Source organism: Molothrus aeneus, chromosome 1 (assembly GCF_037042795.1).
Source record: "Molothrus aeneus isolate 106 chromosome 1, BPBGC_Maene_1.0, whole genome shotgun sequence".
NCBI classification, from domain to species: Eukaryota; Metazoa; Chordata; class Aves; order Passeriformes; family Icteridae; genus Molothrus; species Molothrus aeneus.
The window spans coordinates 118,237,709-118,308,565 of NC_089646.1; the positions used below are offsets into that span (position 1 = coordinate 118,237,709).

General features: G+C 43.7%; 3 protein-coding genes across 3 annotated transcripts; all 3 read left to right on the forward strand.

Moving 5' to 3' along the window:
* Window positions 1-4,487: 4,487 nt before the first annotated feature.
* RRS1 (ribosome biogenesis regulator 1 homolog) lies at window positions 4,488-5,763 on the forward strand. Its single transcript, XM_066563610.1, has one exon. The coding sequence runs from the start codon at window positions 4,547-4,549 to the stop codon at window positions 5,633-5,635; it is 1,089 nt and encodes a 362-aa protein (XP_066419707.1). The 5' UTR covers window positions 4,488-4,546; the 3' UTR covers window positions 5,636-5,763.
* A 2,690-nt stretch (window positions 5,764-8,453) lies between these two features.
* ADHFE1 (alcohol dehydrogenase iron containing 1) lies at window positions 8,454-29,066 on the forward strand. Its single transcript, XM_066563601.1, has 14 exons — window positions 8,454-8,545; window positions 8,852-8,889; window positions 11,797-11,840; window positions 12,002-12,055; window positions 13,114-13,268; window positions 13,432-13,628; window positions 14,034-14,111; window positions 15,278-15,383; window positions 16,621-16,773; window positions 17,895-17,993; window positions 18,938-19,016; window positions 19,170-19,266; window positions 22,491-22,648; window positions 26,206-29,066. Exons 1-14 carry the CDS (start codon window positions 8,490-8,492, stop codon window positions 26,287-26,289), a joined length of 1,398 nt encoding a protein of 465 aa, XP_066419698.1. The 5' UTR covers window positions 8,454-8,489; the 3' UTR covers window positions 26,290-29,066.
* A 9,367-nt stretch (window positions 29,067-38,433) lies between these two features.
* VXN (vexin) lies at window positions 38,434-55,629 on the forward strand. The gene is made up of 6 exons (XM_066547031.1): window positions 38,434-38,497; window positions 41,430-41,485; window positions 47,964-48,093; window positions 51,983-52,041; window positions 53,704-53,789; window positions 55,443-55,629. Exons 1-6 carry the CDS (start codon window positions 38,434-38,436, stop codon window positions 55,627-55,629), a joined length of 582 nt encoding a protein of 193 aa, XP_066403128.1.
* Window positions 55,630-70,857: the final 15,228 nt, after the last annotated feature.

Here is a 70,857-nt window from a genome sequence, read left to right on the forward strand (position 1 = left end):
GTCACAACCAGTCAAATGATGAAAATAGATTCTGGTCTACCCATCACTTTCCACAGTGCCTGCAGTCATCCAAATCTCCCTGCTATCTCAACAGCTATCTGTGTTCTGGCTTCTGCACCAAAAATCAGGCTCTGCTTAGTTATCCACTTGTAATTGCATTCCAAACTACCTAGTCTTAGGTTTTGGAACTAGAGCTACAGCCTCCTGACTTTCATCTGCACAGTTTTTGGGGGTTTTTCCATAAATACAGCATTCTGCTAATCACATAAAATCTTTGGACAGTAAATTTAAACCTGCTCATTTACAAATCAACCAGAAAGGTTTTGAAGTGTGTGAGCACAGACAATACCATCCCCATCAACACACCTTGCTTAGAATTAAGCATGTCCCCTTTGAGGTTCCTAGTAAGGCCTTATCATGGTGAAACCATGACTGCCCCATTATCTGTAATGAGTAATGTAGTTCTTGTAACATAAAAACCTCTGACTACCAGATGCATTTTTGGTATACTGCTGAAGTCAACTCGCACATTTTATAAAAGAGGGTGCCTTAAATATTTGCAGGGGTTTTGTAGGGGTTTTTTTATTCCTTACAGGCAATTTTTAACATTATATGGACTAGTGACTAGGAAAGAGTCTGTTTAGCCAAATTTGCATTCCCGTGTTTTGTTATTTGGACTGAAAATGCACTTATATGTCCCAGGAAATAGGACACAGGCTGAAATACATTAAATGTAAGTTACAGGGATAAAAAAAAATGTATCAGGAAGCAGAATTGGATCCATAAATTGTTGTACTTAATATAGCTTCAGTGAGCAAACAACCTCTCCCTTTTACAAAAAAATCCTAAAGCACAGATTTTTACTTCAAAATGTACTGAACAAAGTCAGTGGAAGGGAATTATTCGGAGATAGTGTGGATATTTTAAGGGCACTTTCTACTATTTTCCAAAATTATCAGCACTTTGAGTTTGCCTGATAAAAGTGTTCTTCATAACAATCCTCACAGCAGGCTTATGAATTGATTGAATCATCTTGTAACTACATCTACTGCCATCCAGAGGTAATTGGCAAAAGTTTGAAGAGTAAATCTAAGTTAATGGTATCACTAACAGTGAGACATGAATCCTGTACATTACAGCAGCTCCTATCAAACACAAACTTCAAGTTGCAGCCCAGCTGAACAGAAACCACAGAAATAAAAGGTAAGTAGGATAATTCTTTATTCTTTCTCACAAGAAAAACAAACCTGATGGTTTGTCACATTGATGCTGTAGTTCTTTTGGTGCATCACATATATCCTGCATTATGCTTTCAAATAATCTTTTGGACGAGTGTTTCTGTAAATTATACTCTGCCATATTGTGTTTCTCATGCAGCTAAATTTTTCATGTGGTTAAAAAAAACAAACAAACAAACAAACAAACAAAAAAAAAAAAAAAAAAAAAAAAAAAAAAAAAAAAAAGACCCAAAACTCTACAGCCTTCTTCATCTTAAATAAAAACTGCACTTTGCAAGAGAATCCAAACCCTGACTGGTCACCTCCCAGTAAAGAGAGCAAGCAAAAAGTACAGCATTAAGCACATATATGCACATACTGTGACATGTATTGCTATTGTTCACACTGAAGAGGTAAAGTACCTCAGGGAAAGGGAGAGCAATGATGGAATTGTTTAATTATCTATGGATTGTCAAGGCCTATAGCTGAGCACAACCAACAGGCAGTCTGTGAAATGTGATATTTGATATGCCAAAAGGAACACAGGAACCCCAGAACAGAAATGATCAAAATGAATAAACACTTCTAAAAAATCATTCTTTTAAAAATTGCTGGGAAAGTCTTTTTAAAATCTGAATTAAACATGAGATAATAAAAACATTCATTTCTTAAAGCTGTTTCTACAACTGGACGTTGGTATTAGCATTTCATCTTTTGGAAGGCCCAGATTTGCAGAAGTACACATCTATTCCCTTGACAGAAGCCATGTACCTGGCTACAATCCCCAGCTCTAAGCTGGGAGTACAAGCTCAAAACATGGCTGTGATTACTACAGTCAGCTGAGAAGCCCCTCCTCAAAATGGGATAGTTTCCCAAAATATCCATGGCTGTTTACAAATCTCTGTTTACAAATCTTTTCCAGTATTCTTCCAACCACCACTTTCCAACCACACCGTGAAATCACAAACTGCAAAATCCAGAAGCAGGGTCGTGCTCTGAGGTGCAGATTCCTGGAATACATAAAAAAGGCTGGAATTCAGATCAACACAGCAGTTTCCAGAATGTAATTTTTACCTTCTGAGATTCCTTTATATATTTCAGGTAAAGCAAGAAGATCAATTCCTGGCATGCACTCCTGCTATTCCAGTGGTAAGCACTAACAGTTCAAGCAACTTTGGAAGTGCAAGAGATGATGTCCTCTCAGCCCAAGGCATCTACCTGAAGCATTCTGGACTTTGTAAAATACAGACCAAAAGAACTCTGAGAGTTAGCTGCATAAAGATAAAACAGGAGGGTACCTGGGTATTAACCAGACTTTAACAAAACAGTAGGCCTTGCAGTTCAAAAGTTCAAATTTATGCCTAAATCTATATAGTGCCTAAATCTAGATAGAGCCTATGCACCTCTTCAAAGAACTGTCTTTAAAATTAGTTTTATCTGCTATTCCAGGTGAAAGTATGAGCTACACACGGCACAAAATATTATCCAATGCCATCTTGTGGTAAACAAGAAAATAGTCCATGGATTTAAATGCATAAGGATTCTGTTGCTCCATAGTATACAAATCATGCTCAAAACAGCTGACTTGAGGAAAAAAAAATCCTGGTTAGACTGTGGGTAACTGGTGTTATGCTAGCCATTAGAATTTGAGAATCAGCTATTTGTCCTCACCTTATAAAAATGGCATTTTGTTTCATTTCAACAGCACTGGTGTGGCATTACACTCAGAATCATTTCCATCACTCCAAAACTAATGTAAAGGCAAAGATGGGATAATAACTTGGAATAGAACTGTACCTTGTATAAAAACACCCCTCGTTGCCCTGCCCTACAGCTAAGTGCTATCATGAGCTTGTTTTCAGGGCACCAGGGATCAGCTCAAAATATCATGGCCACACAAGCCAAATCACTGTATAGCTATAAAAGGATTCTTCTGTAGCCCATTTGTTTAAAAATAGCATGGAGATATCTGTGACCCAGCTGACCTTTAGGAGCACACCATATCACCCCAATCACCTCACTTATAATTATGTCTGTGGAGACATCTGCCAGACATCTACCCAAATGCTGTTCCTCCCCTCCCTTCTCTGCGGGCACATTTACCCACAACACCTGTGCCAGCCTCGGTGGAGCTGCAATACAGCACTTGAATTTTGATCCTGCAAGGAGCACTCAGTGGGACTGCTCTACAGCAAGGAGCACCAGAGAGGATCGTATGCTAAAAAAAAAAAAATCATCAAAAACAAACAAACAAACAAAAAAAAAGACCACAAACAAAAAGTCACACACACACAAAAAAAAAAATAAATTTCTGTCACAGTCTCAGTGTCTGGATGCCACCACACATTCATAGTGCAGGCAAAGGCAAGGGAAGCTGCAGGGTCCCATTGACTCTATGATGGTCCTACCACTCAGATTTTGGCATTTGCCTCCCCTCAGGTCCTGAGTCTTCCCACATAACCTCCACCTCAGCACCTCATGGTGGCAGCAGGAGACAGATTTGGGGCCACCCTGAAGCCCACACAACCCCAGCCTGGGGGTCACTGGGGATTTCATCAGTATCATTGGTGATCATCAGTATCATAGGTGAAGGGTCCGGAAGATTAAGTCCCATGAGGAATGGCCAAGGGAGCCAGGGTTGTTTTGCCTGGAGAAGAAGAGGCTCAAGAGTGATCTCATCCTTCTCTACAGCTAGGAGAAAGGGGGTTGTAGCCACGTAGGGTTTGGCCTCTTCTGCCAGACAATAGTGACAAGACAAGAGGATATAATCTTGAACTGCACCAGGGGAGGTTTGGATTGAGTATTAGAAATAATTTTTTCACAGAGAGGATGATTAAATACTGGAATGGGCTGCCTAGGGCGGTGGTGGAGTCACTGTCCCTAAAGGTTTTTAATGAAAGACTGGACGTCGCTTCAGTTTCGTGGTCTAGTAGACATGGTGATGTTTGGTCACAGTTTGGACCTGATGTGCTCAGAGGGCTTTTCGAGCCGAATTCATTCTGTGATTCTGTGACTGGAAGTGCATGCCCACAAGCCACGGCGGCGGGTCTCCTGGCAGACCGGGGGTCCCCTGGCAGGCCGGGAATCCCCTGGCAGACCAGGGCTCCCCTGACACACCGCGTGTCCGGCAGCCGCGGGGCGGGTTGCGGGGAACCACGGCTCCCCCTGGCGGGCCGGCGCGACGGGACTACATCTCCCGGCGGGCCTTGCGCCCGTCCCGCCCCCGGGGCACAGCGGTTCCGGGCGCGGCGGTTCCGGCGCGCTGACCCGGCGGAGCTTTGCCGCGCTCCGGGGCAGCGGCGGCGCCGCTCGCACGTGGAGCCGCTGCCATGGCGGCCGTGCGGGTGGAGGCGGTGCTGGCGGCCGCCGAGGAGCAGGAGGCGGAGAAGCGGCGGAGCATCACGGTGGAAAAGGAGCTGGAGCTGGAGTACGACCTGGGCAATTTGCTGGCCGTGGACCGTAACCCCCCTCCGGCGGCGGCGCTGCGCGGGGCCGGCCCGCGGCGGGAGGCGCTGCTGCGGGCGCTGGCCCGCGACAACACGCAGCTGCTCGTGTCCCGGCTCTGGGAGCTGCCGGCCGAGCGCGCCGGCGGCGCCGGGGGCCCGCTGGTGGCGCAGCTGCCCGAGCCCACGTTCCGCCTGCCGCGGGAGAAGCCGGCGCCGAAGCCGCGGCCGCCGACGCGCTGGGAGCAGTTCGCGCGGCTGAAGGGCATCCGCCGCAAGAAGAAAACCTCGCTGGTGTGGGACGAGCAGGCCAAGGAGTGGCGGCGGCGGTGGGGCTACAAGCGGGCGGGCGGAGACCCGTCCCGCGCCTGGCTGGCGGAGGTGCCGGCGGGCGCCGACCCCGAGGAGGACCAGTTCGCCCGGCTGCGGCGGGAGAAGCGGGAGCGGGTGGCTCGGAACGAGCTGAACCGGCTGCGCAACCTGGCCCGAGCTCACCGCGCCGGCAGCGCCGTGCCCGCCGCGCCCCTGCACCCCACCGGCCACCAGGACCGCGACGAGCTGCGGCGGGTGGCCCGCGTGGCCCGCGTCTCCACCGCCTCGCTCGGCCGCTTCCAGCCGCGCCTGCCCAAGGAGCCGGCGGAGCCGCCATCCCGCAGCGGCGGCAAGAAGCGCCGCTTCCAGCCGCTGCTGGGCAACCTGGCGGCCGAGCGCAGCCGGCAGCTGGAGCTGCTGCGGGACATGGGCAGCAAGAAGCCGGTGCTCGACATCACCCGCGCCGTCAACAAGCAGCTGCGGGCGGAGGAAGCCGAGGCGGCCGCTGCCAACAAGGGCAAGAAGCAGTCGAAGCGTGGCAAGCGCGGCCGGCGGCAGCAGCGGCCCGGGCGCAGCGGCAAGAAGAGCGGAGCCCGGCGGCAGCCGCAGCAGCAGAAGCCTGCGGGCGGGGGCACCGGCGGGGGCAGGAGAAAGAAGGCGTGAGGGACAGTGTGCGGCACGGGCTGGGGATGCCCACCGAGGCGTGGGAAGGGACTGTCGCTGCCAGCCTCCTGCCCGGTGCTCTGTTCACACACGTATCTGTCAATAAATGCATTCTGACATTTCTAAAACATCCTGCGTTTGGGTCTTAGCTGGTAGAGAAGGAGGGCTGTGTTCTCCATCCAAGGGAAATCGGTGTCCTGTGAAGGGAGAAGGGTGTCCCGGTTCCTCCCACTCTGGGGATGTCACAGTGACTTGTTTCACAGGTGATGTTGCTTCGCAGTTGCAGCATTTCTGCCAGGACAAAAGCTGAGCAAAGCTGTTTTCAGGTAGCTGGAACTGGACCGCAGATGTGACCTGGAGTTTTGATGGAATAGCAGTTAAAGGATGTGGCTGCTGCTCTCTGCCCTGAGAAAGTGGCCTGACGGTGGAGCTCTTGCTCTGTGAGTCAGTTTATGCCGCTCAGCTCTGTGTTATTCAGGTTCAGTTACACAAGGAACATGGAAACTTACTAAAAGATTTATTGCAGGGCCTAAGAAATTGTACATATTTTCTACAGTGTTTTGTTGATGAAAAAAGGAAGTCAAAGCTGCTGACCAGCCACTGAGTTCAGCAGAAAAATGTTTGTATTGTACAGGTTAAAACCTAAATTTCTCCTTGTAGTAACAGTAATCCATCATTTTATAGAAATAATCTTACAGTGCTTACCTAGCAGTTTGAGAGCAGGTAGTAGAAATTCTCTCAGACTTCTTCCCATTACTCTTGAACTTTGTAGTGTCACATGTACACTTGAAATAGAAAAAAGAAAAATCAACTGTCTCAATGTGTGGCTTAGCTACAGGGAAGATGCTGTTCCCTAGTAAAAAGTTAGTAAACCAAGTTTCAGTAATCTCAGTTAAATAATGTTTTCAAACTTTGATATTTTTAGTGGTTAATGATACTGTAATGCCTCGCTGCAAGTTTTTGAAAAAGCTGGGTGACTTAAACAGTTTTCTTCTTGTTCTGTAGCACTTCAGTTAGGATGGCAGCTTCAGTAAAAAGCATCAGAAAGCAAATCCTTTGTGTAGGGGAGCTGCTGTGGGCAGAAGGGGTATGTATACCTTGGAGCTTGAGTAGCATTGATGGACTGACCACTGCCCAGCCTATGAGCCTTGCACAAGGTGTGTTCTTTGCCTCTCTAGTGCTTCTTGCCCGTGTGCTGAGCTGTCTGCAGCACTGCAGGATGCTTTGGTTCTGTCAGTGGCAGGACTGGTCTTGTGGGCACAACCCTCTGTTACCAACAGAGAGACATTCCAGACCTCTGATCTTCCAGGCATTTCCATAGGGCACACCTTGTACACGCTCAGCCACAGAGAAGGGCTCTTTTTCCCATACAAATATCTGATGAGAATTCTGTGCTGCTCACAAGGCTACTGGTCAGTTTTCTCCACTAAAATCCCATGAAGTGTGTTCATCTCCAGCAGCAAAGTGGTCATCTGAGCAGAGCTGCAGGTGCTCCAGTGGTGTTGCCACTTTCTAGCTCTCACAAGTGAATAAAGGTTTTGCAGCTTCATGTAGGGGCCTGAGCAGATCACTAACCTGCTTTCCCAAGCTCAGCACCTTACAAAATCCTGAGTTTAGGCTCACCTGATCTGCTCATAGAATCATTGAATGATGTGGGATGGAAGGGACCTTAAAGATCATCTAGTAAGACACAAAGAATTTGCAAAGGCAAAATACTTCTATCTGTTACATTAGAAAAATTATACTTTTTTTGTCAGAATCCAATATTTCCTTTGCTCAGTACCGGTATATGACTGCTGGCAGCTAAGCAACATAGCTTAAAGCTTAAAAATTTGGTTACAAAATTTTGATCCATCCTGCACTGTAATTTACTGTGATTTCATAGAATTACAGAATTGTCATGGTTGGAAGGGACCTCTAGAGATCATCTTGTCCAAGGCCCCTGCCAAGTCAGGGTTGCCTAGAGCAGGTGACACAGGAACATTTCTAAGTGGATTTTGAATGTCTCCAGAGAGGGAGACTCGCAATAGAACACGAAATTAATGACACACTCTTGAGATGTCCAAGGCAAAAAAGGGGCAGTTTATTTCTGAACTCCGATATTAATAGAACTTCAAAAGTGACAATGGATTGGAGGATGAAATTGCCACCTCTCCAACCACACTGGTCAAACCAACAATCCATCAATTCTCTCCTCCTCCAGAAAGGAATGCAAAACAATCATTATTTACAAGAAAAGTGCCTGAGAAACTCCATTACAAAAATGTAAACATCAGAAGGCTTAGAAGAACTTACAGGAACAGGGTGACAGGAGACTCCACGACCTCCCTGGGCAGCCTGTTGCAGTGCTCTGCCACCCTCAGTGTGAAGAAATTCCTCATGCTGAGGTGCAGCTTTTTGTGTTTTAGTTTAGACCATTCCTCCTTGTCCTGTCACTGGGCACGACTGAAGAGTCAGAAAAGTAGTTCACCTCATTTCAGGACCATGGGGGGGTTTTTATTATTTTCACTTTGCAATTCCATTACTTTCAGTATTTTTCTGTGACAAATACACAACAAGCACTCAGTCCTAATTAGATTTTAGTCGCTCTTCACTGGCATTCTGTGCCGTTTTAGCAAGCAGATTCTGCTTGCCTTAAAACAGGCCTGAGTTGGGTGTCGACCACGCTGACCTTAGGGCCGTGGGCTGGGGGTGCTGAATGCGGACACATTTCCCCTGAGCCTGCGAGTCCCTGTTTGGGACAGTCGTGTGCTGGGCTGTCCCGGGCTTTCCCGGGAGGAGGCGCTGCCGCCGGCCCGGCCCCGGCCCCGTGCCGGGCCCCGTTCCCCGTTCCCGGCCGTCCCAGATCCGGGCGATGGCAGCGGGGCGGGCGCGGGTGTCCCGCCTGCTGCGGCAGCTGGAGCGGGCGGCGTGAGTGCGGCGGCACGGGGCGCGGGGGTACCGCCGGGGCCCTCCCGGGTCCCTCACGGGGTCCTTCACGGGGTCCCTCACGGGGGTCCCTCCCGGGACCGGGCCCGCGGCCGGGACGCGAAAAGCAGCGGCCGCTCCGCCCCTGCGAACCCTCCCGTGCCCGCTCCCGCTGCACACCGGCGGGTTCAGCTGCAGGCCCTTGGAAGGGGTGCTTACAGGAGACTTCTAGGACGTAAAGCTTTAGTTTTCTGCTTTAGTTTTCCCCTTTTAACCATAACTTTTTTTTTTTTTTAACATTTTAACTAGTTGTCGGTGCCCGAGCCATGGCCACACTTATTCCCAAGGTAAGACTTAATTTGTTTCTCCAAAATAATTCCGTAGGCCGTGGCCCTGCAGAGGGCTGTATGTATCCGTGCAACCTGGGCAGAGGGTGCAGGTAACAGCTGGGAAGGAACAATCTAAAGAAGAAGATAAACAACCTGTTATTTTGCAGCTGTACAGTGCTAGTGGTTATTGTTGGAGAGAGTCACTGCTCCCACATGTAAAAAACGCCAATCACTTGTTTTTAAAATTTTAAAAGTTTAATAGTAATAAAATGGTTATAAAAATAGTAATATAATTAGACCTATAATAATTTGGACAAATTGAATTAGGACAAAATGAGACAATAGAGACAAAGAGTTACAGACATCCGGGTATCCTTTTCTAGGCAGCATGAGCCCGAAAAAGGACTCCCTTTAACAAAGGATTAACCCTTAAAAGCAATAGCCTGTTGCATATTCATACACTTCATACATGATGCATAAATTCCATTCAAAGACAGGATTCTGTCTGGTCATCGTCAACTTCTTCCTCTGAATCCCAACAGCGCCTTCAAGGTGGGAAGAAGTTCATTTCTTCTTATAAGAAGGCAATAAATTCTTTTTCTCCGAAAGATTTAGGTGTCCTGTGGCGGCTACCTTGCTGCAAGTCCTTTCTTTAAAAAAGTATCCTACATAGCATAGTTTCTATTTTAACTTTTTTTTATAACCTAAAACTGTATTTAACACACTACTTAAGAGAATTAATACAGCATCACTTTCTAACACAACATATATAACATTCACTTTAATATTTGCGAAAAGCCAGTCATAAAATACACATTTTTCACACACATAAACCACAGTTACTGCCTCCTGTCCCCTCCCTCCCCATACCGTGGGGCCAGTTCTTTGATCTGAACTTTGCTCTGGCTGTCATCACCTGAACCATCTCAACTTTCGATCTGCTTTTGGATGCACACGTGTTGCACCAGAAAAGAAACAGGAAGATATGGATAAAAAGTAGCCTTTCACAAAGGTGTGTGTTGACCTGGGGAATAAAATCTCCACCGGGTTTTTATACAGTCAGTCCCAAGAACGCAGCTCACTTAGCCAGGATTGTGGACTGTGAGCAGGGGAGCTGCGCTGACTTACCCCAGTCACCCTAGGAGGAGCTTCTGTTTGCATGGGCTGTAGGGAGGCTAGGAGAATAAGTATCTGTCAGTCTCCAGATTGTTGGTAAGTCTCCAGATCCACTAAATATTAGTGGTTTGGGCAATAATTTCAGTAATGTGTAACTCTAAGTAGCATGATTTCACATGCTTAGAACACTTCCTAAAGAATTGACATTGTCATTTTACATATGGAAAAACTATTTCTATGTTCAGATACTTGTTTTGCCCAAGACAATCCATACAGCAAGACAGTGCAGCTGAGAAATAGAATTTTGTTCTTTTGCTTGTCTGCTTGGTGACCTACTCAGTCAATTTAAACTAAGCTCTTGCCAAACTGAAGCCTGAGTTAAGAACCCTCTCTGAAAGTTTTAGGCAGCAATAGAGTCTATAGCATAGCAAGATGATATCAATTCAGTAAATCTCTAAATAGTGGGAAATGATTGAACAGTGACTAGAGCTGAAAAAACCCCAAACTTCTTTGGGTTTTTTTAGTACAAAAATTGTACTATTTCCTTGAACACTGCCACTCCTTGGCAGTGTTCAAGGAAATAGTACAATTTTTGAACTCAGTAAAATTCATCCTGAAAGTTAAGTTTGTTTCAAGAATGTTACAGCAGGGTGTCTATTGTACTATCAGAAAGCAAGAGAGTAAATGGTTTGGACATGTCCTTAGCCTGTCAAATTAATGACTGAAAGTACAGCAGACTCCAGCTCCAGGAGAGGTCAAACATGTACAGCCTGACAAGAGGTGGCAATGAAGGAGCCGATAGCAGCTGGCCTGTGCTTGAATAGAAAGTACATAAAGGGCTTTAATACATCTATCTGTTACTGTTGTGGGTCAGTGCTTCAGTGCACCCCAGCATGTCTGCAAGCCTCATTATCATGGTTTCACTCCTTGGATCAGAATCCAAATTGCGTATTTTCAATTAATATAGCAGACGTAAGGCATGCCTACAGCAGGAAGAGCAGAGTGCTTTGCCTGGTCTTTTCTTGGAGAAGAATGGGCAATTTCACTTGATGCAGTTTGCTTCACTCTATGGCAAAATTAGAATACACCAGAAATTGAGTTTTGTGATAATCCATGCAAAAATGACATGGCAGAGAGAAGCTATGACTGAAATACTGTCCTTATAAATATCTTCTAATTAAAGTTAATATTAACACACTGACTCTTATTTATTATTAGCAGTACACGTGGTAATTTTATAGCAAATAATTCTGTTTCACCTGCACGTTCAGGACCAGGCAGAAGTAAAAAGAAGTGTAAACACCTGTTAGTATTGCTCCCATGCATACATAAGGTGTTCTCTATCCAGGTACATAAAGAAGATGTCTCATGAATTTGTCTTTGTTCCAAAGGTTATGTTGCCCCTGCATTATAGGGGCTGCATTTCTAGCACGTCTCAGCTTGTATGTAGCAGCCTGAATGCTCCACACATACTCAGTTCTACTTTTTTATATGATGTTCTCGTCTTTGTAGACTGCAAACAAACTCTCATGCAACCTTCCTGCTAATTCATTCAGTTTTTATAAAAAATACTTAATTCTTGAAAAACACACTTGTTTTGTTGAATTATATGAGTCAGATCAAGTACTTGGATCATTAATCTCATGAACAGCAAGGAGTGAAATGGGTGACTGTTATCCAGACAGGCTGAGATGACCTGTGGAAATATGTTAGTGATGCTAAAAGCAAGGGAATCTGTCAACTCTAGAGCTGAGAAACAGAATGAAATAAGTTATTTTTCCTAATTCTACTGTTATATTTCCATTCCAGTTCCTGAACGGCCCACCCTGGGGAGTACAGACTATGCATTTGAGGTAGATTTAATAATAAAATATGTTTCATTTAAAAGCTGTACAAACAATACTTCTTGACAAATACGGCACTTAACAAATATTTACATTATCAATGTAAATATTTGGATGAGTAGGGCCAGATGCCATTTTTGTTGAGAAAAAGAAATGTTTTTTTTTTATAGATGGCCATTTCAAACATCCGATATGGAGAAGGAGTCACAAAAGAGATTGGCATGGTAAGCTGCTATGGTGTGAGTGCATCCCTGGCAAAAAGTTATTTTCTGATGGGCTGCCAGTGCTATAAATCTACTTAATAAAGGAAAGCTTATATATGGTGTGGTCCAATGTATCAGTGCACAAAGGTCGGAGCATACTGTTGGTTGAAGAACAGAAGCCTGGTGCATCAGTGGTGCTCTGGTATATGAAATGCAGCTCAGGGGATAATTGAGTCATTGGTACTTTGCTACAAGTATGCAACAATGTTTTTCTCTGACCGGGAATTTATTTCAGAAAAAAATTTTGAATCCTGCTGACTCACCAGGATTTTCTCAAGACTGCTTTCATCTTTCTAGCTCTCATTAACTCAATCAGAGACTCTATTAAATTAGCTAGATATTCATTCAGCTCTCACCTTGCCCTGTGTAAGTGTAGAATTTTTGTTTCAGTAGTGGGAGATGGTTCACCTGAGTACATTGTTCCAGTGTGCTTTTATCATTGGCTTTTTTCATTTATCATTTTTCCTCATTTTTGGCATTTCTAGCATTAATAGATCTCTTTTTTATTTGAAAATTTGTGAAGTAAAATTATAGTCAGACTGTAAATGAAATTAGACAGAACCTGTCTTTAAACACCACTAGAATAATTTATACGTATTGTATAGCTATTGTGACAACTTAGCTATACAATAGGATGTAGCATTGTTTTTCTTCCTTTTGCCACCTCATTTTGATTTTTCATCAATAATAAATAAATATCCAGTATTGCATTTTTAATATTTTAATGCTGTGCTTTGGTGGGCAGTTAATGGAGGCAATCTGTGAAAAGGCCTTTTTTATTCCCACAGGAACTTAGGAAAAAATATTTTAAAATTTTATTCTGCTTTCTCTATTCTACATGTGTGTGGTTAATGCTCTTTTTTTTTCAGTGGATATGGTTTTAAAAATTTTGCAATAACCAATTATTTTTAAGTCAGGGTTTTATTATTATCAAATGGTTCAGTTGATTTGGATTAGTGCTTAAATAGTGAAGTGTGTGATTTTATACCAGTTGTTTGTTTTTTTATTCATTATTATAGGACCTGCAGAATCTTGGTGCTAGAAGAATTTGTTTGATGACAGATAAAAACCTCTCCAAACTCCCTCCTGTAAATGCAGTATTAAACTCCTTGGCAAAATATGGTATAAACTTTCAAATATATGATAATGTCCGTGTGGAGCCGACAGACCAAAGGTACAATTTGCTTCTGACAGTGCATTTCTCCAACTAGGCCTTTACAGGACTTCATATGGCTTTTTGAACACCTCCTTGTGGCCTGCGTGCTGGTCTTAATAGTTAGTTTCCCTGTGTACTGGTTTTACCATGACTAATTGGAAAATCTTTCTTGTGTCCTAAGTTTCCTGGATGCCATCCAATTTGCTAAAAAGGGAGAGTTTGATGCCTATGTTGCTGTTGGAGGTGGGTCTGTGATAGACACCTGCAAAGCTGCCAACCTGTATGCAGCCAGCCCTTCATCAGAATTCCTGGATTATGTCAATGCTCCTATTGGGAAAGGGAAGCCGGTCACTGTGCCCCTCAAGCCACTCATTGCAGGTAAAGGATGAGGAGAGTGTGTGGAGAGTTGGGGCAAGGGGAAGGTGAGGCATTCTACACTCCCTGATACTTCTACTGAAATCAGTTTACTGTGGCTGTTTCAGCTTCCTTTGGGCTAACTTCCCCTCTAGTTGTATTCAGAAGTCATTTTGCTGTTTAATTCAGTGGAGGTAAAATCAGAGGTTTTATCCTTACTTTGTCTTGTTTAGCTCAGCTAGACTCCTTTACTGAGAAAAGAGATCAAAGTAGCAGTTTCCCTTTGATCTCTTGGCTTTGGATCAGGGATACCTCCAAGATTTCCTGGGCCCTGTATTTTGGGTGGTGTTACTATTGTGGTTTTATTATTTAAATTGCAGTATTATATATTTCTTATTATTTGTTGTTATCTCCATTCTTCCTTTTAAGTTCCTACAACATCTGGCACTGGAAGTGAAACCACTGGTGTTGCCATTTTTGACTTCAAAGAACTAAAAGTTAAAACTGGTGAGGTTTTGGTGCTTTGTTTTGGGGTTTTTTTGTTTGTTTTGTGGGGGTTTCTATGTGTTATTCAAGACAACTGCTTTTCCCATGTCTTTGTTATTTCCCTGCCTTGAAAGGAAAGGATGCTGCATGTCATTTCAGGTGTCATTTCGTTTGATTCAACAGCCACAGGCAAATTTTAAAAGCTTAAAAATTTCCTCATTGAATTAAATTTATATCTTATTAACATAATCAAATACCTATGTAATACAGTGGATTATAGTTTGAAGGCAAAACAGGAAACTAAAATCTTTCAAGTCCTTAAATGGCAGAAAATGTTAATTGCAAAGGAAATTTCCACTTATATTCAGGGTCAACCAACTGTTCCTTATTTCCTCTGTATTTTTCTTTCTACTTTTAAGACTTCTGTTTCTTTGTTGTGTAATTGCAACCAAATGTTCCTTTTCCTGACTTTGGAAACCTCAGGCATGGGATGCTGAGCAAGTGAGGGACACTGTCTTCCTTTGGCCTTTTCATCCCTGGCAAATAAAGATTAAGGCTAAAATGTCGTCTTGAGCTTCACAGCTGTTTAAGGTTTTGCTTCTAAACATGTGGATTTTATACACCACACAGTCTGCAGAACTCAGGACCCAGATGGGTGTGCTAAGGAGACAATAGCTCAAGAGTTTTCTAGTCTATATGTAGTCAGTCAGTCTGCCTGTCTGTCTGTCTCTCTCAGAGCTACATCTTTGTGCCCTTAACCGAAATACAAGGGCATGGTTATTACAGATGCTGAAGACAGCAACTGGCAATAACAATTGATTGCAGGTACAAACCAGTTTTGCCTTCTGCCTGTCCACAGAAGATGCAAATCTAAGAATACTGCAGATGCCACAGATATCTTGCAAGGCTGCTCAGGGAGGGTTGCAAACAGGGAGAGAACATTGTCTGGTATAATCCACTTCAGGCAAAAGTCTCAAATCATGTAATTCTTTTAGAGAGACTTCATCATCAGTTTACATTCATAAATACTCTCAACCCTCCCTTCTCTCTCTTTGCTTTTATGTTCATAGTTTCAAATATTTTTTCTCTCCTTATTGTCATGTTTTGAACATTAAGCTTAACTTGTCCTATTTGTATATTTGTTGCAAAACATCTTTAACTGATCTTCCTCCCTTTGCACATTGCAGGTATTGCTTCAAGAGCCATTAAGCCCACGTTAGGGATCATTGATCCTTTACACACACTGTCTATGCCTGAACGAATAGTGGCCAACAGTGGCTTTGATGTGCTTTGGTGAGTTTTCTGCATAAGCTGCTACATGAATTTATTTAAATTTTGTATTTTTACTTTGATGATTGTAGAAAAATGTATTTTGAGGGCACAAGAGGATTATCTTTTTTTCTGTTTGCTAGTCTTGTTGAGTTCTGTCAGACTTTCCTCTTCCTTAGTTTCACTGCCTCCCTCAGAATGTATGGAAACAAATCCTGCTTTTGCAGAAATTTGAATGTTTTTGCATTGCACTGGAGAAACTCTTTGCTTCCAGAATAGCTTTTGTCAGGGAAGAGAGTCCAGGTGTCCCTTTTTAAGGGATCATGGAGATAGATGATTAATCACATTTGTAATAGCATTTATCATAAATCACAGACATTGCAGGGAATAAAGAATAAGAATTTTCCAACAAAAGCCATGATGTGTCAATAAAAATTCATAAAAGCTTGTGAGACACCAGCAGGTCTTCATCCAGCTATGGTCATCTTCAGAACCAATCTCATAGTTTGCTTTTTACTCGGCACAAAATTTTATTCATCTCAAACCAACAGCTTAACTGCATAAAATACATTGGTATTTCTATTTGGAGAGCCACAGTTTACTTTGCTTCTGGGTGCTATGTATATTAAAGTAATAGATATGTAATGAAACTGTGACTTCTCAAGTGTGGTGAAGGACCCTGGCCTGCAATGTCTGTAATGGAAAAAAGGCATTTGTTCATTAATAAAACTGGTTTGTCTGTAGTTTTGTTCATCTTAATAGAGTCATATAGGCAGTGCCTCTTCTTTATGTGGTCAGATACATGAGTGTGTGGGAGATGAGACTCTTGGCAATTCCACATAGCTTAAATATCACCCATAATTTTTTTAAGGTCAGTACTTCTAGAAGAAAAGTACCCTATGAAGTTTCCAGTGCTAAAGTCTATTATGGTTCCTGTCCTACAGAAAGGAAATGCACTCATTGCACATGCACAGCCCTCTTCAGTGAGAAACACTACAGGTGCTGGTGCATCCAACCAGGCTTTTAGCAGGTGTGAGCTGATAGAAAGGGACTGTGTTTAGATTGCCTTCTGTGTGTGTGTTGGAGAGGAAGTGCTGTGGAGGTGCTGGCCCAGCATTCTTCCACTGTCTGTGAGATTGTATTTCTTGTTTCAGCAACCATTGGACACCAGAAATAAAAAAGAACCTGCATTCAAAGGACAGCAGGGCAGTGAAAGAGAGCTCTCTCCCTTAAGTAATTGATTTCTCCATCTTTCTGTTAGCCATGCCCTGGAGTCGTACACTGCTCTCCCTTACCACCAGCGCAGCCCCTGCCCCTCCAACCCCATCGAGCGCCCGGCCTACCAAGGCAGCAACCCCATCAGCGACGTCTGGGCTCTGCACGCTCTGAGAATTGTCGCTAAGTACCTGAAAAGGTAACACACTTAACAGCCATCCCCCCTGCAGGGTGCTCAGTACACAATGCCCCAAAGCGGGGGCCTGCAAGAATGGAAATTTTAGGCTAGAATGAGGCAAGCTGCAACATTAAGCTTTTGTTTTCTACCCTGGATTTTTATTAAATAAAGCAAAATATTTTTCAGATAAAATTTGGATTAGTAGTTTGTTTTGAGGAGGTAGCTTTTTAATGCCTCTGTGAATCTATTCTTGAAGTCCTCAGTTAAAGGTATTTCAAGTTGTTCAGTTAATATGGGAGCAGAATTTACTTATCTTTTTTTTCAAGAACCTCCTTTCTAAGACAGAATAAGGGGTATATGTAACAAACTGAATAAAATACTGCTGATGTTACTTCTGTGGCCTTCAGTGTAAATTAAGATATACACTTACGAATGTGCAAAAGTATGCATTTATTGCAAGCGTTCTCATTCTTAAAGACCTTCAATTTAGAATAGGTATTGCCTTAGCTGGGAATTGGTGTTGATCCCTGTCAATAAAGTTTTAGCCTCTTTACAGCTTTTGCATACCATTTGCACTTCTATTAAAGATCAATGTGGGGTTTTTTTGAAAAATTTTTTCACAGTACCTGGTGAGTCAAAATGGTTTTTGTTCCTTTGGAATCTATTCATGAGACATTTTCTCCTTACTGTCAAACTTCAAAGGGATCCTGAGGCACAGGAAGCCAGGGAATCCTGTCTTCATCCCACACAGGTGGTGGGGTCTAGAGCACCACCTAATGAGATGGTGAGAAAGCTGGAGTGATCCTGGAGCCATACACAGAATTACCAAACATTCTAACTAGAATTTTTTGATTCACCACTGAATTGAATATGGTTAAATCCACTCTATTTACTTGGTTTTTGGAAAAGTGAAAGGAAGCTTGCCCTTCAGTGAACCAGTATGATCTACATAAGTGATCCAGATGCAGCCTTGTTCTTTTACCGAAGCATGGCTTGATTCCATTTCCACCATTTTAATCTCAGTTTATCTTTTAGATTTTTTGTATATCTGTCCATAAAGAAGTCCTTTCTCCCTTCTCCCTCCTGAATCACCAATCTGTTTGTGAAAATTCATTGGTACCATTTGCCTCCATGGTGCACAGAGCCATCAGAAACCCTGAAGACCGTGAAGCAAGAGCCAACATGCACCTGGCAAGTGCTTTTGCTGGGATTGGCTTTGGCAATGCTGGTGTTCATCTCTGGTGAGTACAGAGAAACAGTAACTCCATCTGAGGTCAGTTTACAGCTAGTGTTTGTTTCAGATTGTTAAAGATGTTGCTGCCCTTGTTGCTGAACGTAGAGTAAGGGATTGTAGCCTGGCCTGTGATGCTGAAGGACCTGTGTGTTGTGACAAACTGATGGGCTCTTGTCATCTATGTGTGTAAAGATTGTGTATTCTTGGGTTGTGATACTCAAAACCAGTCATGTGAAAATTACAAAACACAGCCGTCTTTACCTTCCTTGGTAGTAAAAACAAGAGTAAAAAAGTCAATGACACTTAAAATCTTAGATTCCATGCCAGCTGTTCCGCAGTGAGACAGCAATGATGTAATCTTGAGTTTTTCCTGAACTGATGCAATTATCTGTAAGTTTGTCTGTGGGATAGGCAATCAGCAGTCTGAAATGAGCTGTAATTAATATTGCAAGGTAATATAGTTTCATTTGGATGAAAATCTCAAAGAAGCAAAGCCTAAAAGTGAATTGTGTACAGAAGTTATTAGCAGTCATTCTTTTCAGAGACCTTCCTTTCATTCCTTTTCTGTGAGCAAGTCTACTTTTATAATTATATCTCAAAATTAAACTTTCTTTTTCTCAGACAGTGTGAACACATAGGTATGCAGACTATGATATTTTTGGCATATTTACATTACTTTAGGAACTGAAGATCTTTCAGTTCAGTCAGTGAAGTAATATAACTTCACACTCACAAAGTAAGGAGGTACTGTTTTTTCCAGCTAGGTCCCTGAGGTGCAGAGGGATGAGAGTTTTCTGTACCTAATATCCACATCATACCTGTCAATGCCTTCTGAGAATCTGTACTGAAGAGACTTGCATACTGAAAACTGACCACAGAAGGGACTGAACACAAATTTTCCAAATACCAGGAGAGCTGCCCTAACCACTCTCTCTCTGCTCTCTGTTCCAGCCATGGAATGTCTTACCCTATTTCTGGTTTGGTGAAAACTTACAAACCAAAGGATTATAATGTGGATCACTCTTTAGTGGTAAAACTTGTTTATTTTTTGGTTTTTAATATACATTTCAAATATCTGTTATCTGTCATTAATGAGCATTAAAGTCCATTGAAGTTAAAAGTACATGTCCTGTTGATGTGTTTTATTCTTTTTTTCTTGTGGTTTTTTTTTTTTTTTCCCCAGCCTCATGGCCTTTCTGTGGTGCTGACATCCCCAGCAGTGTTTGCTTTCACAGCACAGATACATCCTGAGCGGCATTTAGAAGCTGCAGAGATTCTAGGTAGGAACATCTGTGGGTACAGTTCTCGTGTACAAATGGAATTCTTTCCAAAATGACATTTTGGGATTGAAAAACGCTGTGTGCAAGCAATTGTCATTGGTTGTTGGGAGGGGTTTAAGTTTAGAAAACAAGATTGTGGAATTAGATATCATGCAAATTAGATGGAATAATGCTGAATTTTGATATTGTATGATGTGATTAGAGGAGCAAGCTGGAGAAATCTGATTCTTGGCTAGAAAAGTGGACAGCTGAAATTAACTGGAGGTCTGTTGCAAATTAAAAAAGAGTAGCTGTGATTGGCACAACTCTTGTCACTTTATGAAGAGTAGTTACCACAAAGTGAACCAGCACTCAGGGGCATTTGCTGGCTAAAAGGAAGTATTTTTCCTAACAAATTCCCTGTTGTGGCAGTGATTTAGAACAGTGATATTTTGAATCGCTCCTGCTCTTTTTTCCATGGCACACAGCTGTGGGTTTTGGTCATTCTAATGTAGGCCTAAGCTTGTTTGTAGGTGTTGGAATTTCTCAGTGGCTGATGCCAAGGGAAAGCTTTTCCTGGAGTTGCTTTTCTGTGGACACATATGTAATGGCTAAAAAGAGATTAATTAACAAAATGGCCTTTTCTGCTTTTTAGCAGAATAAAAGTGACAGTTGCAAGCTGACAGCTCATTTAAAGGTTATTTTGTCATATAGTGCCTTGTTATGTTACAGCCCATCACCAAAGGGTGTCCTAAGAGAAAGGATAGCTCTTTATTGTACCTCCAGCATGACTGTGTGTAATAAACCAGATTCCAGTGATGTAGTCTCAGAGCTTCTAGCTGTGACAGCATGGCTCTGCACTGAGCTAATTTATTTGTCTAAGGTCAGGGGGTTTGCCTGCACTAGGTTTTGTGTGCACTAGGTTTTGCTGTGTTTAGCAGCTACACTGCTGCTAAAACACATGCTGGCCAAGGAGCAGGCACAGCCACATGCACAGCAGTGCAGGGAGTAGAGAAAAAGTCGTTAGGTCAACTCTCCTGTTATTTGGAAAATTTGTGTTCAGTCCCTTGTATGGTCAGCCTTCTGTATGCAAGTCACAGCAGTCCAGTCACATGTATGACTTGCTTGTGGAAGTAATCTCAAAGCACTGGAGATCTCAAGAAGAATAGGACTTTAATATAGACATTTTATAGTATTTTATATATAGTATAAATATTTTAAATATACTATATTATTTTATGGTATTTTATATATTTTATAGTATTTTATAGAGGGTGCAAAACAACATGGTCAGAAAAACTACATTGGGTTAAAGTTCTGTTTATTTCGTAAATGGTCTGTGAGGTTGTTCAGGCTTCCTCTAACGTGTGCTGTCCTGCTTATGGTCAAAACCAAAACACAAACTCAGCTGGAGTCATATACTGAGCTAATAAATATCTGTGTTCCTACAGCAATTACACACAACTAAAATGAAACAAAATGTGTCTGGATAACTGGTCAGCACACCATATCAGAAACTTTCAGCTCTGACTCTTGATTTTAAAACAAGTGACTGAAAAGCTGTTCCCTTAGGTTTTGTGGTATTAACTTCTGCCATAAATTCTGTCTCTAGAAGTTCTGTTAATTTTCTCAGTAGAAAGTTTAACTACGTCATTGTGTGCCTTGCTGGAAAGGGATTCTGCTGAAAACACGTCACGTGGGATCGAATTTATTAATTCCCATCTGGGGTGTTTACTTCTGAGTCCACTCCAGAGTCCAACTGACTACAGTAGCTGATTCAAATCTGTCATGTTGCCAAATGCAATGACTAAGAAGGTATTTTATGACATGAAGCAGATTACTAAATAGTTATGTTGTGTGTATGTACAGCTGTGAATTTGGGTACAGCCAGAAAAAATCCAATACCTCCCTGGATGGATTCTTAGACAGTTGAAATAGGTGTGCATGTGGCCAGAGATTTTCTAAGAGCAATTAAAGACTGATGAATCTTTTAAGCTGAGCAAAAAGAAAGTACTAGAACTATGGTAATATTTTAAAACCGCCAACCACATTTACTGTCATATTTTATCCTCCTGCATTTCCCTTTTACTTTACCATCTGAATAGAGGGTTTATGTCTTTTTGCTGTGGAGTTACCCCTCCACAGCAAAACCCGGATAAACTTAGACTTCATGGCATGGCCCCAATAGCACAAGACTTTGTACAAGACTCTCTCATATCTTATTTATCTTTTTTTCCCAGACATTATTTACTACATTACTGCCAGCCTTACTACCTGAATATCTGAGCTCTTCAAGTGAGCTTGCAGGTTTCCTATTCCCTTAACTCCTTTTGAATGTTACAGTGAGCTGTGTGAGGATCACAGAAGATATTTTTCCTGTAGCTATGTCTTGCTCTTACTCATCTCTCAGTGTGGCACTTAGACCTTAAATAGTTCTGCTGTAACATCACTGAGGTCACACAGAGAACCAATTTAGCTTGGGTTACTTTGAAAGAAATCATATGGAGGGACTTGGGTCTCCTGTTTGGACATACTTTTATTATTACTTTTAAGTAAGTCCTGAACATTCATTGAAGAAGGGAACACGAGCTATTCCGTAAGAAATATTTATAATCTTTCATTTTGTGTTGGTGTTTTCATTACTGTTCAGTAGTTGTTTCAAAGAGAGCAGTTCCTCCTCTTCAGCTCTACAGTACCCTACACAAGTCAGCACATATTCAAACAGCAATAAATTTAGAATTTACTCAACGTGCTGAACACTGCCCTGCTGTCTCCTGCCTTTTTCAGCCCACATGCTGTAGTCCTCTCTGGTAATGTGTAATTGAACAGAACAGTCCTCTAGATGTCAGCAAACTCAAGACCTTAAAATGAAGTTAGCATTTGGCACACTGTCCATACAAATAAATACCACTGATGTTCATGCATTAGCTGCTTTCCTCCCAGCAGTTAGTCAGACTAAAAAGTGCTTCTCCCTGTGAGCACAGAGGGAAAGGAAGTTAACCTCATGTGGCAGTTAGTCTTTCTGGCAGCAGTGAACGTGCCTCTGATCTTGTTTTATTCCACCTTTCACAAACCATTCCAACTGTAAAATGAGGACTGATTCCTCTTTTTACTTCTTGTAGCTTTTAGGGCAGTGGCTGTTATGTATGGATATGTATTCAGCTGATATTATGATTAAATTAAGTCCAGGACAGGCTTCCTCTGCTCTCTCCACCCTACAGTCAAGGCATTATGTCTTATTTTAGGAGCTGACATCCGCACTGCCAGAATCAAAGATGCTGGGCTTATTTTGGCAGACACACTCCGGAAATTCCTATTTGATCTGAATGTTGATGATGGCTTGGCTGCAATTGGTTATTCCAAAGCAGACATCCCTGCATTAGTCAAAGGCACTCTGCCTCAGGTAAGACAGAGAGCAAAACAGTTTTTCTTGTCAAATAAAATAGAACAGATTTTGGAAAAAAATCAGAAGTGCTTCTTTTCCAGCAAGTTTTATTTCTATTCCTGCATGAAAACTATTTAAATGGAGAAAATTATGGATAGTCAACTATATATTGTTTCACTCCACAGCTTAGGTTTTTCTTTTCAGTGGGATGGAGTGCATGCTGCAGTTTTCACATGGATACAGAAAAAAAGGGCTAAGTGTTTGGTTTGGGGTTTTTTTTAATGTTACAGTTTTTAAAAAGAGGATGTTTTTCATAAGCCTGTGATCTTTGTAGTAGATACTGCTTTTTTCATAACTACCTCTCTTAATTATGTGTGCAGGTGGTCTATAGATAAAGCCTTAATACCAAGTGCTATCTGGTAAGAATGATCAAACTCACTTTGCATTAAACTTTCCATATTGAGAAGTTGCATTTTTCTTCGCAGATGGCTTTTTTGTTCCATTGACCCCCATCAGAATTTGAAATAAGGTCCCCTGGGATGATATAGATTAAACTTGTAGTACCCTTTATTGTTTCAGTGCCCACAAAGACACTGCAAAAAGCAACACACCACTCTTAAAGCAAAATCCAGAGTCTTCCTTGTAAAAAACCAGTTTGATTCATATGCTATGAACCTAGTATTTGTTCCCACCAAGTTGCAAGGGAAATATTACTATGGAGAAAGTGAAAATTTTTTAGGCCAAAAGGTTATTCACTTTTTACAGCAGATCCTGTATAGTTCTTCTCACTCATAAATCTCAGAGCACCTTAGAACAGTTACATTAACTGTAAATATTAATATTCCTATTTTATACCTGAGAAAGTGACACAAAGGTGCAACTATTGAGGATCACACTCAACAGCAGTGGCAAAGCCAGGAAGAAAACTAAGGTCTCTGAGCACCCATGAAGTAGGTTATGCCTGTGCATTGTTATGGGGCATTTGGAGGGTTTGTTTTGATAAACACATTCCTTTAAAACAAACATTGAATGCAAGTTTTGCATAGCTGGAGAAGGGTTCTTCACCAAAAGATGTTGAAGGGTTTTTTCTGTCTTCTTATGGCATTGGTGATTCACTGTACTGTGTAAAATGAGATGACCTAATAGTTTCTCAGCCCTTATTTTTTTGTATGAGATGTAACATGATGCGAATGTATCAGTGTTCCTTAACAATCTGTTAGTACCCATGGGTTAATCCATAGTTTATTTTTTGGTATAATTCTTTTGCTTTTCATCTTGCAGTAGGTTTGCTTTGTAATACAGCAACGGCCCATTCACATCAAGAAAGCAATGTGGTGCAGTGGTGATAGCACTAAAAAGTTTGCCAAGTATATTCCATGCCATGAAGTGCAGGCTGCAGGGCAGAATGTAATCTGACTGTTGGGATTTGGGGTGGGAGCTCTGTTGGGACAGACTTGAAGTTAAAACAGAATTTTATTTCCCTTCCTAAGTGAGGCTGTTGAAGTTGATCTTGTTTACAGACAGCAGTTATTCTAGCAAAGAAGATGCTGTCTCAAAGTTCAAGGTGGCTGGGTGGTGGTGTTTGAGAGGAGATGGGGGCACTGAAAATAAGAGATTGTGGAAGGGCTGTTCTCTGTCCACCCACCCCCTGCAGACATCCCAGAGGCAGCTACAGTGGGGCTGAGGCAGTGATGAGTCCGGAGCTGCTGGGTTTGGCACGGGACCAGGATGCACTGAGTCAGACTGAGGGAGCCAGGGCCTCGCTGTCTGGGCACCAGCAAAGATCAGCAAGCTTGTGCAGAGGTAGTGATGGTGCCTCTGTGTCCAGGCACACGGGAGGAGCACCCGTTTGCAGCCTTCTGTCTCCAGAGCTGGGAAATGCTCCAGTCTGTCAGGCTGTCAGGCTGGCTGTCTCCTGTCACCCAGTGTGATTTTACAGATAAATCTGGACATCTCAGTGCTCAGAGCTGCAAAACTGGCTTTGGCCCAGACGGTCCTAATATGATGAATTTATGAATGCTTGAGCACTGTGTTGTCATATTTTGCATATTATGAGTCTGAAAAAAAACAACACACTATTGCCCTGGTGCTGTCTGAATTTTCCATTTGGTTTCAAAACTGCATAGAAGAATCTTAGTCTTCTCTTTGGCTGGATCTCTGTGAGTAGCAGCACTGGTGTCAGCAATGGGGAGAGAGGTACCATTTGATTGCCACTTATGCACCAGTGAATCTTCTGTAGGTAAAATTATGCACACAGAGCTGCACTTCTCAGACTCCTCACAAGCCATGCTAACCATGATTATGAGCTGTGAATACCTCACAGCTGACTTCTCACCACTGTTTCACGTTGATTTGGCAGTGTGGTGGCCTGGCTTGCCGTGTGACCACATCCACAGTCGCGTCCCGCGCGCCGGGGGAAGCGCGCGGCTGTGAACCTGTACTGTGGCATCACCCTGCTTCCAGGGGGCTCAGCTGAGCCTCCTGCCCAGGCAGGGCACTGGGGAGCCCCTTCCCCTGCATCCCACTCCATGCCTCAGGCAAGGACCTCAGCAAATGATATCCACTGTTCACATGTGAAAAAAGGGGGAACTTACAGCTGGAGGGCAGCATCTTCCACAAGGGAGATGTTGAAACAGGTTGCAGCAGAAGAAACTCTTTCTTGCCCAAAGAGACCTCATCTAAAGATAATGTGCTCCTAGTGTGGGCCTGGACTCTGTCTTTGCAGACATCTCTAACTCTCCCCAGTATTTCAGTAAAAGTTAAAATCATTGGTTGTTGAAAACATGAAAGTTCTAATCATGACCAGTATGAGTACACTGATGTTGAGCCCTTTCAGCTGAATGTTCCTGCAGTAACTGGGTACCTACACTAATGCAGCTCCTCATCCTCAGTAGCACAGGGCTTTTCTGAATTGCATCCCCTGCCTTTGTGCTTATTTTGTCAAGCAGAGCACTAAAGCACATATCTGAGTTTCATTGCAGTCACTGGGGCTTTAGCACCTGAACATTCTGTTGAATCAGTGTCCAAATGAAGACCGACCACAATTCCTTTGTATTCTGACTCTGAGGTGTGGGGCTGTTTATTAAGCAGTTTCATACTTTGCCTTTGCTGTGTCTCTTTTTCAGAGTCTGACTTACAGGTGCTGTTTATTCTGCCCATTTACAGCAGCTCTTGGGCCTTGGGAGGTGTAGTATTTTGAGAGTCTTGGTCCCTAAAACTCCAACTCCTAGTTCAGTGCTGGCAAATTAATTTTAAAATGGACTATCTTCTCAGGATAATGTCCTCCGGTGTACTGACATCTGTGATGGAGAAGGCCATGTTTGCTGTGCTTGTCTCAGAAACTGAACAGCATTCTGATCTTGCTTCTGTGTATTTAGTTACAGGGAATTTTAGCTTATATATTCTTGAAAGTACTGTACAGTTGATGATGCTTCAATTTAATTACTTGATTACTTATTTTGCAAAACTTTGTTATTCTCTGTGAAGGATATTAGTACAGAGACACGTAGTTCACCTACTGTTTGATTAATTTTACTGGTATCCATTTATAATCCAGTTTTTCTTTCATCTTGCAGGAGAGAGTGACTAAACTATCACCACGTCCCCAAACAGAAGAAGACTTATCTGCTCTCTTTGAGGCTTCCATGAAACTTTATTAGCTTAAACATGTTTTGGAAAGTGTGGTCTATTCTAACACAGAGGTAGTTTCTCACAGATACGGGACTGAATTTGTTTAGAGCATGGAAGAATTTGGGTAACTTTGACTTCTGTTCCATTGTACACTGCCAAAAGGTCACACAATTCATCTCTAACTAAACACTGCTTTGAAGTGAGGACTTGACTGTGGTTTCTTTCTTGCTCAGTTGTCAGTGACATTGACTTGCATAAAAGTTGGAGCAGATTTCTTGCATTACTGAAGGCTTTTTTGTGCTTCAGAGGTGGTCAAAGGTGGAAAAATGTTCCAAGGGATATTGCAAGCCATTTTGCAAATTATGCTTCTATTTAAATTATCCATGTTTTGTTTTAAAAAGTCATGCTAGCTAAGAAATAATGAAGGTCATTTTTAATTAGGGAGGGGAAGTCCCCTGCAGAAAATATCAGCTTACTGTATTCTGTTCTGCTTTATCATCTTTTTACCATCTGGCTTTGCTAAGAAGGCTGTTGAACTGGGGTGCTTTTTCATTGTTTGATTAGGAAAAATCTGGACACTTCATAGCTGTCTGTAAAAGAATGCTTGGAAATTTGGTTTGGGTTAAAATTCTCACAGATATTGTCATACATTTATCTTTCCTCTTAAAATCTCTATAATTGTCATATATTTATCTTTCCTGTTATGCTCTATACGAGGTGCTGTTCAGAGGAGCAAAACCAGAGTAAAGCATGGTCACACACTCAACAGGAACCATATAATAGCAAGACAGCATCCATCATGGTCATTCTGTCTGTCTGAAGGCAACATCCCCCCTTCCTGCTGTGTTCTGTGGAAGGAAGCTCTCAACTGTATCTTGCTTTGCTGTGAATCAATTGCTTCTGCTGAGCATCAATTGCTTCTGCTGAGCTCCTGCAGGTGCTGTCCCTCAGAGTGCAGCCACCAGCTTGAGGAAGTGGCTGTGTGCTGTGGTTCAGTATTAAAAAGAGGTGGTGAGCATTTGGCTGCACAGAGCCCCACGGGGAGCACTGGTTAAATGTGGGAAGGAGCGTGCACCTTCCGTGCAGTTAACCAGCTGGTTGGCTGTCAACTGAGAAAGGGAAGTGGGGCAGGGAGAAAGGAAACTAACATTTTAATAGTATTTTCCTTTATTTAAAAAGTCCACGTGGTTGTGTGTACAGTTTGTTTAAATCAGATTCTGCTTCATGTTGGACTCTTTCAGCATCTGATTCATGCTGCTACCACAGCACAAGACAAATGAGGGAAGAGCCCTGTGACTTCTGGGGTGCATATTCCTTTCTGCTGGGGAGGGAGCACTTTTCAGTCACCCTGTTGAAGTAGGAGGCTCTATGCTTGCACCTTTGCATTTGTGTATTTGTCAGATCAAACTAGTGCTGTCCTAGCATCTGAGGACAGATGTGTGCTGGATATTGACACTGGATCCATTCCAGGGCTGTTAAAGCAGGTGGATGGATACTGGCTGTTTTTAGCATCAGAAGGGGTTTGGCAGCCATAGGACTGCACTGCCACTGTGTGATACACATGTGATTTCCATGTCCTTCTGAACCTTCCCCTCTGCTGAAATTGCCCACAAGTACCTCTGTCATGAAGGCTGATGTTGTAATAGCAAGGGATTTATTTCATTATATTGTGCAAAGCTGACATATTTAGAAAAAAAAATTGTCAAAACTTTTTGTCCAACCCTGTTGTTCAGAGTCAGGCTGGATGAGGCTCTGAACCCAGTCTAGTGAAAGATGTTCCTGCCCATGGCAGGGAGCTTAGAACTAGATCTTTAAGATCTCTTCCAGCCCAAACCATTCTATGGTTCTGTATAAACTTTTGGCCTGTTTTGTCTTTCCACTCCTGTCTCTCTCCAATCTGTGGTAGCAATACAGATTCATGAAGAGACAATCTTTTTGTCCAGGAGCCTAATTCATGGCAGTCCTGCTGTGTTTGGGGGGAATATACTCTCTGGGGAACTGAGCAGCATGTGATTTCATCACTGCAGCAGAGCACTTTGATGGGAATTCTTTGGGAAGTAGGATAACTTTTTCCAGGACACTTTTTATCTGCCTTTTATGCCAGTATGGCTGTTATTGTCAGGTTGCATTTTCAACTGACAGAAGCTCACACAACTTCCTATACCAGATAACCTGCAGCTCCTGGTGGTTTATAAAATAAATCTCATACCCCCCTTGATACGCATATTTTTACAGATGAGACAAAGAGGTTTATGTTATACCTAGCATAAGCAGATGGTGCTGTAAGAAGGGACATTTCTGTTTTCCTCACCTCTTTGGCTGCATCAAGGTCTTCAACTGCCTTAAACTGGTTGTGGAATCTCTCCCACAGACATCAGCTACATGTGAAAATTTGTCTCATGGGCCTCAGTCTCCACCACCAATTATTGGTTACTAGTAGGGATTTTCTGAGGAAAAATCAAGAGAGCTCAAGTTGCCCCAGAATGCTGTCATTCAAATAGTGATGATGTGACAGGGTGTCACATCCTGGCTCCTGGGCAGTGGTAGTTTTCACAGCTAAAGAGCTATGTGGGGTTTTTCATGTATTATATCACCAAATTACTCTGTACTGGTATTTCTGTGGGGAGTTGGGGTGACACTGTAATTGTGAGTGCCCAGTGGTGGTTGGGCATGTGTGTGAAATCTGGGAGGCTTGTTCTTGTGGCTTCTGTTACTGCTGTGCTACTCAAACCCTCTGTGATGGATCTGTTAGTTTAGATTGTGCTGAAATGCAAATAACAAAAATAAAGCTTGTTTTAGAGCAGCATTTAACTCTGTATTCTCTGAGCTCTGTGCAGGTAAACACAACCCAAAACCTGGCCCTTGTGATCACTCACTTAGTCCATTTGCATTTATTAGATTAGCTTTGGAGAGCAAGTATGAACAAGTGCATATGTAGTGCTGGTGAAAATAGTTTACCAGCAGGTGTAGTGTTATCTGGAGTACCAAATGAAAAACTCACTCATTTCACAAGCAGAGCCTGCAGGATTGCTGCTTGGGATTTACAGTAGTTACAGTCGTTGGTCCATCCCCTCATTTGCCTTGCCTCTTTCCATACCAGTGCTGATTTTCTCAGCAGTTAAAAAGAGAAAAAAAGAAAAAATATGTACTTAACATAGCTAAATCTTCAAAAACTCTCACCATCATCCTGTGTGAATAAACTTGGAAGAAACCACGTGTAAGTTAGGCTGTATGATCATTCCTGTTGCACCCTCTTGTGCCATGGCTGTCATCTTCTGTCTTGTAGTTGGCTTTCCATCTCCCTGAGACCTGAAAAAATGGATGAGAAGAGTAATGATTAAGGGACACAGCCAAGCTCTGTCTAGGTCCTTTCCATAACCCCTGAGTAAATCTGCTTAGGCATCACTGCGCTCCAGGACACGTGCAGTGTGCCTGAGATTCAACAGCTCCAACCAAATAAATCCATTGCCACATTAAACATCTCTGTGCAGAGGACATAAAGGTAGGGTCTCCATTTTTCCTCAAACCATCCCTGTGTGCTTCCTAAATAAAAATGAACTTGATTTAAATCCAAGCACCAGCTAGTGAATGCAGGAAGTGATGCCACCATTTTCCTGATGTCTCCGGCAGCCCTGGCTCACACAGTGTTGCACAAGCTGCTTGCCTGCTGCAGTGAGGAGAGGGTCTCCCACACCTAGCCATCTCTGCTAATCCTGCCTCAAGATCTGAGTTAATCTCTGACACACCACCTGGCCACCTGTAGGAGAAGAGATTCCTCTGAACAGGGGTGTTCAGAGACTGTCAGCAACCAAATTTGCAGAGGTCTCAGCTCTCTTTGCACATGCCTATTTTTCAGCCTGTTTACCTGCACTGTATGTATGAGAAACCACACAGGGTCAGTGGGTCAAAAAATGCCTAGTGCAGAATTTTTAAGTGTAATGGTCCATGAAAATAAGCAGAAGCTTCTACTTTTTGCTCTGAATATCTCAAAGAAAGTGAGACCAAAGAAAAGCTCCACACCTGGGTCATCATTAGGAAGGCTACAGTTCCCTTAGATGCAACATTTCTGAATGCAGTTTTATACTTTGCCAGATCCAGTCTTCCATTAACCCACTAAAATGTCATTCAGTTTCTTTTTTTCCCCAGAGTATTGAAACAGCTGCCACAAATGAGTGGGTAGAAAATGCTGTCCAGCCAAAAAAAAAGAGGAAGAACCATTTGACACAGCTCAATAGAATGTTAATCAGGTTCTTAAGTTAACTGCTTTCCTAGTAATAGTGAGGAAGATGAAAAAATACTTTCAGACTTTGGTTTCTATTGAAAAATCACATGTACCTCATTTTCAGAGAACTCCTAAGTACAACAAATGGCAGCAGATATTTTCCTTATTTCTCTGAACATGGGAGCTAAAGGGGAAAATTAATTTACATCCATGTGGTGGCATAGTTAAGTGAAGGCAGAGGAAATGAGACTTGTATCCTCTGGAGATAATTCACGTGTCAATTTGTGTCATCCTGTAGAGCCACACAGCTTGGTTCCTCAGCCACAAACACTGGCAGCACATTCACCACCAAGGTCAACTGAGCAGCAAAGGAATATTGGGTGTGCTGACACTGTAGTCTGAGCTCCCATTAAATGTTTAATTTAATCTAACATTACTTCATCATGAAATATATATCTCATAGCCCAGAATGGTTTCTTGAAGGGGAGCCTTTCCTCTGTGTTCCCTGACTTGCAGTGACTTTGACCTACTTTAACAGTGCACTTGTGCTTTTTCTGGGTGTTTGACCATACAGCCTTAAATTAGCAAGTTGACATTGAAATGCTGATTTACACCTGCAGTCAAATGGATAACACATGTTAAAGACTGATTGTCAGCAGCTCCAATACGCTGTGGCTTCATTCTCTGGCATTGTTTCTTCCTTTTATGGGATTTAAGGACAACATTGTGTGGCATTGTTGTTATGGCTATGGACACAGCTGTGGGGGGCTGACACTGGGTATGGTCTTTGTCATTTATCTAAAAGCTGACATCACTTTCAGAAAATGACTGTGAAAATTTGGATGTTTAAGTGTGGCTGTATGTTTTAAGACAGCATTGGGAATAAAAAAGCCCTTTTGCTGGCAGTAAAAAAAAAAAAGGCTACAATTAACATTGAATAACTTGCTCTTCTGACCTTTTCACCTTAAGGAAGATTAATGGTGGTTTAGATCAGAGCATCCCCCCTGATCAGAGTCTGAAAGCTTTGGGGATTCAGACAGACAAAGAAAGTCATTTCACCCCTAGGTCACCAGCACAGACCTATGGTGTCTCACCAGTGGCCACTGGATGATTGCTCAGTAGTTCATGGGCAGGAGTTGGTGGTCATAATCCATTTTCCAATGGCCAAGTTCCTTCCTTGTGAAAGCTGTCACTGTGTGCTTATCCAAGCAGCGAAAAATGTGAATTAACATCAACAGCCTGCATTACATTTGCCTTGCACTGCTAAAATCTCAGAACCTCTGTGTTTCAGGGGATCAGGCTCTCTCCAGGAAGGGTTGAAGCCGGCTGGTGCTGTTCTGTGAGTGGGGGCACCTCTGTGTTCCCTTCTGGATGGCTGCAGCCTCTGGAGCACACAGGTCTCATTCAGGCACAATCACAGTGTCACCACTTGCATTTAGGACGTCCTGGAATGCCATGTCCAACAGCTTTCCTGTAGTCATCTCCCAGGTTTAGTTCTTGGTGTGGTCAAGCTGATGCACTTCACACCTACTGTACTTGTATTTTAAATGGAAGACCTGAGGTTAGGACTCCTCAGTTAGTAAAACTGAGCAGAGAGCTGGCAGGCAGGTTCTGATTGTAAAGTAATTCTTTGTGACTTCTCATGTCAGGAATTATAATGTCACCAACCCTAAAGCCCAATTCAGGGGCCTACCCAGCAGAGATGAGCTAAAAACACCAAGGTGCCCAACAAAGGCAGCAGGGGTTTGGCTGACAGGCACTAAAGGTCTGACTGTGTCCTTCAGCAGGGACATCAGCATGCACACAGCAAGGCAGGCTTTGGGAAAAACTGACAGACATATGAGTACAGTTGTTCACAGCTGAGATGTTGAGCCTGAGTATATAACGTGGTTACACATTGCAGAGAGAAAAAGTTGGAGTGCTAGGATGCAGGAGTCTAGGAGTTGAGAGGATCAGACTTCAGGGGGACATCTAAGACAAGAATATGCATTTAAAAAATATTGTAAAAACTTGAAGGATGAGGAATCTAGACTTGTGTAGTTATTAGGTGCCACGTCCACAGCAAGGCCCACAAAAACTCTTTCCTGTTCTCTATTGAGTTTTTCTCCTGGGGTTAGCTCTGTACAGTATTTTCCTAGTAGTGGACAGAGCAAATGAACAGATTACAGATAAAACTGAAGTAATAAAGGGAAGTGCTTAAGTGTAAAGGCTAACAGGATAAAGGAAAAGGACATGTAAAGATCATGAGTTCTCCGAAAATCAAAGAACTCAGAGGCTGCTGCGTGACTTTAAAAGTACTGACCTCTCTGTAGCTTATAAGCTTGAAAATCCTCTCCTATGTATTTGCAGCATTAATTCCCCTTGTTATCTGAGGTGATCTACTTTAATCAGATTCCTACAAACAAGTCAAGTGCTTACAGCAGAAGATCTTTGACACCCCTACTGGCAGCATCAGTGGAGAGGACAAAGACCAAACCAGCAGGGAGATCAGATCAATCGCCTCATCTCAGCAAAAACTGTTTCAGGATAATTGGCATCAGAGTTCCCCCCCTCCAGGCTCTTACCTGTATGCTCTATGGTCATTTGATGTACTGGTTGAACAAAAGGTACCTCAAAATAATCACATTTCAAAGGCACAGCAATTCTGAAGCCTCCTCTGTCACAGTGCCAACTCCTGTGCTACTTTACTTCTTGACTCAGATAACTTGAGTCTGAATCAAAAAGGGACTCATAAATCTGATCTGCTTTTGAGCTTTTAGTGCAGCTTCTACCTCCTATTTTCTAAGTTGCTAGTTCTATGGTCTCTAGCCCAAATAACGATGGTCCTTGTTTAAAATTTAATCTCATTTTCACACAGAGTTTAAGCCAGAGGAGGCAATGCCATCTGATACCCTCCAAAGACCTTTCATCCCCACTGGAGCACATGTATTGCATGTGGCAAAAGGAGCTTGATGGCTGTGTAAGGACACATGAGATATGTAAGGTGACAGTTCAGCTTGCCTTACTCTTTAGACTTATCCATTGGAGAAATCCTAAGTATTTTGTGCCTGGTTACCCAAGAGTGGATTGTACTGCATATGGTGCAGGACTCAGGATGCAGTTGCAGCAAGAGGGTTACCACTGCCTAAATCCAGGAACCACAGGACAAGCTTTGATTAATGTGCTTGTTTGCCCAAAACTGGTTATCTTTCTAGCCGAAGCCAATAGTCAAAATAATCTTTAAATGTTTTAAAGGAAAAATTTGGGAGTGAAAAAACCCTGTCTAAAAATCATTGTGGCTTATCAGGGGAATAAAGACCTCAGTGATCAATTAGCTTGAAAAATTAATAAATCCAGGACAAATGTAGTTCCAGATTAGCATCTTAATGAGCTATTGTTGTCACAGCCTGGTTTGGACATATCGCTCCTTTGTTGACATTTTTAATGCTTTCTGTGGATTACCAGTACATGACCAGTATATGAAAGCTTGTTAAGCCTCCACGTGCTCAACCTGGCCCTAGCTTTAATACTGGCTTAGTGCAATCCCTGCTGTTGGCACAAGCTCTGTGGGACTGGAACCTTGTGGTGCTGGGCATTGTGTTTCTACCTAATCATCATATGGACCTACTCAAGTGTGTTTTACAAGCTTAGGGCAAATTTGTGAATGCCCAACTATCAATATGTAACTTTTATAAGAGAAGCCAACCAGGGGTGCTTTTTTTTCCCCTTTTCCTGTCTTTCTCTTCTTTTTTTCCAGAATTCTGCATTAACTTTCTGTAACTAGAGGGGGGATGCTTTCAGGATGACTTCCAGGTCTGGCTGGTATTTCCTTTCCCGATTAGCAGAGAAGCCTGTGCACTCATCTTTTCAAACTGTAGAGCTCTTGCATCTCTCTCTCCTGGTTCCCTGTAGAGAATTTAAAGTTCAAAATGTTTTTTGAATGCCTCAATCTTATTCCAATTAAGAAAAAATCTGTTACAGCAGCTTCTAGACAGATGCAAATTCACACATTACTTTTGAAAATTCACCTTTAAGCTGTGCAGTGCTACTTCAATTTTGAAGGAGTTTTGCTGTCTGCTACAAATGTGAGGTGAAGTTACTGACAGTGTATCTGTCTCTCTATTCCTTTCATTCAGAGAAAAACAACAGATTATGTATGAGAAACTCACTGTATAGTTTGCTTTTTTTGGTCGGTTTTCCTTTTCAGTTATTTGCAGTTGTAATTCTGTGGCCCTAAAGCAAAACAAAGTGATTTTCCTTCCACAAAAAAGGCTGCTGGCATTGCATCATGCAGAAGTGGTTTAGAGTAGATGCCTGCAGGATGCATGTGCAGTTTTATCCCATTTTATTTTTAAATGGTTATCTGTGCATCCCTCTGGTTCACAATCCTATTCCAAAAATACCTGGGGTTTATCCTTATCATATTGCCCAGCTAACAGTAAGAAATAGGCTCAAGTGGCTCAGTACAGAGTAGATTTACCTCTTATGCAACAAGGTACAAGATCCAGGGAGAAGCCAGAGACCTGTCTTGGGAAGAGCTTTGTCCTCTGTGGGCCAGGGAATCCCTTGGCAATACCCCTTGCACATGTTGAGAGTATCAGGTTGCTTCCCAGCAACTTCACTGGAAGAAATCTGCACTGAAAAGGGATTCCTTTGTTCACAGAGGCCAGGATAAATAAGGTCTAGAAGTTTCTGATTCTTATCTTAAATAACTCAAAGTTTTAATTACAGTTTTTGTAACCATATTTTGAAAATTGGATTCCTTTCAAGTTTACCAGCTCTGGCATACTTGGTAAACAGGACAAGCATCTACATTTGTTTCTTCAAAATATGTCTTAACAGATTCAGGCTTTGGAACAAGCACCCTTGCCAACTCCCCAGAGGGACATCTCACCAGTTTATTGGATTTTTCTGCCATTTGTATAAGGTTTGCTGAGTCTTCTGCAGTTTTGAAGTTTGGTTTGTTTTTTTTTTCCCTTTCAGCCTCAGCAAGCATTCTTTCTTCTCTGCCTTTCCCTCCTTTCTACCTCCACTCCCAAGAATCAAATAGTTTCCCTGTCCCAGGCCTGCAGATAAGGTTAGATGTGTGTTTTGTCAGACAGCACGTGTCAGTTCTTGTGTCTGGAGTTCTCCTCCTCCTTCTCCACCTCCTCCTCCTCCTTCTCAGTTGTCCCTGTTCACCTTTGGTAACCTTGTTCTGGCTCTAGGAAACGTTTTGATCCTTTACAATCAACACTGAGAGTGGGTGTTTGGCAAACTGCTGTATCACAGCCCACAGGGAGGAATTTGGATTCAAGGTGTTCACTTGGGAGTCTTAGGTCAAAGATTTACCCCAGGGCAAAAACTTCTTAGGGCCTTCTCATGGCTGCAGTGGCACCATGTGAACTAAGTTAATACCTTATTCCTCACTTTAGTAGAGAAGAAGAAATTTGAGCCTGGTCTCCAGACATTTTATAGAGTTTGGGGGACAAAAAAAAAAAAAAAACCAAAAAAGATTCACAGACTCAAAAACTGTTTGGTTTTCTCCTCCCACCACAGAGTGGAGTCTTGCTAGGTGAGTAGGGAGCTGGAAGGAGATACCATGTGAGATTGTCAGATGTGGCTCTGCAGTTCCTGGGTTGGACATTGTGGAGAGTTTCTCCTCCAAGTCTAAAATTACTGCCTACACTTCTTTATCAGGTAGCATGCAGTAAAGCTTTTGCACTACACTTCCTGCAGATATAATTACACTTATTTCATAGCTAATCCCAACATTGGACATTTGCCCAAAATATCTCCCACAGAGATAGAAAAAAGTAGCCCAATATGTGCAGGTCTTCTCTTGAAGCCACATTAAGATTTCATACAAAACCCTGAGCATTCATAGTGCTCAACTGCTCTGCAAGATCTGGACAAAATGAAGGAAACTCCTTTTCATGGACAGGGACACTCCTTTTCCTTCAATCCCAGATGAGACATATTGTATCTGTCCTCCTGAGCCCTATTTTTCTGTCTGAAAGTGATGTGAGTGCCTTTCAGCAGCTCTATGTACAGTGATTTGTCCCCAGAACATCCTGTGCCTTGTAAAGGTGTGTCCAAAGCCTACCTGCCTTGTAATGCAGTGAATGCCAGGGAGACCAGCCAGGTGACCAGCTCTAGAGTCTCACTTCAGTCTCCACATCCCACCAATCCTCAAAGGATGAAGAATCCAATTCTTGTTCTAATGTTAAACCCCATCTATGATTTTAAAATATCTGTAGGTCATGCCTAGAATTTGGGAAACAATGACTTAGGTCCAAAAGTGCCTGTCTTCTCATCGGACTCTGACTATCTGAAGGTGAAATAAAGGGTGGGTTAGATTTGTTATAGCTTTTTTTTTTTTAATGGACTATTCAGTGTTGGTCTTCATTATTTTTTTTTTATCCTTTTGAAAGCTTTTAGAGCCTCCTGCATAACCGCCTCTGCCCCATTCAGTGCTGAATGGACGGTGCGCTGATCTTTTTCTCGGTGGGTAATGGATTTGGGTTGATTGCTTGACACGGGGACAATAGGGGGGTAAACAATTGCCTCGCACCCGTGCAGCTCCCCATCTGTTGAGTGCCTGCGCCTTCAGAGGCAGCCGGGCGGGCACAGATGAATGCGCCAGCCCAGCCTGATGTTAATGACATCAGTCATACAAGCAGAACATGTGGCGCAATAAATCAAAAACTAATTGAACTTTTGGTTGATTATATTGCCGTCCCACTGCCTGCTTCGAGCACGGCACGGTTTCCTGGGACAATGCCCCCAGCCCTGCAAAGGCTTTGCTGCCCCTGGACAGCAGGAGCCTGCCCTGGGAGGTGACAAGTGACAGCAGCTTCTCTTTGCTCGCTGCTCTCTTGAAACAGCGACACCTTCCACTCAACCAAAAGGCTTCCAGGCTCAGGGTGCCTATCTGACCAATATTTATTATTTCCAATAAGAAACGTTCATCAATATGACAGTGACATCCCATGTTCACTGGCACTTTCCATCTGGGACTGTTGGTGGCAGACATCTATAGGAAAAGACAGCACTTGTTTTTGTGCTAATTAGACACACACGTGGTAGTAATGAAGGGTATTCATTAGACTGATATAATTTAATATCATTATTCACACTTGAAAGTGCTCCAACTACATCAGTTGTTGGAGCCTGCAAGCCAAAATTTTCTCTCTTGGGTGTCCATGGCAGCATTGAGTCACCAGAAGTTGAGGGGGCTGATATTTATAGAGGTGGAAAGGAACAATTTCTGATGAGAGTATTAAGAAATTAAAAGCCTTGGCAAGAAGACGCTTTATTGAAGTGCATAAATATGGGATTAGACCCCAGAGCCATCAAGTCAGGAACCCATCCATGACTGAGCCACCTTTCCTCCCCTTGCAACCACAGATGTGCAGGGGACATGGAGATCTATGCACATCTGCCTTTCTTAGGCATCTGCTTTTGAAATTTTACTTTGAAAAACACAGGATTCCGGTATTTGTTTATGAAATGAAAAGGTAAAGCACAAAATGCTTTTCTTAATATACTAGAGTCATCTTCTCATTATGTGTAAGGAGCAAATTCTTATGGTAAATGTGTTAAAGTACACATTTAACCCAACTTATTTCAAATATCTTTGCAGTACTTCTGCGAACATTTGCCAATAGGTTAGAGTTTAATTATTAGCTATTTATTGCAGAGGATTCTCTACACTGGTAAAAGTAAATGTAAAATAAAATGCTCCTATCTGAGTAGAGGCTTAAGCAGGAGCTAAATTAAATCTTTGTGTTAATATTATTCATAGAAAGGCAGATGGGAGCAGAAAATGTTGCAATGAAGAATATGGAATGAGATGAGATCACAGCATCAGTCTGTCCTTTGTAGATCTGGACAATGATCACAGAGCCAGATTGGATTAGTGAAACCTATTTACCAGAAGTTCAGAGCGGTTGCATGAAGCTGAAAGGCAGTCAGTAGGGAGAGGTGGAAAATGCACCAGATTTACAGCTGCAGCGATGAAAATTTAGAAGTTTTCACTGTGATTTCTTCCAAATGTGAGTACATCCAAATCTAACAACGGCTGTGGTGTTGTCTTTTAGAGGGGTGGGATGTTTAGCAGCGGGGAAATATTTGAAGGGAGCAGCTCATCTGCTCTGCTGTGCCGCGCTCTGCCTGCAGCCCAGCCCTTGCTGCTGCTTTCTCGACCTAATCCCTGCAGGTGCTTCAATATTGTGGCTCTGTAAAATCTTTACTCTGGCAAAATTGGGAGCTCTGGAATCGGTGTTGCTGTACCTATGAGGTAACTGCTAAAGTGACAGCTTGCAACTGTGTGGCTTTTCTGTGTAATAGAAAAGGGAATGAAGTTCTGCGAGCAGTTAGAAGTGGGTGAAGTGCATGAATGTTGAATTTAAGTCTGCTGGCTCAATAAGTGGAACATTTCCAAAGCCATGCCCTGGAAATGAATGCATGATTAACATTAATTGCTTCTAATGAAGAGTAAGAACCGGACAAAGCCCAGCCTGCATTTGATTGAACAAATTAGTTTAAACTCAATGGCTGCATATTTCAGCAACAAGAAAGCAGGGAAAAGCAGGGAAAACAAATTGTGGGGCCAGATCAGATCTTTACTTGCAAGCTGCGAGCATGAGCTCTCAGCTGCTTAATTTTGGAATATAAGTGGAAATGACAAAGTGAACCATCACTGTAATTGTATTTGCTGCCCAAAATCTGGGCAGCAAATACGTACAAACATCCTTTTGCAGGCAAATCCACATAAATCATCTGCAAGGATTCCTTCTTCTCTCCCTTCCCCAGCTCTGCAGAAATTGGTGTTTGCAGGGACAGCCTTGCAGCCCCACTGTTTGCATTGCTGCCATTGTATTCCCACCCAAGTGGGTCACTTCTGGCTACTTCTGTGATTCACCCTCCTTTCAATGCCTATTCAAGTAATTGCATGTTTGCTGGTGCTGTGATTTTCCTTTCATGCCTTGCCTTTCTTCAGCCCTGTAAACCTTTTGCCACTCATTCTGGCAGACAACAGGGGATGAGGGACTGTGGATCATATGTATTCTGAAAGTAGGCAAATTTATTACTGTTAGGCACATTTATGTGTTTTTCCTTTTGCACTAGCCTGGGTAGCAGCTATAACAGTACAAGAGCACTTGCTTCTGGTAGAAATCTCTAAAAATCTGTACTCCTTACGCTGTGTGGTAAAATACCTAAAGTGCCAGAGAGACAAGAAGATAATTCCTTGCATCACTAAACTTTTATGCACTTGAGTGTTTTGCTTAGAAGCAATTAGTTTAGTCCTCAGACAGTGAAATTCCAGAAGTAAAGGTGATGGAAGCAGCTTCAAAAACAACTTACAGCGTATTCCTAGGTTTAAAAAAACCCAAACCACCTTCATTATGTTTGTCTGGCTTTCATCCCACACTCAACATGGTTTAAAATATAAAACATGTCCTGCAGGAGAAGACAGTGAGGATCCCTGAGGATATCACACTGTGCAGAGCAGACTGTAATCACACTGACAGCTTAGCACACTCCAGGCAGGCAGACAACTTCCTTGTGACAAGCTCAGTGTGGAAGTGCCCTGCACTGCAATGGGCAGCTCACAGGGACCCTCCCTTTTTCCTGTCCTGTTTCACTACAGCACAGCACAGCACAGGCCAGAATTTCCTCTCCAGTGTGCTCCCCATGCTCAGGACTTACATCCTCAGTGGGGAGTGGAGGGATGGCTGTTAGACACTCACAAGCTGTCTAGGAAGAGTGACTTTGGTCTCAGTGCCAGCTCTGCTTGTACCAGAGCCCTGGAAAGCCCAGGCACTTGTTATTGCTGCCATCTGAGGAGAGGAGTTTGGCTCCAGCAAGGAGCAGCCTTGGATGACCTCCAGCTGCTCCCACAGCTCCAAAACTCTGCACATAGTAATACACAGCAGTAATAAGCACTGCAAGTGAAATGTATGCCAACAACGTAAAGGAAAGCTCACCTGGGGAGTAGGAGTCACCCATCATCCTGTGACAAACCTTCCTGGCTCCTCAAAGCCTTGGGATTATACACACAGCCTGAATAGGAAACCCCCATTCACATGCCTTGCCCCAGGGTCAGCCTTTAGAATTGGAGTTAATTCTCCACATTTGGCAGCTTTCTGCAAGCCTGTTTCTGTCACTGGTGGTTAAATCCTGTGGCTCTGGTAGCCTGAACACAAGGCAGGGTAGATATGATGAGAGGAGGAGCTGGGAGGATCACAGAGTCTTTCTGGCCAGTTTCAAGCCCAACTCAAACAACAACAGTTTAAAGAGCCTTCACTTAGTCCAGTAAAACCATCACCCAAAACCAGCTGCTTCAGTCCAGACAAAAGCTTGGCTTGTGGCCCTGGCACCCTGTGTGTCTATTGGTTAGTGTTCAATGCTTTTGGTGTCTTTGTGGGTCTAAGAAATAAAAAGTGAGACAAAGACTTTAAGGAAATTGTCCCAAGCCAAAGAACAGAACAGGTAATTTTGAGAATTGAAAAAGAAAATATTAGGCTCAGTGCAAATGTTGTGCTTTGGACATCATGCAGTGAAAGTGAAACAATGTCATGTGGGAGCTTGAGCTTATTGATAAAGTCTCTAACTAGATAAAATCATCATCTCCAAGTTGATGTATACACTACTCATTTCTTCCTGAAGTACTGGCAGGTGGGAGGCCAGATCAAAACTGAGAAGGGAGGAGGATTGCTCCTTCTGGAAGCCTGTGGGAGAGGTGCAGAAACTTGGGATGGGCTGTGGTCCTGTGGCCATGGATTTCTGTATTGTGCAGCCAGAGCATGGTCTCTGGGATCTCATCAAAAGGGACTTCCCGATTGTTTCAGCTGGAATCTTCCTTAAACCCTTTCTTCTCCCCCCTCTTCCTACCATGCCCACCGTGAATTCTTACAGAGGACTTTGGGGGGCACATGTCCATCTCCACAACATCCTGACCATGTTCTGTTCTTCTCTTTGCAGCATGTAGTCCTGCCCGAAGACGAGCCAAAGCTTCACAGCACATCCTTGCAAAGAGTGTAAGAAAAATCTCCTTTCCTCTCCCTATTTTATTTTTTTCACATTCTAGTTGGCTATCCATACTCTCAAAAGTGGGTAAATGGGAAGCAGATCTTCCAGGGTAAAGGAGTGCATCCATGTCTGATGCAGGGAGTGGGGTGGGAAACAGAAGGGGGAGTTCCTGTAAAGCTGCAGTTTATTTACAGAAGGGCTTTGAAAAAAAATACCAAAAAACAAACAAACAAAACCAACAAAAACCAACCAAAAAAACCTCAAAAAAGGCCTTGCCATGCAGAGCCAGTCTAAATGAACATAGTGGCTTACCAACACTGGCCATCTGAGGGAATCACAGACTTCATTGTTGTCCACAGAGCCTTCACAGTAAGCCCAGAGACACCTGCAGGAATGAAAAGTAAGCAAATCACACCAAATCATAGCAGTGTTAATCAAGTAGTAATAATAATAATATTCATGTTTGTCCCCTGGTCCCAGCAGTTCTTGCCTGCCTTTGCCTCAGCCTTGGTGCAGAGGGCACAGAGGAACCCCCATATTAAAATAACTGAGCATTTTTCATGCTCTGAGTAAATGTCTTGCAAGTTCAGCTGCTTTCACACATGGGTGTGAGGTTTCTTGTCTTCAGAGACAGTTTTCACTCCTGAAATCCACTTGACACATTCACAACTCCTTGCACAATCCTTTTAGCTGATCTGCAGGAATGACAGTCTCTTCTGCATATCAAAGCACTTCTTACAAGTTTGAGACTCTTCTGCCAAAGCATTTCTTCTCACCACAGACCTGTCTCTTATCTCGAACTTTGCTGAAGTATTTTGCTCCATGACCTTCCCTTTTTCCATGCCCTTTCCTGCTTCCCAGATCCATCCTCATTTTCCAAGAGCCTTTTCTTTGTACTCCTGATTCCCTGATCTCCCCACAGAACTGTAGGTCCTCCTGCTTACCACACTTACCTGTGCACTGGAAAAAACCCTCACATTCACCCCACCCTTTCTTTTGGTTATTAAAGCAGATCACAGGATCCCAGGGCATCACAGGACACCTGAAGTGGTCCCCAGGAAGAGTCAGAAACATGTCTGTCATTTTTTGAGTAAAAACTCTGCATGTGTATATTTTCCCAAATTGTGACAGTCTTGGTTTGGTTGGTCTTGTCCCATAGCTCAGGCTGAGATTTCAAAATTACTCTTCATTCCAAAAGAAAGACGAGTCAGACTGCTGGAGTATTACTCAAAAAAAGCCATTTTGAGATACTCCACTTTCATTTGTTAAACCTTTGGTATATTTTGTTTTCCATGCAATATAAAAAGAGGTAAGTCCAAACCAAAAGTGAACAATTCTGAATTGATGAAATAAAATACTTGGATAATTTACTTTTTTTTTTTTGGACAATATTTCTCATAGAACTATTAATCTGAAAAAATTCAGCTGGTTTACATCAAAATCAAAGGAAGTTCTATGCCTGTTATCTTGTCCCAAATCTCAGAAGACAGTTGTTTCTACTAAATGGAAGCACCTAATATTTAATTTGGATTGGATCAGCTGCTGTGGCAGCACTGTACTCATAAAAGCCTAAGAAAATAAGATAAGAAAGTCCCTGTTTTGTTGGTATATTTTAAGAGGATTGGGGTTTTTTTCCCTTTGGGGCTTTCCTGACCCCAATTAAGGATGTCCTTTGATTGGCTCTTAGTCATGATGCAGGCAGCATCATATTAGCAGTGGGAACACCAAGCCTGAGGAATGGTCTGCAGCTCCAGCCACAAAAACAAGGATGGCTCTCAAACCAAAGTGTTTGGCTGAGCACAGCCAACTCTTAGACATTCCCCTTCCCCAGTGGGATGCAGCTGCTTGCAGCTGGTAAGCAAGCATTGAAGGAAATTGCACGTACTGGAATAGACGTGCCTGTGAGGAAGCCGTGATTGCCAATTTCTGGACCCACAGAAGAGTCGCAGAATGATTGTTTATTTTTCACTTTTACATCTGCACCTGCAGTCAGAGCTGTAGAAATGCCTCAGCTAACATGAAATCTTCTGCTCTGGTGATTGCAGTGGATGCACAACTTTAATCCTCAGCAAGGACAAAAATAGCAACCAACGTGGACATCTGCCAGACCTTTTTTTCACAGCAGAAATACTCAAGCAGTGTAGCATTAGGTGATTTAACATTCAAATTACTGACTGTGGGGGGTAGCTTCCATCACATATAAGAACTCATCCCAAAAGCATGATAATGACTGTGGAAGGGTGACAGAAAGGAGGAAGCACCTTTATTTTTTTCAGCTGAGTGTTTCACCAATATGTATATTTGCAGTTCCTATTGTCCTATTAAGAGTTATTTCCAGTGGTAGTAGATCCTTCCCTTCTCTTCTTCTTCTAGCCCCAAAATCCCCTGGGTAGAACTGTCTGGACACCAGTACCTGTCCACTTTGCAAGAAAGCAGAAAATACCCCTGTGCATGCTAGAGCTGCCACATTAAAAATCAGCTCAGCATTAGGCCATCAAAATAACTTAACTCTACAAATCTGGAATTTTCTCCACTGACAAGCACATTGTTGTTCAGACTCTAACTTTCAAAGTTTTATCCAAAGCCAGGTATTTAATTGTCACCTTTTCTGGACGGTTGTTGGTTGGCAGTGGGATTTTAAGTCCAGGATCAGGATGGTTGGAAGAGCCTCTCTGTGACTGCCCTGTGTCCTCTGTGCCCCTTCCCTCTGAACACAGCTAATTCCAGCAGGGGGTATGGCAGGCCTCAGTCCTCTCATGTGCATGGCACAGTCCAGAAAAAGAGAGTTTGCTAGGCCCTGATTTCAGAGTCAGAGTCCTGAAAACAGACTGGTTCAGCCCAAGGATTTACAGATTCTAAAAACAGTAGGTTTTTAGAGAGCAGTTTGCTAATTCTGCATAGTTTGGCTGACTCTGCCATTTGCACAGATTTAAATTTCCTGGTATGTCTAGAAAAGAAAAGTGACTCCAAGTTGATCCTTCTGCTTTACCCTAGGTACCCTAGAGAAATGTCAGCTCCACTTTAGATCAAAACCAAGCTACAGCAGGTTTAGTTTCCTGACCTAGATAAGTCTTTACATATTACAGTAATGGGTGAGGTAGCCAAAGTCACTGTGAAATCTTGAATTAGGAGATAAGGAACTCCCAAAATGTGCTACAACCAAATGCTGCCAAAAAAATGCTGCTGAAAATATGTTCTAGAGATTGCACTGTTGTCCCCAGCTGTTATGGAAAATGGCACTGTAACTTATTTATACAGGTTCTGCTGCTTAAAGGTGTTTTGGCGTTACTGATATCATATGCAACAAGGAATCTCAAAAACACAGACAATGTGCCTAAATAATTCGTGCTATTAATAAAGATAAAAACCCTCTTATTTTCCCCAAACTGTGCAACACGTAGGCAGAATGTTAAGTTTCAAGTCCATGGTGGTTTACACTGATCAAATAAGCCACTTTCAGGATTAGAGGTGACTGCAGCCAGCATCCTACTTACCAAAAATGCTCTTTCCATGACAATGCAAAATAAGTGACTGCAGCTGTCTCAGGAGCAGAGGGTTGATGACATTTTCTGTCACACACCTGCAAAGACGAAGTGCGACCAAGAGCACTGGACATTTTTCCAGAGATGGTGGGAAAAGCTGAGCTTTGTGGCATTCCTTGAAAGCTAGAAGAGCTCGGTTCACACGAGGCAGACTCCAAGGGCTGTCATTAGAGACCCCTGCCGGCCACAGTCCATCATATTAGTCCTGGGGATGGGAGTCTCCACTGGTGTCCCCGTGGTGCAGGGGGTGATGCCCTGGTGAGCCCTGGTAAGGTTTGTGTGGTCAGGGTGTGTGTGGACACAGGAGCCTGCAGCCTGCAGGAGCTGCTGCAGAGGGATGGGGAGGTGCTGGAGCTGCTCCAGGGGCAGCAGGGAGGGAGGGAGACAGTGCCAACAACTTAAGCAACAACAGGAGGCCTCTCTCAACCAGCATCACCCTCATTCTGAAGCATCGGAGCAATGCTGAGGCTCAGCTCTGTCGGCAGCTCCAAATTTGTGATCAGTGGAGCTGGGAGCCAGCAGCAGCCTCCTTTAGCATGTGCTTGTCTTCAAGGACATCAGTAGTTCCTTTAACTGAACACTGGGTGTGTCTTTAGGTAGTTTTTCAGCACATGGAGCATGATAGGCTGTGTGTCAAAATCTGCAGAAATAGGGGGAAACCCCTATCCAGCTGTGGATAAGGCTTTGGTTGCCTTACCTGCCTTTTCCAGAAGTATTTTTGCCAGTTGTTGCGTGTTACCTTGGTTTTTTAAGATTTTCTAAACCTTCTGATGTTAACATTCTTGTAGTGAACTTTCTCACACACTTTCTGTAAAAAACTCATTGTTTTGCATTCCTTTATGGAAGAAGAAAGAGTTGATAAACTGTTGGTTTAACCAGTGTCATTGGAGAGGTGTCACTGTCACCCTCCAACCCGCTGTCACTTTTAGAAAACTATAAATGTTAGAGTCAGAAAATAAACTTCCCTTTTTTCTTCACCTTGAGAACAGCAGTGTGAGCTTGTGTTCTTTTGTGTCCTAATGTGACAGTTGGGCAGTTTCTGCTCCTTATCCTACTAGTCAGTAGGATTTAGGTAATGTAGGAGGCTCTACCAGACTCCTGAGGGTACATGGAGACAAAAGAATTAAAAGTGGTTAGGTTGGGATTTTTCTTCTTTCCTGTTTTGAAAAACATGTGTTTGCATATGTTGTTAAGTCTGTGTAAAAAATCATATACACAGAACATTGCAGATTATTGGCAAATTGAATTAAAACATAATTAGAGGAAATGGACAATTTAGTGTGAGGGGACATGCTTGAATAGGTTCTTGCTTTTATCCTGAGTGTGTGTTAGAAGGCAGAGCAATAGACAGAATTAAGGCTATTTCTATGTCAATACTGAGCTGGCCAGCTTTTGGGCTCAGTCTTGAGGCAAAATAACTATATTTATATCAAAAACACGTAGACAGCAGCTGCCAGTCATCAGCTAGATGCAACTAACTGCTTTTCTCATGGGCTTCCAACATAAGTTAGTCTAATAGGAAATAGTCTGAATAGTTGCCACATGTCTTGTTTCCTGGCTGGTTTGGATCTTCACCCTCATTAAGTGGCTCTCTGTATGACAGCAGCAAGTCTTTAGGGAAGACTAAAAAAAACAACAAAGTATGAAACACTCTGTCCCTGCTGTTGGAACTTTGATCTTCTTGAGAAAACTCTTTCCAGACCATCCTGGAGAGCAGTCCTGACCAATCCACTTTTTTGAGGTGTATCCCTGTTTTTCCAAACTCACATTAGCTCTGGCATCCCCAGCTGCCTGTGGCAGGACAGTGAGTGCCATGGCTTAGTCATAACTGGTTAGAAAAGAACTTGATTTTGTTCCTGCTTGTTTTCAGGGACTGTGGGAGATGGAGGGAGTGGAGGGGGATACGCAAAGTTGCAGCTGTCAGTGAGTTTTGTCTGTGTGAGCCAATGTTTGTGAAAATTAATCTCTAGGAGCAAAATTCCCCTCTGCCTCATAGTCTCTGTAGTTTTTAATCAGGTACAATATGTAAGTAAGTTCAAAAGACAGGAGAGACCATAAGGAAACAACATTTGTAGTTCGCATGGCATAAGTTTGACTGGTTGCCCAAGATGTGATGCAATAATAAATCTGGGCTCTATCAGAGGCAAATCCTATTCAGTACAGCATGGAGAAGAGCACATTTCAGCCTCCTGAGGAGAGTACAGAAAGGTACAACTAAGTAGCTGGGTCCCAGAAAGACCCAGCAGGATTTTCCCATACTTCTGTACACAGCACAGAAGCTGGAGCCAAACAAAATCCCACAGTCCCCACCTGACAAAATTCCCTTTGGATGACAGCAAAGCAGCAAGAAGAACAAGCAGCCTTTCAGTTCCCCCATGACCTCAAGAGAGCACCTGTTAGGAAAATTAATCCACAAACACCAGAGGTTTATGGCCAAAAAGGAGACAGAAGAGTCCTTTCTGGCTTTATTCAAATAAAGGGAGAGGCCATGGGGCATTCCCCTGAGATCTCTCCAATTTATGGAGGACACAGCCTCCCTTTTTATCCTAATTTCCCAGCCCTGTTTCCCTTCTCTCTTTCCCCATTGGCTGAGGTACTTGAGAGGTACAGACTCCCTAATACACCTCATATCAGAGATTTCCTTCTACTGTATAACCCTCCCTTTTAATTTTTAATTCATATGGAATTTAGGGGGTTTTCTTCCCCGTTATTTCTTTCATCTCTCAATGTCTAATTTCATTTATCAACAAACCTAAAGTTCATTCATAAAAAACAAATATCTTTTTCCATCCATGAATCAGTGGAATCCTTCTCATTGTTTCTTTTATCTCCCAGTGCTAGTTTTATCTACCAGCCCAGCTCGTTTGTAAAGCCAAATCTGCCATTCCTGTCTCACCTGATCCCCGGGGCCGGGTGTGACAGGGTGTTTGCCTGTCCCCTGCAGGTGGTGGCCCTCTCGGAGCGCCGGCCCCAGCAGGGTGACCATCTCCTGCGCGTGCTGTACGAGGAGGAGGCGCGGGGCAGCCCCGGGCAGCGCAGAGCCGGCCCCAGCAAAGGCACTGCCCAGCACCCTGGTGAGTCCACAACTGATGTATGGCACTAAACAGTTTATCTAGTTGTTGTTTTGCACTTGGTGATTGGAGGTTTGCACTTAGTCGTCTTTATAGTGCACTGAATAGTTTATGTTACATCACATGGTTTGTTATTCCCCTCTCCCATTGCATGGTTTTTCCCTCACTGCCCGTTGTCATCTTATTACAGGGGTTCCATACTGTTATCTCCTTATTGCAAAAGTTTCACACCTTCTTGGTGTTTTCTCATGGGCATCTCCTCCAAGCACTGACTCTTTCTTCTTCACAAAGCAGCCAACTGACTCCAGTTCCCTACTCACCCAGCCACCCCACTCTTTTATAGCACTCTTCTTCTCATTGGCTACAGCTGTGGCCTGTTAAAGTCAGGCCTGTTCCTAATCTTTGATAATTGGCCCAGCTGCAACTCCTTAGGGGTAAGATTACTTTCTACACTATCTTCATTTTCTTATATTCTATCCCACTACAACCCCAGTACCCCTGGTGGTGGTGGTGGTCTCTCCCCTGGTCAGTCCCTCCCCTCGCCCCTCCTGACTTGTATCCCACTGGATGTGGTCCTCTTCCTCCACCCCCCACTCCCTGGGTATAAAAGTCCCCCACAAGAAGGGGATTGTCTCCTTCCCACCTTGGAAATAAACGTGGGACGTTGGTCCCCACGTGGAGAAGAGCCCTTCTGGTCTTTTGCCTTTGTCCATGTAAGATTGTGTGGGCTGGGGTTCATAGCTAGCCAGACTGGACCTGAACAGCCCATCCAGACATGGACTCTTGAGGCTGGCCAGAACCAGAACCAAAGCCCTTCGTTCCTCCCTGGCTCCAGAATGTTTTTGGATATCGCAGTCTGCCACACGTGCAGAGAAGCAGGCTCTTTATTGTGTACCTGGAGGATAATTCTGTGCTGATGTGAAAAATGCCAATCACTCATTTTTAAAATTTTAAAAGTTTTATAGTAATAAAATGGTTATAAAGATAGGAATATAATTAGAGTAATAAACATTTGGACAATTAGGATTTAGAACAACACAAGACAATAAAAAAAAAGAGTTACGGACAGTCCGGGTACCTCTTTCTGGGCAAAATAAGCCCGAAAAAGGACACACATTAACAGAGGATTAACCCTTAAAAGCAATAGCCTGTTGCATATGCATACACCTCATACATGATGCATAAATTCCATTCAAACAAAGGATTCTGTCTGGTCAGTGTCAACTTCTTCCTATTAATCCTAATGGCATCCTCATGACTGAGCAAGGTGGGAAGAAGTTTGTTTCTTCTGATAATGGAGCAATAAATTAATTTTCTCTGAAAGATTTAGGTGTCCTGTGGCTGCTATCTCAACGTGAGTTCTCTCTTTAAAAAAAAAGTATCTTGCATAGCATAGTTTCTATTTTAACATTATGTTATAACCTAAAAGTATATTTAACACACTACTTAAGAAAATTAATACAGCATAACTTTCTAACATAACACATATAATATTCATTTTAATATTTGCAAAAAGCCAATCATAAAATACACATTTTTCACACTTAAAATATCCAGTAGAATTAATGAGATAATGACCATGGCATTGCTCAATTTATTCAGAGTCATAAACTCACTTTATTCAGAGTCGTAACACTCCTTGACAATGTTTTAGAGATGATAAATTTTAAATTACTGAGTTTGCCTGAGTCATCTTATTATAGAAGATCCCTGTTCAGTTGCTTAGGATCAGCTAGAAGGTAATCACCAGGGATGGATTTTCAGATGCTGGACGTTAGCCACAGACCTGATTTTTTGGCAACCAAAGCTTGTTCAGCATATTTGTGAGAAACCGTGAAGGAAAAATAGAGCTTGCCAATACAAAACCAAGGAGATGAGTAAACACAAACAGAGTGGCCGTTCAGCTCCTCCAACACTGGTGTGTTATGTTTGGAAAACTGAAGCTGGAGCAGGGCTGTGCAGTTTCATATGGGATGGCCTTCTAACCAAAACCACATCTTTTGCTCTCCTATGAAAAATCACCCAGATGCAGTCAAGTTGTAGTTCTTTGAAGACCTCCCACAAGGCATGTTTTTCCAAGATAAATTGGACATTTGGGTGTTAAAATGTGCTAAATCTCTAAAGTAGGTCCACAAAGGTGCATGTTCCTCACATCCCTGGTCTGCAACCACACTGCACATAAGCCATTAAGAAACAAACCAGACAAGAGTGGGGCCTGGGAAACTGGAAAGGAAGAAACTGAGCCTGGGACCATAGGAAAGGACCTCAAAAAGATCTCAGGACCAGAGCCAAGTGGATGAAAAAGAACAGGAGCTTCAGGACTAGAGCAGGGACAGGAGAAGGAGTGGCTGGGACTGGCTCAGGGCAAAGGGTGGCAGAGAGCCAGAGAGGCAGAAAGGAGGGACTGCTGGTCTCTGCTGTTAGGGGAGATGAGAGTAAAGGATGACACATAGGTGCAAGCAAGAGAAAAGGTGTAGGAATCTAAAACAAGAGCAGAAAAGGAGGAAACAGATCTCATAAAGGGAGAAAGGGAAATGAGTAGGCAAAACTTAGAAATTAAGCTTAAATTAGAACCACCAACAAACAAACAAAAGAACAGAGATGAGGCCATTAGCATGTTTATTGCTACCATCAGAAATCCTGCACAAACATCAAAGCAGAAGGACAGTCCATTCCAGCATTCTGGAAGTGGAATTCACATTGCATCCACCCACCACTGCCCTGAGGGCAGCAGCAGCTACAAACCTTATGAAGCCAGGAGGACTTTCCTTTGCTTACATATTTTGCTAAAAGTTTGCAAGAGTATTTTCTGTATCTAATAAGAGGGACGGGCTGAAGGGAAGAATCAGACAAAATAAGAGAAAACAAAACCAAATAAAAAGAAAAACCATGGGCACGAGCTGAAGCACTGCTGATCCACTTGCTGGATACTGTCAGTACCTAATATGCACGATGAGAGGAGGTAATTGCATTAACTTTGACATGAGGGGATACAGTAAGGTACCTAATGGAATTAGTGGAGGGGGGTGGAGCAGGAAGAAGGAAGTTGGTTAGGATATTTATCACAGTCAAATATTGCCCCCAGAAGGAGGAGACAGCTCCAGTTGCTAAGTCATGCTGGAGACAGCACTGTAAGCAGCACCCTGGCTATTTCCAAATTTGCTGTTGTTATTTATATTCCATTGGTCAAAGCAGTAGAGAGGTCCATGTTCCCCCAGCCAAATAGGAAGATTTGGTCACATGAAAAAATCTGTCATCCCTCACTCATATATTTCCTTGGCACAGTGGGCAGGAATGTCAGTGAGCATTTATCCATGGATAAGCTATCGGATGAGCAATTACTTGAAACTGAAGGGTAACCTTCAGAGCTGAGGACAGCAGAGAGAGAGATGTCACTCAGCCACAGGCAGAAAGGTGGAAATCCCTCCCTGTCACAGGGTTGACATAGCACACATCTCTGCCCAGGTTAAAATAACTCCCCAGAGCAATACAGAAAGGAGAGAATGATCTCCTAGGCAGGACAAAGCTGCAGTGGGGGCTGAGGAGCAGCATTTGGGCTCTTTGCTTGTAGAAATATGTGAATGTTTACAGGGGGGGAAAGGTTCCCACTTAGCTTGGTCTGCTAAGGGCAGCTTGTCATCTCACTTGAAAAGTCCAGGAGCAAGCTGAGATACTTTCCAGAATGACTTAAGCAGCTCCACAATCACTTAGAGATGACATCACAATAGATGATCACTCTGCTCTTTTGGCTATAATCAAATCTGGTGGGACTGTAACCTGTGTCTGGGCTCTGTCCATATCTGGGTTTCACTGCACAGAAGGAGGTTTTTCATAGAAGCTGTGCCAATGGAATAATTGCACCTAATATCATGTTTCTTATGCTTTACAGTAGGAATTCCTGAACAAGAGTCATCCAAGTCCTATAATCACCTGTTGGATGGAAAATCTTTGGTAAGCAAACAGAGCAAGACCAAGTACCAATGCATCTTAAAACCTTGTACCCTTCAGCATGTCCCACAGTAACAGCATGTCAGTCTGCTGCAGAGCTGCAGATTCCACAGCCCTTGTTAAAGCTTGAAACATGATTTATGCTAGAGGATCCCTTAGCTGGGAGCAGAGACTGGCACAGGACAGAGAACTGCCCCTCAGTGACCAGGAAGAGTGGTGGGATGGAAACAGGCAGGCTCCTGCTCTGGATGCTCAGCCACCTGCAAGAGCTGGGAGAAATTAGCCTCTTGTCTCTCAGGGAATTGCACAAATTGGGGAAAAAAATAATTTCTCAAGTGGAACAAGCATCAAATAATTTGTTTTCTCCAGAATGCCATCCTGACACAATAATCTCCAAAGTCAGAAACATAGAGTTGATGGGAAAATTATCATACAAACCCCCAAAATGTGTTCTCTAATAGACAGAAAAAATATTATGGTTTAAAATGACTCACCTTTACTAAAATGTTCTCCCTCCCTTCTTTGTCTTACAGTGCCCCCCTAATTTTCATAGTCTCTACATTTAATAATACATTTTTCTTCAAAGAAAAAGATATTTGTAATATTTTCTGGCCAACACTAGACCATGCTGTTGAAACTTTATGGTTTCAGAGGCTTTTTTGGATGGCTGAAGCATGCTTGCTAGCTGATAACTGGGCTACGCTTAAGAAAAATGACAGTACAATACTTAAAGATGGTTAAAACTAATGTTATTCAGTGTAATGAATGCAATTGAACCTACTAATAATTAACTTAATTAAATTTCAAAGGATGCTTGAAAAACTGATTTCAAACATCTCTAAGTCTTAGGATACTTGAAAAACACATTTAAATGTACCCAGTCTCAGATTAATCCTAGCAGTAGTAGCCCTAGAAAGCTTAAGACCAGTTATGGTAGTGACAATAATATGAACATTTTTTTTCAGGGTTACCAGTAAACTCAATCAGTATGCTTATCGCCTGAAATAATGAAATCACCTCACAATTTTTGACTTTTTTTTCTATTTCTGAACAACTCACACTTAAACTTACTGTCTTGGAGGATATGCTGTTCTCAGAGACCTGTTTATGGGAAAACGTGACTCAGCTCTGGAGGGCAATTTATGATCAAGTCAGACAAGGAGGAAGTGGATGATTCAGCACTTTTGGGGCCATGGCAGAACTGGAGCATAACCAGGGTGCCCCCACACCACAGAGCAGCTCACAACAAAACTGGGAAACTCCTCTGAATGCTGAAGGAGCTGTGATGGCTGAGACATCTGCTTCCCAGGCAGCCCTGGAGGTGGGGAGCAGCAAGAGGCAGGCTGCTCACTCTGCACAAAACCTCACTGCCTCACGAGGCTAAACACAAAAACTAGGGAATAAAAAGCTCTGAAGTGCCCCTTCTTGGATGGGAGGTGTAACTGTGGCTCACTCAAGTCCTGTGCTGAGCTCAGTGAGAATATTCACGTGAGCAACTGGCGATTGTGTGGGTGAGAGTTGGGCCGTCAAATCCTTAACCTGCTTTCTCTTGTTAAGAGACTTACAGCATTTATTGATTTTCTTAAAACAGCCTCTTTCCTCAGATGAACTGCTGTCCCCACTCATCAGTGGCATTTCCTAATGATGTGCTCTATCCTCCCCCAGATTCCTCCATCTCCAGTTGCCCATATCACGGTGAAAGCTGTGGCTGTCACGGGCTCGCCCACATGCGACCGCACTTCTACAGAAGAGTAAGTGCCTTCTGTTGGGAAAATTAATCCACAAACACCAGAGATTTATGGCCAAAAAGGAGACAGAAGAGTCATTTTACTTTATTCTAATAAAGGGAGAGGCCATGGGGCATTCCCCTGGGATCTCTCCAATTTTTGGAGGACACAGCCTCCCTTTTTATCCCAATTTCTCAGCCACATTTCCCTTCTCTCTTTCCCCATTGGCTGAGGTATTGAGAGGTACAGACGCCTGATACCAAAGATTTCTTTCTAATGTATAACTCTCTTTTTTAATTTTTAATTTATATGGAATTTAGGGGGTTTTTCTTCCCCATTGCTTCTTTCATCTTTCAAGGCCTAAGTTTGTTTATCAGCAAACCTAAAGTTCATTTGTAACAGCAAATATATTTTTCCATTCATCAATCAGTGGAATCCTTCTCATCATTTCTTTTATCTCCCAGCGCTAGTTTTATCTACCAGCAAACCCACAGCTTGTGTGTAAAGACAAATCTGCCATTCCTCTCACTTCCCACCCTCCAGACATGCCTCTTGCTTCCCAAAGGCAGGGACAGATTGCTAAAAGTTATGCAGATTTTATTATCAGCCATGGCCATTTATACAGCTATCTCAGTGCCCATTACAGCTCTACTTTATCACTGGGAAAAAAATCATCATAATTCAAAATAAAAGTATTTTCCCCCTAAGAAGTCTGTAATATTTACACTAAAATGTGATTAGAAAATGTAATTAATTGAAGAAAAAAAATTTATGTCATAAAGTCTAATTAAGGAACAGCTTGATCATAGTACAAAGGCACTCATCACCAGGCAGTTAACCCAGACATGGATCTGAGTGGGATTTGAGATGCCACCATTGTCACCTGAGGGACGGTAACTAGTTCATTGTCACAGTGTCCTCGCACTCCATTCACAAAGATGGCAGTTCTAATGGAGCTCATCACTGCCATGTGGTCCCTGGGGCTTTGGTGGAAGGGCCCAGCTCTCTCCTTGGGCAATCTCTCCACTCCTTTTTGGGTGGCAACTGCTAGAGAGGATGCACTTGGAGTGGTCCCACTGGTAGCCTGTCCCCTTGTGTCAGCGTCCCCTCTGACAGTGAGGGAACAAGGGCACCAAGCTGAGTGTGGCAGCTGCAGCATCCCAGCCCCCCGACTGACAGAGCCCCTGCTCATTCCAGACCTGCTGGTCCTAGGGATGGGCACACCTTTGCAGCCAGGCAAGGGTATTGTCATTATAGTGCAAGAGTTCTATTGTCATTACATTGCAAGGGTTCCATAGTGCTAGAGTTCCATACCTCCCTGACATTTCTTGTAGGCAGCTCCTCCAGGCACTGACTCTTGCTTGTCCTCACAGCAGCCAACTGACTCCAGAGCCCTCAACCACCCAATCCACTCCTTTATAACACTCTCCTGATTGGCTACAGCCGTGGCCTGTTAAAATCAGGCCTACTCCTAATCTTTAGTAGTTAACCCAGCTGCAACTCTTTAGGGGATAAGATTACTTTCTATATTACCTTTATTTACCTATATTCTACTCCCCTACACACAGGCCCACCTTTTCAGCCAGGAGCCCTTGGTTTTAAGGGGCTAGTTGCCATAAGCAGGGAGGAAGGGCCAGGGAGAAGCACTCTGCACACACTTTGTGTTTTATTTGTTAGCCACAGGCAGCACTGGAGGAAGACAACAGAGTATGACCTGTCCCTGCCACCAGGAGCAGAAGCTTCCCTGCCACTGACAGGAGGCAACCTGTGTGGGACACCCAGCCTCCTGAGGAAGATGTGGATGAAGCACAAGAAGAAGTCAGAGTACCTGGGGGCAACAAACAGTGCCTTTGAGGCGGACTGATAAGGCTCAGCATCCCTTGGAAAGGCAGAAGGTCCTTTAGCAGGACAAGGTGCTTTAGGATCAATGAGGGAACAGACACAGAACAGCTCATCCAGGAAAATTATATCCTTTTTTATTACTTGATGCCATTGCCTCAGAACAGTGGGAGAAAGGCTAACAAAGGTAAAAATGGTGAATATGATGCAACTTAATGGCCTTTCCTTGTTGCATTACACTAAAATCCCAGTTATGCTGCTAAATTTACCTCTTGACTCAATGCTGAGACTACTGCTGACCCACTCACCTGTGGGTCACCATTTCCCATGTCCTGTCTGAATGAGCTTGGACTTGCAACAAGAGAAGCCTACGAAGAGGTTTGTGCATTCCTGCAAGGCAGCAGACTGATTACAGAGTGCCATTAAATCCCAGGATCTGCTCGTGCACCACTGCCTGTCGTCCTTCCCCTCTCATATCATGAGATAAAAACCTCATCTTGCGATATGCTTGGCTGAATGACACATGCTAAATATCTCTTTTCCTTCAGTTTTGATGTTTCAACGCAGGAGTAAAAGATGCAAAAATTCTAAAACAATGGGCCAGAACTGAGCAAGTTTGCAAACATATGTACCAAACTTTGCTATGTGATGAATGATTTGTGTTTCAAGTTGTCCTGCCAGATCAAACTATTAGCAATGGGATACCTTCAAGGGATACTTTTTGCTGTAGAACCTGCTTATAAGTGAAATGGTAGTCAGCAATTTACCCTCCACCCATGTGGAAAGGATATTACATTAATAAGTGCACAAAATACTAGGAGGAAGGAAAATATGTAAATCGTGCAACTAAGTGACTAAGTATAAGATATTTGCATGTAAGAGACCTGTGCTTATGAATAGGTGGATTTAATGGGATTTGCTTTAAAAAATTTTCTCTCTCTTTTTTTTTCAATTTAGAAATTGCTGATTGGGTCCTCTTTAGTTTTTCTCTCAAAAAAGAATGAAACAGTTTTATAAAAAAAGTTTTTGCCACTGTTATGGACAATATTATTATTAGCCTTGCCTTCTGTGAGTGCTCTCCTAGTTATTATAAAAAAACACTTGTTTCCCTAAATACAGAACTTTAAATATAAAGTCAGAGGAGGCGTATCTCCTGTTGTTTGTAGTAGTGATGACCTCTGATCTAACCGCCCATGCACCGAGGCGTAAATTAAAAATAAAGGTCTGACTCTGTGACAGCAGCGGGGGGAAGGAGCTCCCATCTGCACCTTACCTGCCTGCAGCCAGTGCAGTGAAATGCACTGAGATCCATCACAGGCAAGGCCATGGTAGTGAGGGGCAGCTGGCCCTGCTCAGGGTCACCACCTCAGGAGTACCAAGGGACCACCTGGGTGGGAGGGAAAGACAGCCAGGACTTGTGGCTTTGGGTGGAGCAGCACACAGGAGAGGTTTGCAGCTTGACAGCCTGAGCGACCAAAGTTCATGGAATGGGAAAACAAACGGAGCAGGCCAGTAGCTTTACAGAGCATATGGTCCTGATGGCTGCAAGGAGGGCAGCAGCAAAAACCTATTGAGGGCTGGACATGGTGGGAGTGGTAGTAGGATGGGGATGGAAGTTCTTACTTAAAAAGGTACTGTGGCTTTTCATACTGCTAGAGCCAAGTCAGTCCAGAGTGTGCCAAGGAGAGAGACCTTCATGAAATACCTCTGCTAGCCCTCCCGTTCAGCTCTCTGTCACTGCTCCCATCACAGGCTCCTCCAGCAGAACTGCTCAACTGGCCAGAGGAAAACTTTGCACCTCAAAACCACACAGACTCTCCCTCCTCGTTACCAAAGGTGAAAGTCCTTCTCTGGCCCAGCAGCCTAAGACAGGGATGATCTGCTCTCCAGCTTTTATTTCTTGCTCCTGGCAAAGAAGGAGAACAGAATTCCTTGTGAACCACGTGCTGGCAGTGGTGACCCAGTGCTGACCATGTGTTCTCTGCCCTGGCATGGGAGAGCAATGCTGACACCCACTGAAGGCTGCTCACCTGAACAGGTCCCTGTGAGACAGGGGCCCACCTCACCTTCCAATTAGAGCCTGGCACACTGATCCTGTGCAGAAGTCTGAGCACCCCTGACCCTGCCAACATCAGGTCCTCTATGACTGAGCCAAGCTGGAGCCATGGTCAAGAGTTTCCTGAAACACTTTTTACAAATATCACTAACCACACTTCAGCCCCCTCCCCAGCCCACAGAACTCCTGCCAGAAATCCATATATGTATTTTTGCACACATAGGTAAACCTAGTAAATTCAGTGGGACTGCTCCCCTGCATTGCAGTACATGCATTCAAAGAATTGGGAGAAGACCAATCACTGAGTCCTTTTTTTTGGTCTCATTTCCTAAACAAAGGAAAAATAAGGGTGATGGACAGACACTGGGAAAAGTCCATTTACTGAATTAGGTGTAATTAAGAGAGTGAACATTTGTGGTACCTGTCCTTGTAGTTAACATGGCCCAAAAAGTACTCAAACACAGTCCAGGGCAGCAAGAGTTTTGCTTGTTGAGGAAGTTGCATTGTAGTAGTAGTAGTATTCAATTTATTAATAGCTTTGAGCAGTATGAGGATGGAGGTGGAGATTATTAATATTTCTTCTTAATAATTGCTGTATTTTGACATGTGTATTTATGCTTTTCTTATTTATTTATTTATAATTTGGATCCACAAGAGAAGGAGCTATTTACAAGAAGCATATTTAATTTCCTTGTATTCCAGGAACTGCTGTGAAGATTTTTTGTATTGTAGTATTTATTTTATTGATTTAAAACTATGTTCTATTCTTTAAAAAAAAACCAAACAAACAATAAAATAAGTAGCATATGGTTACATACGGATCTCAGAGACTTAGGAGTTTTTTGGAAGCATTTAGTGGCAAGTAAAAGAGGGAGTATGATACTGAAAAAAAGGTGAATCTCTGATAGCAAAGAACATGAAGGTTGTTCTCCAGAGCCTGAAAGTGTATTTGTGAGCAGCTCCAGTGTTGTACAGGTGATAGAGCCATTTTGTTATCAGATGTGCAGAGAAAAGCCCGGGCACTGTCAGCAGCTAGAAATCAGATACACCTTTACACACCTGACCTCAAGCACATCCCAGACACAGCATTTGTGTTACATCCCTCCCTTCAAATAAGAGTGCCAAGACAGAGACTCCTGAAAGGGATTTAAGGCTCAGGTAGAGAATAAAGCCAATGGAGTTGTCAACAAAGCCACTGAACTTACCTCAAACACAACCCTGGCTTTGGAGAGCCCCTGCTGAGCCACGGCCCAGTCTGAGGTGGGTGGCACAGGAGCACAGGAGCCCAGCCCAGGGAAGGTGACTCAGGACTGCAAGTGGAAAGAATTCAGGACACAAGGAAAAAAGCTTTTGGTGTGGGAATGGTCCATCAACCCAGACTTCACAGCTCCCCATTAGAGGATGACTTATTCCCTGCCTGCCACACTGCCCATAGGCACACAGCTCTGGTGAAAAGCTGCCACATTTCTGGCTCTTCCATTACAGACTATGTTTAGTATGAGCAGCCAGGGAATGTCCTCTTGGTGAGTGTCCACACCACAGGAGCTGCCACAGATTTTTTCCAGGACCTGGCCTCTGCTGGGAACTTGTCTGGGAATACCTGATCTTTAGCTGGGCATTAAAAATACCAGCATGAGTATGGAAGAGGATGTGGATGTGCAACATATTTTCCAGATGAAGTTGTACAGAAAGCTGCATTAGGTTGACTCCAGCACATTGTCAGAAAAATGTGAAAGAGTGATTACAAAAATAAGTGAACTTTACCATTTTTCCACCAAAGGCACAAGCTATTAACTGTGCAGCCAAAGGCATTGCCTCTGGCACTACCAGACACAAGCCTGTTGTCATAATTTATAACATCTGTGAGAAGTTGCATTTTTCAGACCTGTTTCATGCCAATTTATAATTTGGTGTTCCCCAAACTACAGACTGACCAGGGCACTGATCTGAAAGAAAGAGACTGCATGATGGCAGTCCATCCCATTTACAGCCACTTATAATTCATTTGCCCCCCCAAAAAAAAGATTTCTAATTTCTCCCCACCATTTCAAAACCATCTTTGTGATAGAGCTACTCACTAAAAGATGCAGAATTACTTTGCATACCACTTTATTTAAATAAACTGTAGTGAATTTAGGTTGGGCTAATATATAAAATAATTCCTATTGATGCATGAAAAAACCACCTCAGATATGCCTTACTCTCCTTTCTTCCCCTTTTGCTCTCATTTTACAGGTCCTGTAGCAAGCACGATTGCCAGAAGAGTCAATCACAGACACATCACTATTTGAGGGAATACCCCACACTTTATACAGAAAATATTTAAACTCAAACATTGACATCAGCAGAATAATTTTACTTCTGCAAGTTACCCAGTCAGAAAAGTTGCAATGTCAGAACTTGCACACACAAAAATTGAAAGAAGTCAGATTTCTCAGATGAGACCCCTGATAGGAAACTCTACAAACAATACAGATGTCAAATAGACACTATGATCTATGCAAAGTTTTCAGAATCTCAGCATTAATTCTAGAGATGATTCACAAGTGAGCAGCTAAACCCTGAACTTTTGAGGTGAGTTATTCTGGGTAGTCCCAGTCTCCTACTTATGATTACCTCCTGTGAGTATATCATCAGTGTCCTGGTAAACTTTCATTCCACTGGTATCTTTTCCAATTCTTTTGCCAGCACATGGTGAGCTAAGGTGGGTGAATGTTTGTAGCCCTGAGGAAGCCCTGTGAAGGTACATGCTTGCCCCATACACAAAGGCAAACTGATGTTGACCCCATTGCTGCCATGGCACCATACAAAACATGTCTTTAATATCAGTGGTAGTCATGAGCCCGTGTGCCTGCTCCTGGATGGGGCTGTGAGCTCAGAGATGCTTGGTACCTCTGCTGCTAAGGGGTCTGTGTCAGCACTGAGCTGGCAGCAGTCTACAGTTAATCTCCACTTACCATTTGGTTTTCACTGGCCATACTGGGAACTGGAAGCTGAGTGAGTGAGGATAACAATTTCCCATTTTTTCACATCCTCAAGGGCTGGGGCAATTTCCTCCCAGGCCCCCAAGGGCAGTCATTAGGGTTTGACACTTGTAAGTTTTGAAGGGGGAAGATTTGGGGCCATCAGCAAGTCTAACTTGGTGGGTGGTGGTTCCAAAGGACCACTGGCACCCCACATTGTCATGCCAAGCTCTCCCTTCCAAAATATCCAGTCCCAGTAAATTTAAAAGGAAGTTCTCTGTTTCCATGCTAACAGTTATGGTAGCTTCTTCTCCCAGTAACATCAGAATAACTGCAGTGGTAGTTACTGGTTGTGACACCCCAGCACATTCACTACAAGCGAGGGTGGGACAGCTCCTCAGGTGGTGACAGTGACATCTTGTTTAGCCAGGGCTGATAGCTGAGCCCCAGTGTCCACTAAGAATGTTAGCATTTTGTTTTGGGGTCCAGGAGCTACCATCAATAAATGTCTCAGTTTCCATTACCAGTGAGCTGTCCAGCATAAATCAACACAGCTGCTTCTCCCCTGCACACCTCAAGGGAGAGGAGCTTTCAGTTTCCCTATTTTGTTTAGCACATTTTCTTCCCTGCCTGTGTCGATTAAAGGGGGTGTGCTCAGGCTCTTATTACATTTCTCTGCCCTTGGCTTCTCAGACATTTTGTCCAGCCATTGTGACACCACCTCTTCCAACTTGTCCAGGGGAAACCATCCATTATTCTTTAGAGATTCCCTTCTGCCAGCCTTGTGACAAAATTGCCTCTCGTAAGTAGGCACTCCCACCCAACCTGATTGGCACGGGGAAGAATCCTGTGGGAAGTCCTCAGAATAAATCAGAAAGAAATATGAGCAGCAATATTGAGGTACTGCCATGATCACCTTGGCATGCCTTTTCCAGCCCCAGTGCTCCTGGAGGTGTAGGCTCTTTGCCTCTCTTAACCCTAACCCCAACCCCAACCCTAACCCCAATGGCAGCTTGACCCTGGGCCAGAGGTCCTCACTGCCATAGGTGGCACAGATTAAAGACTGTGGAGCTGGCAATGGTGGCACTCTGCCCTGATGCCCTTGTCATGCCTTTTTGGGTGCCAATGTCCCTGGAGCTGTAGGCTCTGTAGATCTCTGAAGCCTAAACCTAACCCTCAGGGCATCTTGTCTGGGGTCAAGAGAGGGGACTGAGGTCCCCATCCCCATGGGTGGTCCAGATAAGAAAGATGTAATGCTGTGGCCCTGCTGGGATCACCTTGACATGTCTTTTCCAGCTCCAGTGTTCCTGGAGCTCTTTGATTCTCTCGACCCTATCCCTAAACTATGTGGTATTCAAAACTTTTTTTAAGTGGCAGAACTCTTTATTTAAATATATGAGCACACACATCACTAATATAAAAACTGAAGTATTTAGAAGGAAAAAAAAATTTAATATTCAATTCAGTGAGATGAAGGCCCAGAAAACCCCAGGAATTTAGATCAAAGGGGAACAATTCAGGATGAAATGGAAGCAGTGTGAATGATGCGTCTCTTCTTAGCCATCAGGTTGAAGTCCCTACTAGAAGAGACATCATATTTAACAGCCTTTAATTAATAAGCCCTGTGGAGTAGTACAGGGCCTCAGAGCTGTTCTAAAGGAGGTAGATCAATGCAGACACTTGCTGGCAGCCCCCAGTCCCAGCCAGGTGTTTCACCACATCAGACCTCCTGTCCTGCAGATTCACCTGCCTAACATCTGACTCTGCTTTATTTTAGATGATATTTCCCTACTGAGCCGTCACGTTTTGCATAGCAGCGAAACAGCAAGAGGTGGCACACAATCTGTTTGTCTGATGCTCTTTTTGGGGGGAGGGTGGGGTTCACTGGACCATAAAGCAGAAGAGACATGCAAAGGCCCCTGCAGCATGCAGAGTTCTTCACCCCTGTGTCTGACAAGGCACTTTTGGGTGAAGTGAGCCCTGGGGCAGCCCTGTCGGGAGCTGATGCTGCGAAACCAGACACTGCCTGTGCTGAGCCAGCACCAGCAAAGCTGGGGCTCAGGAAACAACAGTCTCCTCACCAAAGGTGTGTCTAGTAACAAGGACCACAGTAAACACAAAACTAAAAACTTCAGCAATTACAGCCCACTTCAGCAGTGACCTTAAAGATCACCAAGTTCCAAGTCCCTATCATGGCCAGGGACACTTTCCACTAGACCAGCTTGCTAAAAATCAGCCTGACTTTGAACTCTTCCAGGGATGGGGCATCTACAACCTCTCTGGGCAACCTGTTCTGTGCCTCACTACCCCATGGCAAAGAATTTCTTCCTAATATCTAATCTAAACCTAGCCTATTTCAGTTTAAAGTCACTCCCCATTGTGCTATCTGTACTTGCCCTTGACAAAAGTGCCTCTCCAGTTCTCTTGTAGCTCCCTTTTGGTACTAGAATGCTGCTCTAAGGTTTCCCAGGAGCCTTCTCTTCTCCAGGCTGAGCAGCCCCAACTCTCTCAGCCTCTCTCCATAGGAGAGGTGCTCCAGCCCTCTGGGCATCTTCATGACCCTCCTCTGGACTTGCTCCAGCACATCCAAATATTCCTTATGTTGCAGGGCCCAAGAACTGGACACTATAGTCCACATCAGTTTTCCCATTACTTATCTATAATGAACTCCTGTAAATTGTGTTCATCAGCATTCAGGTTCTTACAGCGTCTACTCATTTAGTCTCAATTGCAATATATTAAAAAATCCAAATTTGGATAACAAATTTTAAAAATAATTTACAGATAGAAGTACCAAGTTATTTAGCTGACAACAACACACTGGAAGTGGGTCATCCTTTAGCTGAAGAGACACAAATATTCTAAGGGGGAAAAAAGGAATAAGAAATAAGCCTCAAATAATTTCCTCCATGGACAAACCCTTTGACGTGGACATTCCCAGTGGCTGACACACTGAGTTTTTGTGCCTCAGTGCACCAGCCACATGCAGCACAGATAAAGGTCTGTGCAGGCAAGGCTGTGAAGGAAGGTTGCTGTGATCCCTCATGCAGGGCTACAAGGGGACATTTGTTTGTGAGTGCTGCACACACCTCAGCTGACACCTGGCTGATGCACACCTCTGGCTGTGTTTTGGAGGCAGGCACGAGGTTCTCCCCAGACACAGAGTCTCCATGTGGAAAGCAGAGATGCTCCATGGCTGTGCAGTGCCTCAGGGAATGCCCTTCCTTCCCTGCCCTTCACCACCTGAAGAAATGAGACAGCTCTTGTGACAGAGGAGTCACCCCAGCTGTGCAAAACAGCCACGCTCTGGTTGCCAGCGCTCCAGCACCCACCCTGCTCACATCAGCCCTCCCTGTGGGTGAGGAGTGGGAATCAGCCATGCAGTCCCTGCCTTGGGACCCCATGGAGCAGCGGGACTCAGCCCATTCTGCCTTCCTCTGTGGCTCATGACATTCCCAGCCATGTCACAGCCAGTGCCCACATCTCCTCAGGCCAGGGAGGGCAGGTCAATGCTTGCACAAATGTTGTAGCAAACATGTGGAACAGGTTCTGGCCCCATTTGCACACCAGCCACAGCAGCTGAACACATCAGGGGCCTCTCTGCAGCCCATGCCTTCAGCTTGAGCTCCCAGGGTTACAAACACCTTCCTGCTCCTGGGCTAGAGACACTTGTGTAAGGAAAGCCTAACCAGCATGGTCAGTTGTAAGACCTTGTCTCAGAAGGAACAGGGATACAGCAAATCTTTTTGACTTGGCCCAATGGAAAATTTCTGCATCACAATTTGGGTCCAAATTGTCAATGCTTCTCTTTTGAATTTTGACCGAATTCGAATGACTGAATTGTTCTTTCGAATCTATTCACCAATCATGGTTTGGTTGGGTGCCAACAGGGACAACTGCCCTATGGTACATGGCCCTCCTAAAAGCCAAGAAGGGATTCCTGCCCATGCCTGATCCCCACAAATTAAAAACAAACCTTTAGAGAGGTTTTTGGGATGTGAATGATGTGGATTATCTGCTGTGACATGGCTTAAAACCTCACACCACCTTCTGGCAGTGAATTCCTCTGGAGACTCTGTGATGTTGTTAAAAGGTTTGGTGTTGGAAAGTGGGATGAAGAAGAAGTGTAGGCAGTATGGTGCAGGGGAGGAGCCCAACAGTCTAACTCTTGGGGCTCCTGAGCAGCTCTGGGTAACTCTGGCAGCCACTCTTCTATGGGGTTCCTAATCATTACAGCTCACCTCTGGCAGATATGGAGTGCTTGTGTGTGATTGATTTGGGACTTGGGTCAGGCATAGGTGTGTCAGTGCAATACAGCAATCAGTGAGGGTGGAAACACTCTGAATCCCAGCACTGTGGGGGTCAGCAGCCTCAGCCCCATCAACAAAGGGTCAGGTAAACCATTCCCCACCCAGTCCAGCTGCTAAAGCTGGCACCAGCAGCTCTGTACAGAGAGCAAGGTAAAGAAGACTGCACATTCCAGCTGATAACAACCCTTGTGCAAAAGCAAGAGAAATGTCTTATTAACACAACTGCTGGTTTTAGCCATGAACAGCTGGCTTACAGCAGTCCTGCCTCTACAGGGCCCCCAGCAGGCAGCTGGAGTGTTGTAGGAATTACCAGTGCAAACATCACACACCAGCATTGTCCTGACACAGAGCACAGCTCTGACACCAAGTCAGCTTCACAGATTTTCTCAGCCTTCAGGTCCCCCCACTGGATTGTCCAGGTCCAGCACCAGATTTTGGGAGTGCCTCACCCTTCAGAAACTACTTGATGTGGGAGGGTGGTGGATGTTCTTCCCAGAGGGTGGGAAATCCCTGCCCTTCCTTTCTGGGTATCTTCTAATGGAGAAGAGAGGCAGGCAAGCACTCAGATGTGTAGAGGTAAATGCTGCTTTGCTTAGACACAGGCTCCATCTTCACATCTCTCCCTGTGCCACCAGCTAACCTGGCTGGCACCATCATCCTCTAACTCGTAGGTGCCTGCAGTTCTCTCAGGAGAATGTTGGTATTAGCAAGCTTGCAAATTGCTGTTCTGCAAGACATTTAAAGCCTCAGTAATAGCAGACATCAACAAAATAAAAATCTACTCCAGCTAATCCAGGTGCCTAAAAATAGGATACAAAACTGCTCTGCTGTGATAAACCTACATGTATTTATAAAGCCACAGAATTGCATCACAGCCACTGAGCTGAAAACTTCAACAATAACTGTTAATATAAGATGGGGAAAAGTAGGTTTCAAAACTCAGACAGAACAAGCATAAAGCACACAGCTCCTGAAAGCCCATGGACGGCTCAGTTCCCAGTAGTTCACCTGAAACACAAAGCCAGCACATGATGCAGTCATCAGAATGCTGAAGGAGGCTCTGACCAGCCCTAAGCTCTGGGACTGTGCCCTGCTGCCATGGAAGCCCTCTACACAGGCTCCAGAGGAGGGGGCTCACTTCACACCAGAGGAGAACACTTGCCTTCACAAAAGGGACCCAGCAGTGCAAGCTTCAGCACAGTCTGGGTTTAGTTGCTCACAGTTTTGGACTTGATACTTTCCATGAGGAGCAATATTTTTGCAAAGAACTCAAGGAAATTTGAACACTTCCTTTTCCCAGGATCTGATAAATGCTAAAAAGCCCTCTGTCCTCTAATCTCTTTTTTGATGCACCATAACAGACTATTCAACAGATGTTTGGGGTGAAGTTAGAGACAAATGAGATTATGGAGCCAGTTTTATGCAACAGTCAAGTCACTCAGTTACAGCAATCACTTTTGTCCCTAGAAATCATCAGGTCAGCACGAAAACCCTTTTAGTAGTTCTGCCACAGAACCCACAACAGAAGGAAAACTCCCAAGTGACCTCCTCAGCATCTAGTTGTGCTCCCAGCTGGAGAGCTGTTAGCTTAAGCAGATTATTTCAGAGAGAAAGTAGCACATGCATGAGCCCTGCAACAGCCCTCTGCGACACAGGACACAACAGCTGCCTTACAGAGAAACATTTCACATGATCCAGGACTTCTTGCCTCACACTTGCTGCACTGAGGGTAGGTGTTGTACAAAACCACCCTCTGACACACACACCCCCTTTCCCTGTGGATCAGCACCCGCTCCCAAATGACAGCTCAGCAGTGTCCTGCTGGGGCACTGAGCCAGGGGACATCTGGCTTCACCCTCTCCCAGCCAGCAACTCTACCACAGCCCACCACACCCACTGCAGAAGCACTGCTTTATTTCCTTTCATTTCCCATGAGGAGACAGCACAAAGTCCATCTAATCAGGGTAGATGCACACAGCTTTATCCAAGTTCCTGCATCTTGATAACCAGCACAGGCACAGAGTCCTGGCTGACGTCACACACTGGGAAATGAAAGGATCTCCATCATATGTTGGAAACAGTGTTATGCAAAGTTATTCTATTGCTATTCCATAAACATCCAGGATAGCTGGACACCTTGGGCAGCACACAGCTGAGGAGGAGGCTGCCTGCCACCAAGATCCCAGGCTGGTTGTGCACTGTGACAGTGGGCAGCACTGCCCCTCAGGACACAGGGGTTGCTTGTGCACCACATGCTGCAAGGCAGGGACAGCTTGCCACAAACAGCCCTTGTGACTGCAGCCTCGTGAGCAGCCAGCTCTGAGTCTCTGATTAGGTTTCATTTAGGTGGCAATAAACCTCAGCTTGTTCTCAGTGCCTGGTCCAGCAACTAAAATTCCTTACGGAAAACACTTCACACAGTGCAATATGCTAAGAAAAATATTCCTGCAAATGCATCAACATCTTCCAGTGTTAAAAGGCATCCAAGTGTGGATTTAAGCCACTTTAAAAGTAAAAACTAAATGTTTTTGAGTTTCCCCCTGCACAGGCTCCAGGCCAGGTCTGTCAGAGCACCTGTGTGCCCCTAAGCACTGCAGGGACAGACTGAGCAGCACAGTCAGGGCAGTGCCTGTGTCCCTCACCTTCCTGCTCATTTCAAACCTTCACCAGAATTTCAGAACCAAACCCCTCCTTTCTCACTCAAACCCAGAGTTTTTTACCATCACTGGCTGGCTGCTGCTGGGTATGAGGTCACAGCAAGGAAACAAGTCCAGCAGCTAATGGAGCAAATGAAGGTCACTGCTATAGAGTAAATCTATTGAGGTGTCTGAAGTTCTTTCTTCCCTCCAAGATCTGTGTTCTGCCTGCTTTGCAGCTGTCATATTGCTTAAGTAAATCAATAGCTAATAGCTTCATTCATGCTCTGTAAAGAGCCAGAAAGGCTTTTTGTTCTGGGTTATGCACAGAAGAAAAACTGTGGTCCATAAGTATTATGCTACAAAGTAGTCATTTCTATCCTGCCATCACACTCCTTGTGAGACAAAAAATTAAAAAAAAAACTCTGCCTGAAAATATTCTGTCCCCAGTCACTACACATAAAAACACCTCCCAAATGATTTATCTGATTTTAAATTAAAAATGAAATAAAATTTTAAAAAATAAAAATAATGCCTAATAGGAAAAAAAAAGTTACCAGGGTACAACGAGAAGTGCTTTGGTCCATCCACCACCTGAACTGTAGCGGTGTGTGCCTGAGGATTCAGCTCCAAATTTCATGACACCTAATATCAACACTCAGTAAACAAACAAATGTGCCAGCACCTGAGCTGGTCTTGCTTGCTTAGCTCTACAAATTTTACCTAAATCAGCATTATCTTTTTCTCCCATCCTGCCATAGTCAGACCTTGCAGAATCATGGTGAATTTTTCCAACATTTTTAATTATTTGCATTTTTGACTGTTTTAGCAGAGGTGGCTCCAAGCACCTTTGCAGACCATGCCTTTGCTATGAATGGAAGCAGTGTCTAGCACTAGGGTTTAAAGGATGTAGAAGGATGAGGTAGACAAGGACTGCTGCTGACAGCCAGATCCAGTGCCTGTCCACCTGCAGAGCTGAGCTGCTGTGGGGCAGGGGGCTGGGCTGGAACTGGGGTGCTCACACCTCCCTTATCCCAGAACCTGGCACCAAACCTCGGGAAGGATGAACAGGATTAGATGCTGCAGGTGCTTCTTCCCTGAAATTGTGCTTACAGCCACTGAATCTCTTCAGGGCAATATTTCTCTTCTTACCTTGCTGTTACCTGCTCATTTAAACCTGGAAAAGAGAGAAACCTGCACGCTTACTCCTGCTTTCCCCAAGGGCAAGGAACACAATGCTGGGTTATAAACACAGGCCCTGATGACTCCTGGGCAAATGTTTACCAGCAGGAAACATTACAGAATCACAGAATATGCTGAGTTGAAAGGGTCCCACAAGGATCATTAATTCCAACTTTCAGCCCTGCACAGGACCATCCATAAAACTGCTGACAGTGTCTGTCATGAACTGAACTGAGGCTCCAAACCTCAAAGTTTTAGTGAACATGATTTCCAGAGGATTCAAATTCTGCAGCTATTTACGGACACATGGCTGAGTGCCATTCACTATATGCACGAGATGGGAGAACTTCACTTGAAGAGAAACTCCCCCTGACATTTGTTAACACCCATGTTTGCTCCTGAGCCATTGCTGAGGGAGGGAATCAGATGCCACACGTTGTCACCAAGCTCCTCAGGAGCTTTGTGGGGAGAGGCATCTGCTGCCAGCCAGCCATGGCTCTCTCTCCTCTCCAGGGCCAGGACCAATGGAGCCCCTGTGCCTGCTTGGACTTTTGCTGCCTCCACTGCGCCCTCAGAAGGGTGACCTCGGGTGACCCAGGGCATGTTTGCCATTTTCCTCCAGCCAGACAGACAAAAGCAATGGAAGATGTAATGTGTTTTGCACATTTGCCCAATGCAATTAGCAACAGGCTCTTAGCCGAGGGGCTGCATTGTCACACTCAGCTGGAGCCAGCTAAGCTGATTTGTCCGTGTTCGCAGAACTCCCCTTTCACAGGCCACTGGCTATGGTCAAAGGACAAACTGATGAGGTCCCATGTTGGCCCCAGCTGCCAAAAGGTCCACCCCCTCCACCTGGCCCTACAGGGAGGTTGGAAATTTCTCTCTCGCTGTTGGACAACTAGGTCCATGCTGCAGGAACTTCCAGGCTCCCCCATTCTCCTGTTCTGCACTGGAACTCTTCTGCCCCAGCTTGCCTGGCCAAGTGGCTAAAACACCCGTGCCAGCACTGCAGGCCAGTATTTACAAACTGCACAATGTACAAACACAAGCATAACCATCGCTTACTTGGCCCAGGGGAAAATGCTTGCACTCCAGAGTGCTCACCACAAGGCACAAAAGGAGCATCAGCTCAGGAAACACAGGATGCTCCACACCCAGTCACTGAAAGTTTGCTAAAGGAGATGCTGTATTAACAACAACAACAAAAAGAAAATAAAATGAAAAAAAAAAGAAAAAGAAAAAAAAAGAAAAAAATGGGGGGAGCAGGGGAAAGAAAAGAAAAAACTCTCCTCTTCCCGCCAAAAATTATGCAGCAGCAGGTCCACAGAGTGTCTGCCAGATGACCCGCTTGTCACACTCACAATTGCTTCCCATCTGGTGTCTGGAGCACACAAAGCCTGGCCGTTTGCCAGCGCAGGACGACGCACAAACTGGCCTACTTCTGGTGACACGGGCCCTCCAGACACCGCTGATCCCCCGTTTCCGTATGGCTGCGGAGAACGTGGCATTCATTTGTAAATTGCCGGCGGCTGATTTATCCGGCTATTCGCGCAGCTCACGCTCTCCCTCCCTCCCCTGCGCAGCCCCAGCGCGGGGCGAGCGCTCTCGGAGCCCGCGGTGCCGCAAACTCTCGCTGCCAGCGTGAGAAGCAGGCGAGCAAGGACGCTGCCCGCCCGCACAGCCCTCAGCTCCGAGATACCAGCCAGCAGTGCTAGCCTGCTCATCCCTACAGCACATGGAAGCACATATTCAGCCGCTCCTGTGTACAAAGATGGGTCCTTTTCCAAACTCTGTCTTTCCACCTAACACATAGGCATAGCTCCTGCTGTTCAGACGGTTCCTACAAAGGCTTTTGAGATACTTTGTATCACTGCAAATAAGCAGTCTTCAATAAGCACTTTTCTCTGACTTTTCTTTGTTTGCTGTACTGCTATGTCCTGTTCAGAATTTTTAAATTGTTTTATTTAATGCCTACTGGCATAAAAGCCTGACACCCTCAGAAAGGTGAGCAAATATTCCTCAACCTATGGAACAGACCATTTTGAAGCAGAGTGCACAACACTATAAGGGGTAGAAGCTCTGATGGTTGTGCAACCAGCAAACATC

What these genes read in the sequence shown, in the direction of transcription:
- ADHFE1 (XM_066563601.1), top strand. Translation starts at nt 8,490, where the DNA reads ATGGCAGCGGGGCGGGCGCGGGTGTCCCGCCTGCTGCGGCAGCTGGAG. An exon ending in AGAACTAAAAGTTAAAACTG is followed by an intron (nt 14,112 to 15,277) that starts GTGAGGTTTTGG and finishes TGCACATTGCAG; the next exon opens with GTATTGCTTCAAGAGCCATT. An exon ending in TCAAAGGCACTCTGCCTCAG is followed by an intron (nt 22,649 to 26,205) that starts GTAAGACAGAGA and finishes TTCATCTTGCAG; the next exon opens with GAGAGAGTGACTAAACTATC.
- RRS1 (XM_066563610.1), top strand. Translation starts at nt 4,547, where the DNA reads ATGGCGGCCGTGCGGGTGGAGGCGGTGCTGGCGGCCGCCGAGGAGCAG.
- VXN (XM_066547031.1), top strand. Translation starts at nt 38,434, where the DNA reads ATGCACCAGATTTACAGCTGCAGCGATGAAAATTTAGAAGTTTTCACT. An exon ending in CACTGTGATTTCTTCCAAAT is followed by an intron (nt 38,498 to 41,429) that starts GTGAGTACATCC and finishes TTCTCTTTGCAG; the next exon opens with CATGTAGTCCTGCCCGAAGA. An exon ending in GACCGCACTTCTACAGAAGA is followed by an intron (nt 53,790 to 55,442) that starts GTAAGTGCCTTC and finishes TTTATTTGTTAG; the next exon opens with CCACAGGCAGCACTGGAGGA.